Source organism: Phocoena phocoena, chromosome 3 (assembly GCF_963924675.1).
Source record: "Phocoena phocoena chromosome 3, mPhoPho1.1, whole genome shotgun sequence".
Classification (NCBI taxonomy): domain Eukaryota; kingdom Metazoa; phylum Chordata; class Mammalia; order Artiodactyla; family Phocoenidae; genus Phocoena; species Phocoena phocoena.
The window spans coordinates 94,872,883-94,933,830 of record NC_089221.1 but is presented as its reverse complement, the minus strand read 5'-3'; the positions used below and the strand labels follow the sequence as shown (position 1 = coordinate 94,933,830).

Sequence of the window (60,948 nt, the reverse complement as noted above, 5' to 3'; positions counted from 1 at the left end):
CAAAGATAGTCAGGTATGAGCGAAGCAGGGAGAAGACTAAGAGGCCGTTTCAGCTGCAGCCTCCTAGGGGAGCTGCTATTTTAAAAAGAAGTATAAAATGTGAGAAACATGCACTGAATGTTTAACTCAATCAATGAAATAAATAATTGGAAAGTGAGTTAGTCGTAACTAGGAGTGAGAATGTCCAGGAATCTTGCTGGCAGGAATCCTTTTTTTTTTTTTTTAAATTAAAGGAAAGTTGAGTATCAAGAGGATATAGAGATACAATCGACCTTACACACTTAGAGTGTTTAAAATACAATCCTGGTATTTGTTCTCATCTCAGAAGCGCTGGCTTGGTCTTTGTTACCTATTGGGTTTCAGGAAGGCTGACTTGAGATGCGGCGTTGCCGTTTCCTGGGCCCTCACTTATTTTTTTTTCCGGCGCTGTCAGCCAGATCCTTTGTTGTGCCTGCTTTGCATTCATTCTCTCTGCCCTCGCACCTCCAGACAGTGGGGTGAGGATTTTTCCTGGTCCTTGCGTTGAGAGCTCCAGACAGCCACCGTCTCAGCCATCGCATAAAGGACGGCTTTAACTATCCAGTGGGTGTCCGGGCTGGGGCGGCGCCACGCCGGGAGCAGACAAGCTTTTGTGTAGGTGTTTGTCTCCGCAGCCTTCCGACCCCTGGCAGGAGGCGCGGGCCGCGATCCCCGAGGAGGCGGTGCCTCCGCGCCCTGCTCCGCCCGGTGAGGATTTCACGGTCGCCACCGCCGCCGCCGCCCTCGTTTGTTGCGTTACGTCGCCCTGCCCGGAGCTAAGAACGCCAGACGTGGCTGCCCAGGAGCCCTCTATGGCCTTCATCCCACCCAACCCCGCTTTTTGCTTTTTCCCCCCGCTTTCTCATTTTTCCTCGTTAACAGCACACAGGCGGGGTGCTTGGCAAAACTCAGACTAAAAACAGAGCAAGAGAGAGAAAAAGAACATATTCGATGCACCTGCCTGGTTCCTCCCGAGTTTGCGAAGGGTCGTAACCATGTCTGAGTCGGGGGACATAAGTGAATTTGGCTACATCATGGAATTGCTAGCCAGAGGCAAGGTAAGTGCCGGGGCGCGCGGAACCGCGGACTGGGCCCCCACTCCAGGCACTACTCAGCCTGTGGCCCCCCACTCCAGGCACTGCTCGGCTTGTGGCTGTAGGCGTCCCGGGCCCTTGAAGCCGCCGGGGAGGGCGGGGCTGGAGTCCCAGGTCAGCGCTCTCAGCCAGGGCGCCCCAGCAGCTGCAGAATGCAAAGTAGACGCTTTCTTTCTTTTTTTTTTTTTTTAATTGCGCGGCATTTCTGAAATGAGCCAAAAGGCACTTGGCCAGCTGGGCGACCGCGGGGGCTCTCGGGACGGCGAGGGTCAAGATCTCAGCCTGCGAAGATGGGGAGGAGGGTCGGGCATTGGCCAGAGGGCTCTCCTTGACGCACCCAGGGCTCCTAAACGTGGTGACATCGAGTGGTTGACGTCGCCCGTCCAGGCGCGGAGCGCAGAGGGAGGGTCGGACCAGACGGTGGATAGGCGAGGAGGGTGGGATCGGGTTCAGCAAGCAGTCCGACCTTATGGCGGATAAATAGGAAAAGAACCCCCGTTCGCCAAGCCTTGGCGTTATCAGCACTCCTTCCAGGTCCTTGGCCGTTGTCCCAGGTCGGGAACATTTCAAACATCCTTCCTTTGGTGGGAAGGAGGAGATGCTAAGGCACCGGATTTCAGCCAGGCACCTGTCCCGGAGCCCTTTAGAAACCCAGGCTTGCGCTGTCGGTGACGCGTGGTGACCGCGCCCTCGGCCGGGCCGGGTGGCGCCGCGCCTAAACTGAAAGCCTTGCGGGAGGCGGGCCTCAGAGAAAGTGCCTGGAGAGGCACCTAATTGGTTTACAGGCGGGAAGTGTCGGGAAATGAGAAGGCTGCGCGGTGCGCGGCCTGCCGGGATTCGCCTGTGGCTAGAAGGCGAGAAACGGCGTCTGCGTTTGTCTTCTGCACCTGGAGTTTCGAGAAAAGGTTGTGGCCCTGCACACGGTCATCAGAAAGGATAAGGATGATCTGCAGCTCTGGTGCGAGCACCTGAAACATCAGTCTCATACCTCACTAACCCCAACTCCGTGGATGCTTCAGGCCAGACAGTCCCCCGGCTCCCGGGGCTGGGGAGCCGGTTAACGCCCTCCCAGACGAAAGCGTCCCGGGCGAACTGTGAGCCTCCCTGAATTCTCTCTCCTGTTCTTCAAACACGGAACACACTCTTCCGAAACAGAATACTTATTAACATTTCGAAGGTAGAGGCTGTGCTTCGGGCCATCTCTATCATTTACACCACGGACCAGAAGTACAAATGGAGGACCCTGGTTCTACTTTTCTTCGAATCCTGGGGCTCCATCCTACAACTCGAGAAGCCTCCTGCACATGCATAGGGACATCCTGACCAGCATCTCCAAGCTCCTTGTCGCCCCAAACAGCTTCCCCTTGGCCACCAGCACCCTGCCCCTCCCCGCCCCGTCTGGGATGCGTACTACAGCCCTCTCTACCCTCTGGAGGACCGACCCTGGGGAAAGAAGTCCAGAAGGAGGTGCTGGCCCTGAGCGAGAAGGCTTGCCGCAAGAGGGCCAGAAACTGGCCCTCTAAAGCACACAGCAGGACCCTGGTTGCCTAGGAACTCGGGGGGCGGGGAGAAGGAAAGAGGATGCCTTTTGTTGATTGTAAAATAAATGTACCACTCTTGATGGGATCGGAATAGGATGATGGAGAGGTGAGTTTAGGCCCGTGGTGCTCAGACATTCTTCAGAGTAAGCCAGAATTGTGTTAGTTGGTTAATAATACTTTCCTTCAATAGCAGGCAACACTTGATATATGGAGAGAATAGTTTTGAGGTGGGACCAGGGATCTGCAAGTTGACATCCGAGGTGATTATGAAGCAGGCAGGTGAACTTCTCATGAATACTAAATGGGCGAGTAGGGCAGAACCGTTAGTGAACCCTTAAAACTTCTTATAATAAAGTCAGGTGAACAAAAACAAACCTCTCAGAATTAGCATTGTGTTTCACAATATGCTCACTGTAATGAAAAAACAGAACCCAAATAACCTTCTGGCTTCATCCACTGAATTTCTCTGCCTCGCTCTCCAGTAGGCGGACCCTCTTCACTAGGTTTCAGTAATGGGCCTGCAGCAAAAGCAGGAGCCGGAGGTCAGCTGACTTCCAAAGTTAGACAGGCAGGTATCCCTGTGAAATCTCTGGAGTTGGGAAGTAGCTTCTCACAGTGAGATCTTAGGACAGTTCCTCCCTCTGCCTTTTATTTGGCGGGGTGGGGCGTGAGGGGTCAGGAGTAGCCTCCTAACCATTACAACTCAAGCTTATTCTCTGCCCACTTTCCTCACAGCTCCGCCCCCAACTCTATTTAAAACCCTGCTTATATATGTGATTATACAGGATTTGAACACCGAATACCTCGCTGAGTATTAGCCAAGGACTAGCAGACCTTTGACTTGCTTTATTTTCCTCTGAGAAGTTAGGTTCCACTTTGTAGCTCAAGTTGGTAAGGTGAAACTGATCTAATTACGCCAAGTTCATGGAGTTAAAATAAAAAAAAAAATAGCAGAGGCTCTTGTCTTCCTAACCCCCTGCCCTTTCCTTCCCTTCCTTCAAAGTTGAGACCAGTGGGTTGACCATCATCCCAATTTCTTTCACTTGTCTCTGATGGCTTTAAAACTTTACAACGTTTAATACATGCTCATTGCAAAATATTCAAACTTTACAGAAAATTTTACGAGTAAAAGGTGGAACTTCACTCCCACCTCCAATCCACTGCATCTCCCAGGGGCAGCAGTTTGCTGTGTGTCTATTTCAAATTAAATTAGCTTACTGTTGTGTTCTTGAATGTGGGAGGTGAGCCTTTCATCTTAGAGTAACATAAAACCCACATGACAAAGTTGATCATCTAGTTTTACTCTATTGTGATGAGTACTTTAATATTTAAAGTACACAGTGATCTCTACCATTGTAGTCTTTCTGTTCATCAAACAATACCCTATGGGTATGGTTAATACCTATGATAATTCTCAAGAGGTTTAAAAATCAATGTAAATGGACTTGCTTATATGTCACTATCACAGAAATACAGAAATTTGTACCATTTCTGGAAGCTGCTTTCTGAGGTTTTGTTTTTTTGTTTTGTTTTGGTTTTTCTTTTGTAACTCATCTCTTTGGGCTAAAAGAGAGCTTTCCAACTCTGTGGTCAATATCTAGGATTACACAAAGCAGTATTTTCAAACTGTTTTGGTCTCTAGAAAGATTTAACTTATTAATTTTTTATCATCTTCATACATTTCTTTTCTTCACACTATCACACACTTTTCTAGAATCATATAATGAAGATTTGATGACAAGGAACATAGAAGAATTTAAATTCAGTATGCTTCTTTATTTAGCATTTAAACATACTTATATTTATGTATTCACAGCCAGAAAGCACTTCTTGTTTCCCACAGTTCAATAATTACTGTTCAGGTACATCCAAGGAGTACAATAGTTTGAGCAAAATAAAAAGGCTTTGGAAAGCTTACATTTAATTTTAATCGAGAAACAGGTGATGATTCCATTACTGGGTGAATTATTACTTTTAACTTTGAATATCTTTGAGGCACAAAAGATTCAAGAACTTTTATAAACACAAAATTTGTTTTCAAGAAGATGCTTATACTCTGAAATAATTACGTTTAGAAAATCCTCACATCTCGACTAATGTAAAGTCTTAAACATCTCCTGAGACCAAAACAAACATACCACCAAATGATCTGTTTTAGAAGGCTCAATAGATAGTTGCTCACACAACTGAATCCAAACTGGGTGATAATACTAAGGTTGTACACACTGCAAAGTATCCTATAAAATATTTTTTTATATCTTGGGATTGGGTAAAGTGTGTGTGTTGTGGGGAGGAGGAAAGGTGAAGAGATTTAGATGATAGCAGGATAACTTGAACATAGCTAATTTTATAAATATCAGAATTTCCCTCTGATGTTTTTACTACATTACTCGAAAGATAATTTTGGGGGAAAAAACTGTCTCTGAAACTGCTTTGTCAAAGAATGTTTAAATCATATTTTCTATTAAATTGAAATTGCCTGTTAGACACTCCTGTGGGCCTGAGTAGGGATGCTAGAGTGACACCCAGGTTTGAATCTTGGCTCTTGGTATCTAGCCATGTGACCTTGAGGGTATTACTTAATCTCCGAATAGAGGTGGAGAGGACTTGTGACTGTTACATGTCCCCTCTGAAGGGAATTATACCTATTTCGCAGGGTTATTGCAAGGATTAAATGAATATTCTGTGCAAAGTTCCTAATACTGTTATTGGCACATAGTAGGCCTTCGGTAAGTAAAGCTATTACATCTAGCTACTTTGACAACAGGGTTGGGTCTTGAGACCCCTTATATGCAAACTATGATCATTAACAATGGGAGGTAGAGATGCCAGATAAAATACAGGATGTAGAGTTAAATTTGAATTTCAGTTAAACAACAGATTTTTTTAATGTAAGTATATCCCATTCAATATTTGGGACATATACTAAGAAAGTTCATTATGTATCTGAAATTCAAATTTAACAGGGTGTCCTGTGTTTTTATTTGCTAAACCTAGCAACCCTAAGTGTAGGAATAATAAGATGTGGTCAAAGGGGACCTGCTAACAACCTCTGAATATTATCGATATTGTTCACACCCCAAGTTGGCTAAGGGACCCCTTTGCCCACCAGTTATGCAGCCAGTACACTCCTGCCTTTAATGGGGAAGTGTCTGCCAGAGCAGCAGTGTACCTCTCATCAACTCTCAAATCGCTGGTCTGGTGCTACCGGTTAGCAGATAAATGCCTCCTGGATTTTCTCTTAAACAAACAAAAGCTTGAAATGGATGGGAAGATAAGGCTTACAAAACATCAAACACGAGTGTACGAAATGAGAGCATCCTAATCGTGTTAAACTGAGCGGTAAGACTCTAAGTGCTAGAGGAACTCAGAGTAAAGGGAGCTGACCAATGAGAACTAGACTAATGAGGATGGAGGCTCTAGATTTGCACCTTGAAAGATGAGCTCGAGTTGGCTCGGCAAGGGAAATCCGAACTTCCTGGCTTGCTGGACTCCTCTCCCCTGAGGTTGTTCCCACAGAAACACTTTATGACAGGTAAGCTTGGCTTGTCAGATGCTTGGGTCAATAATTGGTAAATGTCATTTGTTGTGCCTTCACCTGTAACCTCCTGATACCCAGTAGCTTAGACAGTGCATGTGGCAGTCCACTGTGAAACCCTGTGATTGACTTCATTAATTGACTTCATTGCCACCTTCTTTACTTCCCCTAAGTCCAGGGGCTCTCTTAATTGAAAACCCAGGTTGTTTCCACCAGGGGGCAAGGTTTAGAAGTATGCTGGCCATGGGACCTTGTTGCTTGTTCTTGTTCAGGATATACTAACAGAACAGTACCCTGGCTGTTTGACCTCTGACCAAACCTCACAGCACTGACTCAAATATGCACCAGGGTCATTAGGACCTGACTTGGCCAGGAATTTAAGCTCTTGTTGGGTATTAGGAGTGTGGAAAGAGAGCAAGTAAGTCAGTTTAGTGAATAGTGTAGAAACTAAAGGGTATCAGGTTTATATTTTAAGTGTGAGGTAATGAACATTTATTGAACGTCTGTTTTACCAGACCTGAATAGTGTTATGTGTGTGTGTGTTTCGGGAGTGGTGGTTGATGGCAGGTGAAGGAGGAGAAATTGACCTTTTGGACTTCATGAAGCAGATAGATTTGAGACAGCTCACACCCTTGTGATAGAAGAGCAATTACACACCACCACCAAGCACAAGATATCATAATATAGGCAGGAGTATTGAAGGTCTGTAGACTGGAGGGGGTGATAGATGTGGAATAGGCTTCCTTGTGTTGAATTTTGACCCATGTTTTAAAAGAAACTACTGGAAAAGAAAGTGCTAGGATACTCCAAACTGGGGAGGGACAGGCACCAAGGGATGGTGTATGCAGTACAAACTGGGAGAATAATGATTTAAAAAACAAAACAAAACACATCTTTCATGTCAGTCCTACATAAACGCCTTCAAATGTCTACAGAGAAGAAGCATGGTAATTCTAGGCCCTCCATACTATACTAGATTCATTTTGAGTTGTTGTAAGAGGATTTGAAGGCTGTCAGAGAGAGGTATGGGGAAAGGAAAGAGAAGAATTATAAAAAAAAAACCGAAAAACCCAAACCACACAGGATTTTAAGTTGAGGAACTGGGAAGCCTCTTGGTATCTTTGATAACTGGGAGGCTGAGATGGATGGATGTTGAGAGAAAGTGATGAGATGCCCCAAAGCATGGCAGCCAAGCGGGGGAGAAATGACTAGGCAAATGGGAGAGTGGTCATTTAGACTGCTGGTTTTCATATTTGCTATCTTCTTACCAATATTCCCCCTCCCCCGTTTTGCTTTTAAAAGTATATGGGTTAAATAGTTTAAATAAATATGGATTTAAAAGTTTATGGATTAAGTTACATTAAAAAGTTTCTAGAAGTAAAACATACACATATTATAAAGTGCAAATAATACAATACATTGTGGGTGGAAAGTGTCTTCCGCACCTGACTCCATCCCCTTACTTCTCCACAACACTGTTACCAATTTTTGTGCTCCATTTCGGACTTACTTTTATTTACTTATTTGCCAATGTAAGCAATATGCCTGCCTGTCTCACCTTTTTTTTTTTTTCCAAAGTGGCAACATACAGAATCCATATGTTTTTATATTTGTTTTACACTATTTTAGAAATCCTTTTCATGGCATGGATGTACATTATGGATAGTTGATATTTAATTTCTATGAAGTCCCCCTGAGATCTTTGTACATGTTTTTGTGCACAATGCAAGTCTTTCAGTGGGAAAGTTATTAGAAGTGGAATTGCTTAAAAGGAGAAACACTGAAATTTTTTGATAGGTTTTACAAAATTTCCCTTCAAATAAGCTGGACCAATCTACACTGTTACAAAAAAGTTTGAAAGTGTCTAGTTTCCCACATTCTTACCAAGTGTATTAACATATTTTTTGAACTTTGAGAATCAGGTGGAAAATAACTCATTGTCATTTGATTTGCATAATGGAAGGGCTTTCAAATTTATTTTCAGCCAAGTATTGTCTGTACAGTTTTTTCTTTAGTTCATGTTAATGAAACCTTCTAATCTCTTTTACTCTGTACTTTCGTTAGTTTTGGACCAAAGCACTATTCAAGTGTGCTGATGTGAGATTACAGCCAAAGGGGTATTGTTGAACCCAAAGACCAGAATTAAAGACAGAAACCGACTTATAATGCTTTTTAATGGTCGAGACTTTTAAAATCTATATGGGAACATGGTGTAGGACATCATATAGGTAACTAAATTACACACGCATTTTGTTATCTTCCTCAATTCCCTTCTGATTAGGACGCTTCAGAACCTGTGGGGAGGAAGCAGCCTCAACTCCAGCATATTCGGCCACGCAGCGGGCATTAATCTGGATCAGAATAGTCCAGTCATTACTTGGCAAGGTGTTCATCCTCTCTGCACCTCATCTGTAAATTGAGGGTATTCCATTAAAGACAATTGCTACGGTCCCTTGCTGTTCTTAATTCTGCATTGCCACAGCGTTATTTAATTGTCGGCTGGAGAAGAGGCTATTACTGCTGACAGTGCTGTGGGAAGACAGCGGAACTTGCCACAGACAGAGACTTGTCCCAAATGGGAAATAAAAGTGGGAAGCGTGTCAAAACCTAAACGGGATGCCGCGCTACAGCTCTGTGGTCCCTTCGTCCAGCTGCTTAGAGCTCCTGTTTTCTCAGTCTATACATGAGATGGAATTATTTAGCCAGCTGGGAGGGCGGTGGCGTGATCTAACAATACGGTTTTTCCAACAACCCCACGTTAATGTGTTTTCGGTTTGCCTTGAAAACTGGAAGAAACGCGCTTGAACCGCAGCAGGTGAACTTTATGCGGCTAGTCTCCGACCTGGAAAAACGGTGCCTGAACACAGGGCGGGCGCCCACCGGCGTGGGTGCCGGAGCCGTTAAAGACCAACCAGCTGTCCCGATTTCCCCACACCCTCCGTGCCCGGGGGTGGGAACCGCGCGGCGGCGGCGGCGGCGGCGGCGGCGGCGGCGGGACGCACACACTAGGCGGGGCAGGGAGCTGCCGCTTCTAATTCCCGGCCAGTACCCGGGAGAGGGACCCCTACGCTGCGGCTTGTCCCCGCGCCACTTGGCAAGAACGTGCCGTGCGTGGCAGCGCGGCGCCCTGGTGTGTAAAAGCAGAAGCAGAAAACGAGTGGTTGGTGACCCGTCAGGGAATGTGAAGTGCACGCTACGAATCGGGCCGGAAGAGAAGGAGGAGAGCGGGGCGGGGACAGGGACCCTCTAGGGGAAACCCCCGGCCCCGGTTGGGGCGGGGTGAGCTGGGTCTCGCCCTGGTCGCCTCCCCCGCGCGCGACTCTGTGTGCCGGGTGCGACGGCACGGGAAGGCGGCCGGGGCCAGCCCTCTCCCTGCCGCCCTGGCTAGAGTCAGAAAATGGAGCTTGTCTCTGAATGCTTAGTCCGCGCTTTAGCAAAGCGCACGGAAAGAAAAATGAAGAGCGGAGGGTCGGCGCGGAGCAGTGGCTAGGGAAGTAGTCCGGGGCAGCACCGCCGGACCGCTCCACCGCGGCCCCGCCCCGGGTCGGCCCTCGGCCTCCACCGCCCCTTCCCCGCCCTCACTTCCGACCCTCCGAGGCTTTCTACCCGGCAGGGGGCGAAGGTGGCGGCCCGGGCGGCAGTGAGGAGAGGCGGGGAAGGGGCAGCTGCGGTGGCTGAGCGAGCTGGAACCCCGCCAACTGCCACACCCCCGCCCACTGCTCCGCCGCTGGGCCTTCCACCCGCCCGCCCGCGGCCCCTCCTCCTTTGTGCGGTGGGCGCTGTTGCCCGGGCGACGGCGCCGCCCCGCCCTGGCCCCGCCCTCCACGGACCCCTGGCCCTGGTCTCCGCGTGGCTGCCCGCCCAGCCGCAGGCCGCAGGAGCCGCCGCTGCAGCCGGCTGCGGGGCGGGATTCACGGAGCCACCGTAGGGAGCAAAGCTTGCCTCTCCGCGTCTTTGCTTTCGCCCGCCCTGGCCTCTTCCTCGCCGCGTCGGTCCGCTGGTCGGGTCCGGCTGACCAGCTCGCCCTCCGGCTCCGAACCGAGGCTCCAAGGCCGCCACAGGGACCCGCTCACCAGACCCAGCCAGGGGCCGCCCGTCTGCCTGTTTGGATCCTGCCTTTGATGACACCTGGCAAAAGGCTACCATGGAGGGGGATGGTTCAGACTCGCTGGTGAGTGGGGGAGAGGGACGGCCGCCTAACGCCTCGGTGGCGGCGCGCCGGGTCCCCTGGGTCTCTTTTTCCCCTCTGCCCTGAGCCGTGAGGGACCCTGTCACCCCGGAGGAGTGAGGGCGGGCGTGTGGTGGCCCCGCTTCCTCTTCGCCTTTCCCGCCCCGGGCAGGGTTTCGCAACCCGGGGCGCCCCCTTTCTGCCCCTCAGTGGAACGGTCGGACTCGGGGTCACCGGGGCCCGGAAGAGTGTGCCACTCCTGTGCGGTGATGGCTCACCTGAGAACCTCGGGGAGTTTGGGCGGGGCTATTTAATGGTATTCAGATTGTAGAATTAATTCGCTTTAGGGAGTCGGGTGCCCGTCGCGGCCCGGGGCGCGTGTCCCGCGCGTGTCCCGCCTTCCTTTGTCTGGGAGCGCGGTGGCGCCGGCTCTCGAGTCCCCCTCGGACCCTCGCGGGCCTGGCCCGCAGTCGCCGCGAGCAGTGGCTCCTCCCCGCCTTTGCCTGATCGCGGGAGGCGGGCTTACTGCAGCAGCTGTCGGGGTACAAGTGTTTTTGTTTCAAGGGGTCGGATATGCAATTCTTTCCAACTTGCTAGTTTCCCGTCGAACCTCATTTATTTTGAAATAGCTTAATTGGGGGAGCCAGCACATCACCTTTCTCTTCATCAGGTTGTTTCCTCTCAGTGAGTGTAAAATGAGCACTAAATTTTTCTTTTGCGTAAGAATTGCTTTATATCCATCGTGATTAGCAAGCTTATGCACTGCTTTGTGTACAAGAAAAGTGGAAATGATTTTAGATCTTTCAGTGGGAAGTACACCTCTCATAAAATGGGGCGTGAGAGCCTGTTCTGAACATTCAGGACAATAATTTCCTTTTGAATCAGATGTCAAATTCTTTACGAAATGAGAGAGAATGTGAATATTCTGTATTGTTTGATGTGAATTGTGAGGTGTGGATATCCTCCAAATTTACTAAAACTATGATGTGATGTGGGCTTTTTTTAAACATTGTGTGATGCATCAAGAAACGCTGCATCACAAGACCCATTGACAGTGATAAAGCCAGTTGGCTGAAGTGCTATTGTCAGGGATTATTAAAGCACTTGGTGTCATTTTAAGGGGAATACTCACATGCATTTTTATTTAACTAAAACAAGTGAATTAATTCAGTTTTAATTTTCTCTGTGTTTCCAGTAGTTGAAATGACTGTACAGGGTTATGAGTACTTTAAAATTCTACCATCATTAAAATTGCAGGTATGCTAAATATAGATTCATAGCACCTGAAGTTTGGGATCCGTGGGGAAAAACTACACAGGCAAAGAACGGGAAAACTGGTATGAGGTCATTAGACGTTTTTAGTTGTGATGAGTCTAAATGTTTCTCACTGAAAATATTGCAAGCCTGTAGTATCGAGAGAGCATGTATAATGGTTCCTTCTAATCCCCTATACCCTTTTAGTATTCATAAAGTGCTTTTAAGATAACTGCTTTGATATGCAGCCTGAGAAACTCTTACCTACATTACAGTTGCAGCATGTGGAAAATGGTCACATTTAATGTAGAAAGTTGCAGATAATTCAGCTTGTAAATAGATTTCAAGTAGAGTTCCATGAACATAACGGCTAACCCAGTTTTTACCAGCTCTTGTTACTTGCCAGTTACAGAGCTAATGTGCTAAATAGGAATAATCCTATTCTTAGTGCTATATACTTAATTTTTATTGAAGTAATCTACTTTCAGGATTTCATTGAAGTCCTAAATCAGTTAATTAATAATGATTTAATAACAATAATTGTTGATGAAATAGTATGGCCCCCTAATACTTTATGCTAATTTTTCTCATACTTCAGGTTTTCTCTCTTTTTTTTCTTTAACCATTTCATGCCCCTTCACCTCTAGGCAATGGATGATGAGGGGGACATAATTAATGGTATAGACTTTCATAGCCAAAACGAAACTTCACACTTTAAAAAAATCTGTTTAATTCTTTTTTGAAAGGTTAACACATGTACTTATACAAGAGGTATAAGCATGTTAATGTATTTACACACTAAAAACCTTTGATTCTGATTTCTTTTTCTCAACTTAAGGTTACCATTAAGAATATTGAAAGAGAGCTCATTTGCCCGGCATGCAAGGAGCTGTTTACCCACCCGTTGATTCTCCCTTGTCAACATAGTATCTGTCATAAATGTGTAAAAGAACTCTTACTGATGCTTGATGATTCATTCAATGACGTGGGATCAGACAACTCCAATCAGAGCAGTCCTCGACTTCGGCTTCCCTCCCCTAGCATGGATAAAATTGACAGAATTAGCAGACCAGGTATGTGGTAGAACCTGGGGTGGTGGAGTTTGGTTATATGTTCAGTGATAATTGTGGAAGGGAAATTATTTTCGTTGTTTTGGGGGTTAATCATTCCAGGTGAATAAATTAAAACTATAGTTAGAAAAGAAGCCCTCTCTCTTTTAAAACGTCAAAATGAACTTTTATTGTCTTTTGGTATGATTTAAAATGGATATTGGATATTGAACACGAATTTTATATTGAACCCATTATTAACTCTATCTGTATTTTAGGGGGTGTTCTGACCCTGTGAAGTCCTTTATATGAGGAATGAAATAATGGACCACTGAAGTACTTACTAGGGAACCATCTATGTGTGGTAATAGGTAAATATGCAGAATTAAGGGATGAGACTACATAATGCCCAGTTCTAGAAGACTTTTTAGAGGAATGTTATTTGGCATCATTTTATTCCATTTTATTCTTCAGCCATTTTTTAATCCAAATTTTAAAATAAGGATTTTGAACATCAGCTAAACAGTAGTGGAATTCTGTAGTAGCGTGTAGAAGTAGATCTAATTAGATGTATAGCACATGTACTATACCATTATTTATTTATTTTTTAAAATAAATTTATTTATTTTTGGCTGCGTCGGGTCTTCATTGCTGCGTGTGGGCTTTCTCTAGTTGCAGTGAGCGGGGGCTACTCTTCATTGCAGTGCATGAGCTTCTCATTGCGGTGGCTTCTCATTGTGGAGCTTGGGCTCTAGGCGCACGGACTTCAGTAGTTATGGTGCGCAAGCTCAGTAGTTGTGGTGCATGGGCTTAGTTGCTTCTGTGGCATGTGAGATCTTCCCAGACCAGGGCTTGAACCTGTGTCCCCTGCATTGGCAGGCGGATTCTTAACTACTGCGGCGCCAGGGAAGTCCTATACCATTATTATATAGCCGGTGTTTAAATTTTTTCCTATTGGGATGGTGTTTCTTTCTTCTGAACATCTATTGCAGGATTAATGTAGATCAAAATTAATTTAAAATCATTGGGAACAGGGCCACTGGGAAGTTAAGGGCCAAGATTGGCAGTAAGGGTCAAGGGGAGGCAGAGGTTTGGGTAGAAATACCACAGCATCATGTTCAGCACTTCCTTCCTATGGAGGAGAGTCCTCGAGCGGCCATGAGCACCAGACTTCAGGGCTTCAGCTCTGCCCAGTTTGGGCTTTGAGGTTTTCAGTTTAATCCTTTTGTCCACTCTGTCCATTTCTCCCTCTTTAGTATAGGAGTAACTTTTTAATATTGCAAAAAAAAACCCTTTTTTTAAAATCAGAAAAGAATCTTTTTATCCTCATTTGCATTTTAGAGAATGCCATCTTTTTTGGTCCATGCTGTGATATGGAGTCTCCTTGGGCAATATTTGTGTCTATGTGCTCCATCAGAGAGTGTATAAGAGGAGATTTGTTCTAAGAGTGGTATTATGGTATTTTAAAAACATGAATTTTTTTAAAATGGTAATCACCAATTCCTTGGAGGATATTTTACACACATAAAAATTATATGTATATACAAAAAAGGGAGCATTAGGTAACAATGGGAGTGCAGGATGTATGAGGTTGGAGAGGGTTATGCTCTTTGTGAAGTCATCACTTTTATATTTTCGTCCCTGTTAGGAAACTGGCATACTGAGGAGGGGAGGAAAGACAGTGATAGCTTGAAATCATTCTACCAGATAAAAATTCATATTCTGTTGCTAGATCCTCATTGGATAATTAGGGACCCTGGCTTGATTGACCAAGAAGATTCACTTTTTGTATATTAATATTCAGCACAGACCATTAAATAAAATTGTAGTTAAATACTAGTATTTCTACTGATCATTAGATTGAGCTCACATGTGTATTTCATGAAATTCTGTGTTTTATATAGGCTTTGAGTCTTAAGATTTGGTTTTTATGTGATAGATATAAAGTATGAATGAAATATAGATGAAAAATAGTTAACTGTTTCTGTTTTCAGGAACTTACCTAGCACAGTAGTTGGTAGATGTTTAATAAATATGTGTTGAGTGGATGTTGAATGACAAATGTTTGCTATAAGATTTGTACAGAGCATGCCATGATGGCTTATATTTATCGATGATGGCATTTTTCCAGAACAAGAGATCAAAAATAGATTTACCGAGATGTTCCTCCCTCTTCTTTAGGAAGAACCCTGTTAAGCTGTATTATGTCCTCATGGGGGGCAAGTTGGAAAGCTTCTCTGTGGAGATCAATTATAGGAAATAAGAATATTTGGTGAAGGGATGACTGCATAATATGATGGCTGCCTTGTGGAAGAGTAGTAGTACTCTGGGTATATTCACAGCAAAAATTCCAGATCTGTCCAGTACACTAGCCACATATGGCTGTTGAGTGCTTGAAACACATTAGTCTGAATTGAGATATGCACTTGTACCTCTGAGAGTGAAAAAATGAATATAACATACCTCTAATAATTTTATATTACATTTTGAAATGAGAGTTTTTGGATATATTGGGTTAAATATGTATTACTAAAATTAATTTCACTTATTTTTACTTTTTTGTGGCTACTGGAAAATGCAAAATGACGTATGTGGCTTACACTTTCACACATATTCCTTTCAAATAGCATTGCATGGGTCATTTGACAGATTTTAAAATAAAAGGATGCCTTGAAAGGAGAGTAAGATTTATGTGTATAACACTAGCATGTTAAATTGTGTAAAAATAAAAGAGCTATATAAGTGTTCATTTTTGGTCATATATATGCAAGCTTTTCTCCCATTCTGTATTACCTGTTGTCATTAAGATACAATCACTGGTAGTAATGTTTATTTACTGTGTTGATTTAGATCACTTAAAAAAACCAGAAAAGAGATGCTTGATTTTTACTTTATATATTCAACAGTTTTCTGAAGTGTGATTGTTTAAAAATACAAATCTATAGGATAAAGTATAGGTCTCTTAAGTGATGCACCAACAGAGATTAATTCTGAACTGTGATAGGATAAGCTTGATGACTGTTTTACATTGGTGGCTCTATATAAATACCATGCGTACCAGGAAAAACATTTTTTTTTTTACTGTTAATTCAGTAATTGTATTATGTGTAGGACACAGTTACTGCTTTATCTTTTGTTAACATGTTGTGAATCTTCTCTTTGAAATTAAATTCTAAATCCAGCTTTCTGTTCATTGTTCACAGCATCACAACGGAGATCTTTGGGGTGGAGAGGTAGAAAATGCTTTATTGCTTGTGTGGCCGCAGGCAGTATAGTGTTAGATTTAAATTAAATAACTTTATATAGATAAAGTTTGTTTTTTAATAAATATCAGTGGTCAAGTCTTCAAAATCATGTAGAAAGTGAACAAATTTGGCTGACATGACTTAAAGGTCAACAGGACTAAAATTCCAAGCAATTTCTGATGTTTTTAAATGGAGCTCTGATTATTAGTGCTTGCATTTTGCCATGTATACACACACACACAGACAGACAGACACACACATATCCATTATGGGATATTTTTAAAGAAAATGACATCCCCTTGTTATTTTTTAATGTTACCTTAAAAATGCTTTACATTTACTTAGTGGAACAAAGCTTACGTTGACAGCCATATTACCCTTCGGGAGGTTAAATAAGCCAGTACTTTCTTCGGTATTTAAAAATTTGCTTAAAGGTATTGATAATTTTTGTAGTTAATACCATAATCTTTGCTTGTTTGTACATATGGTGTATTTTTTGTTTTTATTTTAAGGTATTTGGGTTCAGAGTTTTAACACTCAGGTCTCACTTGTGGGTAAATAACGTACATTGCTTTTGTGTGAAAGGTGGGCCAACCCATTTTATTAAAATAATTTTTTTTTTTTACTCCAGTTGACCTTTAAAGTAAAATTGGCTACTTTTTTTCAGGAATGCTGGTGATACCTTAAATTTTAGTGGAGAAAATAAACACCTGAAATGTATCCCTTTTCTGGTTTCCTCACCTGCTTCTACATGCCTCGATTTTAAAATCTTACAGCCACTTCTAGAAGCCACGTGTAATCCATTCTCTTACAGGCTTTAGTGAGTCCCTGAGAATTTTAAGTGTTGAAAGTTAATAATTAGGAGGAAAGATAGGAACAGTTTGCTTAAAAAATTACCTTGTTACCTACTTTTGCTTCAGAGGGTAGTCGAGAAAAAGTTTTTGCAGTTTGAAAATGCTAATACTCAAAGGGTAAATGTAACTCATAGGCATCAGATGGTCAGAATGTGGAAGCATTAAGGTGGAAGCATAAGGCATCAGCCCAATGCACAACACCAGGAAGCCCAACGTGAGTGTCCAGCATGAGGAGAAATAGTCTACTTAACGTGTCCAGGTGTTAACAGTGGGGGAGTTGTTTGCAGCCAGGATATGGGAGAAGATGCAGCTGGCACAGGTTTGGAACCTGTTATGAATTGACTCTCTTTGTTTTGAAATACTTTATTATTCTCTTTGATCATTTAAACGGTAAAACATATGATGGAAAGCTGACTTTTTGGGGGGGATTTGCTATAAACGAGTTTGAAATTTTTACTGCGTCTTCATTTTATAATTGTGTCGTGGTTTATGCTTAACTAGTTTAATCTGTCGTTGAAGTTAAAGGTATGGGGGAAAGAATTGATTCTGTGAGGTGGCAGTGTTCAGATAATTAGCAAATATTATTGACCCCGCAAATGGAGTTTGACATAGAAAATTGCATTGCTTGGCCTATATTGCTTCTTTACCTTTCTAAGACATCATTACTTTTTTTCCCCATTATATCATGCTACTGGGTAGTACTGTCCCATAGACCTTTCTATAATTAGAGAAATGTTTGACCCTGCACCATACAAGATGGTAGCCACTAGCCATATGTGGCTCTTGAGAATTTTAAATGTGGGTACTACAACTAAGGACATGAATTTTAAATTAAATTAAATTTAAATGGCCACATTTGGCTAATGTTTACTATATTAGCAGAGTTATAGAGAAATATTGATTCCGTTATGTTTTATTCTTAGTTCTACCATCTTGATTGTTTTCCATCAGGCTCACTTCCCAGAATATCCTTAGATCTGTCCTGTTTTCTTTATTACCCTGAATATATATTCTATTGATTGTTTTTATGAAAACAATGGTAGAAGTTAAGACAGATGAAATAAAAATTCTTTAGCAGATATATTGATTTAATATTTTGTCTGATATAAGAAGTTCAGTGTGATGCTTTACACCTTGTTTTTTTTTTATTATTATAAAAACAAAAGAGGTTTACAGAAAAGGGATAAAACTTTTTTTCTAAAATTTCTGAACATGAGGCCAAAGTCTGGGTGTCACCAGTGTATGTGTTAAAGCGTGATTTTACTGGCATAATTTACTTTTGTTTTTCCCCATTACTTAATTGATCACAATCTTCTATTCATAAAACCAATAATTCATTTTTTTAAAAACATTGACTGTTGAGATTAGTTATCCATTTTAATTTATATCACCTAGTTCATGTGTGGAAGCATGCAATTAAATATGAATTTCCATTTGTTTAAACTTGACCACTGTACTATATATATCACTTCCAGAATTATTTGGCTTGTTTTTTCACTAAACAAAATTTTCATTGGCATGTGTTTTAAAAGTAGCTCTGCTGCTTATTTTATTATGTGCCTGCTGTGGTGTGAAATATCTTGTACTGTATTGCATGTTTTTAGAATTATTACAAGAGTATATTTTATGTAGGATTTTCAAATTTTTATGGGGCAGATTTTTTTGTATGCTTTTTTGGATATGTTTTAAAATGTGAAGGTTAAAAATATCTTTAAATATTTTGAAAATTTAAAATAGTGCAGCTGCATGTTTGTTGCATAAGTAGCTTTGGGGGCCTAATGCCATTTTGCATGGTGTAAAGTCACTTCAAATGAATAATATCGTGGGCTGATCACTAAATTTTACCTGTAGTGATATGCCAGATATCTTTTAAGACAGTCTTCAGTGATGATAGTAGTGTTGCCAAGGCAATATTAATATAGCTGTTTAAAGACCTTTTCTAAATGTCGTATACTAAGTTTAACCATTCACTTTTGGTACTGGATACATAGTAGTATGAAAGAAGGCTGTAGGTTAAAAACTTTGTGTTTATATTTAGGAAGTTAGTTTGCGGGCAACCAAGGCTACATACTCAAATTTATACAGAAGAGGAGGGAACATGATAGGCATACACCTGTGTTAAACAGACTACCCCAGATTCTTGTGAACCTGTGGGTAAGGGCTGTCGTGCCTTGGTTTCTTGATTTGTTAAAATCAGGATAATACTGAAGAAGAGTGTGATGTTTAAGGTTATTCATTGTATTATTTATATATTGTAAAGTTTTCTGTAATTTTTTTGGTGTATCTTCTGGCTTACTGAATTAAATAATCTTAATGATTCTATTTTTCAGATCATAAGAAGATATTAAATGGTTGGTTCCTCTTAAAGTCACTAGATTCTAGATCTATGAATGAGCTTTTTACTCTTTTATAGATAGCACTCAATTAACTAATGATTTTGCCTACTGAATTTTCTAGATAAAACAATACTACAGTGGGATACCCTCTCTTGCGGTGGTTCTTAACAGTTTTGTGGTCAGATATTCTTTTGAGAATCTGATAAAAGCTATGGGTTGTTTAACCAGAAAATATGTATGGATACATACATGCGAAATTTTGCATATAATTTCAAATAGTTTACCAAACTATTTGAATCTTCCTGGAGTCAATCCATGAACCCTGGCTGGGTTAAGGACTCTTGCTCTTTTATGTATAAACTCAGTTCCTATCAATGAGCCAAGGCTGTGTTCATTTAAATGCAAGCCAAATTCCTTTGGGAATGATATATGAAATTAACTATAAATGTTAATTGTATAATTTCAAAAGATCTTGACCCTGTGTAGTATTGTATTATATGTTTTGTCCACATATCTGTTTGATTTAATATGGTTTTTATATGGGATTTATTACAGAATAATTTCATTCCTTTTTGATTTGATCACTGTTTAATAACTTGGGCTTATCTTTTGTATGCCAAGGAAAAACCATTTTAAAAAAAGCATTTTCAGTACATAAATTGATTTATATGGAGCCACTTTGAGTATTATGTTTTTGCAATATATTTGTAGTTATGTATCTTTCCAAAACATGACTCCTTAGTTTTCATTCTATCCATTTTCCTACCGATGTAACTAAACAAGGACTTAACTAATTACACAGGCTGGAAGCGCAATTCATTGACCCCTAGGACAACTACTTTTCCGTGTCCTGGCTGTGAGCATGATGTGGATCTTGGAGAACGGGGAATCAACGGTCTGTTTAGAAATTTCACTTTGGAAACTATTGTTGAAAGATATCGTCAGGCAGCCAGGGCAGCCACAGCCATTATGTGTGACCTTTGTAAACCACCACCTCAAGAATCCACAAAAAGTTGCATGGACTGCAGTGCAAGCTACTGCAATGAATGCTTCAAAATTTATCATCCTTGGGGTACTGTAAAAGCGCAGCATGAGTATGTGGGCCCAACTACGAATTTTAGACCCAAGGTAAGTGAAGTTTCTATTAAGTTAGAGTATTAAACTTAATATGATAAGATAAATTGTAACAAGTCTAGAACCTGACGGTAAGAAGGGAAATAACTTTAAAAGCTGGAACAAGAAATTAAGGCCTAGTAGTTGGAGTTATTTAGTATGTTGCTAAACATCCCCAGAGCTTAGAAGGCAATATTATGGTTCACTCTATTACAATACAGTGTGATACAATGCAATATATGAATGTTTGTAATGTTAACTGAGTAAGAGAGGAAAGGTGATGTCAGATATACTGTCTAAGATTGAAATGGTTAAAGTTAAAAAGCTTTTGTGCTTTAATATGATAAATCCATAATTGTCTAAAAGATGTGATTGGGAAACATTCTGACATTTTTAGTTACCTAAAATTGTATTATGAATAAATAAGAGTAACTACAGCCTAATAGTTTGAAGCTTATGATATAATGGTTATATAGTATTTAAAGTGGAATTTGCATTTCTTAAATATTCTGGGTAATTTCTATAGTAACGTACAGAAAAACTTTATGAATGAATGAAGTTATAGATGAAACAAAATAGTGAATAGTGTAATTCACTATAGTCAAATTCTAAAAAGGTGTCTCATCCTATAGAATATTTGCCTTATAACTTTGAGTTCTTGCATTCCTTGCGGAAAGCCTGACTTTATATTCTATTTTAAATGTAATGGCTTTGAGAATGTAGGAACCTGGGCATGCTTAGAAATTTGAAATCTTTTCCAGTTTTTCTCCTGGAGCTACACATTGGTATTAGGACTTTTAATAATGGAATTAAAAAAAATTTTCTCTAAGTTATCAGACCAGTTGTAGTTGCTTAAAATCTAATCTTTTGGAATAATGGGCAGCTTTTTGATTTCCATTAACACACTAGTTTAAAAGAATCCTCCTTCTTTTCCAAATGAAAACAGCTACATTATGTAAAAATTCAGCGTAACTATGATGATAGTTTACAGAGTAAACAAAAAGGTAAAAACTTAAATCAGGAGAACACAGTTCTAAATTTGGTCAGTGTGTGTGCAATCGATATGTAAAAGCAAACATCTGGAAGCTTATAAAGTGTTCCAAGACTCTCTTAGTAACAGATTTCTTGTGAGGATAATGAGTCTACAGGTCCTCATAAGTTATTTGTTATGATACCTTAAAAAATATTGATCATGATCATTAAGAATTTACCTAGTCATTATGATCAGGGGACCTTTCTAGCTTGTTTAAGCATTTCACTTAAGTCTTACAGGAAGTAAACTTTTACCTTCTTATCACCAGGTTTAGAGGAAATAACACTTACATAATTAATTGACCGTTTGAACCCTCAAATTGAAAAAGAGTAATTCTAATGTAGAGAATTCTCATCTAATGTACCAAATGCTTTTATTTCTTTTTACACTTCCATTACTTTAAATGGCTTTATTTAGTGATTTCATAAAGCAAATCTTTGTGTTTTGGGACTTTATCCAATTACTTGAAATCTTTTGAGTGCCATGTAAGCTATGAAGACCCTTAATCCCACTTTTATTCTTTATTCAATAGATTTTAATGTGCCCAGAACATGAAACGGAGAGAATAAACATGTACTGTGAATTATGTAGGAGGCCAGTTTGTCATCTCTGTAAGTTGGGTGGTAATCATTCCAACCACCGTGTAACCACTATGAGCAGTGCCTACAAAACCTTAAAGGTAGAACTTATTTTTAGAACTAAATTTTGATCCTTTATAACTTTAGACCTTTAACTTTTTCTGTATAAAATCATACTGTGCATATTGTGTGGTCTGTTTTACTGAAATGAGTTAATAATCTAAAGTGTTACTTAATGATCTATTAATATTAGGTTGTTAGTATTTCTGACCAGGCAGCTCTTTGTCCTACTGATATCTAGTTCTGAGGAAAGAGAGGGATGAAGGACACTTCATTATGATCCATCCCTACATGAGCCCAATGCCACGACATTGAGTGTGGTTACGGGAGTGACACACTTTGAAGGGTAGTAGCTGTTTTAAGACACTTGATTCTTATTGCTGTCAATAGATTTAGTATAAGCATTTTTGTTTATTCTGGTGGGTTCCAGCTAAAACTGAGTTATTTACTGTCTGTTAACCTTATACACGGCCTTTTTTTTTTTTTTCGGTACGCGGGCCTCTCACTGTTGTGGCCTCTCCCGTTGCGGAGCACAGGCTCCAGACGCGCAGGCTCAGCAGCCATGGCTCACGGGCCCAGCCGCTCCGCGGCATGTGGGATCTTCCCGGACCGGGGCACGAACCCATGTCCCCTGAATCAGCAGGCGGACTCTCAACCACTGCGCCACCAGGGAAGCCCACATGGCCCTTTTAAAACTTTTAAATTTGATAATCTACAGCCAAGTAGGCAGTGGTATAGTGCTATTTTTTTGTTTCATTCTTTTTTCCTTTTTAAAAGGGAATCAATTCATTTATAAATCTACTACCCATTTAAATTTTTGATTCCTTTAACAATATGTGTATGCATTTTTTGACCTGTATCTATTTTGCATCTATACGTACAGTTTCATATTTTGTATTTTGTATGTCTGACATGCTCAGTCCTCCCTCTACATTGAACACATGGGTTACAGTATTGTTGTTTTATTGTCCGTCCTCATTTACTAATTCTGTTATCTGTGTCATTACTAGGTCAATTTTGACTGATTTTTCTTATCATTATGAGTTGTATTCCCCTCCTCCTTTGCAAGCCTGGCAACTTTTGATTGGCTGCCAGGTATCGTAAAGCTCACCTTGTTGGGCACTGGATATTTTTATATTCCTGAAGATATTCTTGAGTTTTCTTCTGTTGTGTGATGAAGTTACTTGGGAACAATTTGTTCCTTTTTGGTCTTGCTGTTAAGCTTTGTTAGGACAGAGCAGCGTTTTGTTCTAGGACTAATTTTATGTGATTATTGAAGTAAAGCCATTTGTTTACTCTTCCCAATGCCCTATGAATTTTGAGGGTTTTTTTTTTTTTTTAGTCTGGCTGGTGGGGAACAGACACTACTTCCGGCATGTGTGAGCTCTGAAATTGTTCCTTCTAATTCTTTGGGGTGATACTTGCCCTGGCCTGTGGCAATTTCCTCACACATAAAAATTGGTCAAAGCTCATATGAATAAGCAAGGGGGCTGCTTGGTAAATCTCTGGAGTTCTTTCTCTTTATGGCCACCTGTTCTTAGGTGTTATGTTTTATAAACTCTGGCCTCCCCAGACTCCCAGCTTCATCACCTCATCTCACGGGAGATGCTGGGCCCCATTTGAGTTCTCTGCCCCAGGCCTGGGAAGCCTTCTCCTGACAATAAGCTGAGAGCAATCATAGGCTCATCTTGTTTCCCATCCCTCAGGGACACTGTTTTTTGTTTCTTGATGTCCAGTGTCTTGAGAGCTGTTTCATTTATTCTGTTAGGATTTTTTAGTTGTTTCAAGTGGGTGAGTAAATCCAGTCTTTGTTTCTCTCTTGTGCCTCACAGTGGCAATAACACTGTTTGCTAATTTTAACACCTTTTTCGTTTGTTTCTTATTGGTTGGATATTATATAAGCTATCCAAAATTTTTTTTTCTGTCACTTGGAATCAATATTTGACAATAGCATAAACTTAAGTTATCCTTTGCCTTGTTGTTAATTTCTCCCATTTATGTTTCACACTTTTAAAACTGAGACTCCATGATGGATTTTTCAATTTACTCACTTTTTAGTAAGAGTAAAATTATTCAGTTTTGCTGAAAGTAGTAAACAGATCTCCCTAGATCTTCCTTTTTACTTGTTTTAGATTTTAAGCTGAAGGCCTTCATGATGTAGGTGACATAGGTAGGTTTATAATATCATTTTCATTTTTACTCACTTGAGTGTTGCAGGAAGAGAGCTCAAACTCTGCTGGGTGTTAGAATCACCTGGAACACTTGGTAAAACTATGGAAGCCAGGCCTGTACTACTTTAATGACCTTGGGCCTCTGTGTTCTTTATGGACTCTCAGGAGACTGGTGCACACCAGCATTTGAGAACCACTGCTCTAGAGGAAGCTTTGAGCAACTTTGGGGTCCTGGAGAATTTAGCCTCTGATCAGTTCCTAGAGAACTAGGGTCCTAATAACACTAAAGGATTTAAACCTGCTTCTCATGTTAGATGAACTTCTTGGATAAAACGCCTAGTATCAGTGTCTGGTGCATATACTTTTTTGAGGATTATAAATAAATGGACCACTGATTCTTGGTTAAGACAGATCTAGTCTTAACACAGACTGCCTAAGTTTAGGGGGACTGAGAAGACTGGAGCCATCTCAGATAAAGGCTGTGGTTGGCCAGAGACTTGGTCTAAGCATCACAGCTCACTGGAACCACTTAGACCTTGGATGGTGTTTCTGAATTCTGTCCTCTATTCTTCTCTAGCCTATTTAGCACTGTTAACTTAAGCTGTTTCAGAACTAAGCCCTACTTCAGTTTAAATGGCCAAATTCCTTTCTTTGCTACTATAGCTAAAAAGAGTGGCAGCACTCATATGCCGTAGGTCTGGTCCTAACATGGGCCTGACAGTGGTGGTATTGGAGGAACTATCATCTTCCTTGCAGCTTGGTGCTGAGGAAGCACCTCTCAGCCTGTGACATCATGGTTAATGTGTGGTGAGGAGTTTTCTAGTTCAGCTATTGACTATGTGATATTTGTACTCAGGGAGCTTTGGTTTCCTTATCTGTAAAATGCTGGATTAAAATGCAGGATTTTAATGTCTCTTCCTATCCTTAACATCCTATGATTTCCTTCTTGGTCCCATCCTGCCTTGAGTTCTCAGAAATCTTGTTCCTCTGCCTAACAGGTCTTTCCTCTGTCCCTCCAGTGAGCCATCAAGGAAACTCACTGGGTCTGATCGCTGGGTGTCCCAAAGAGTTAAAGATGGGCCATGCTGGAGACCTGTCACTTTGATTTCTGCATACGTTCTCTTACCCTGTAACATGGTCTAAGTAAAAAAATAGGACGATGATATAAGAAGGAGACTCACTTCTTCAATTCCTAGGAGCTTTGCCCCTCTTCTTCCTAACTCTTTTCAACCCTTAGTCCAGTTGTGAGCAAGAAATGTTCAGATCCTCCTGTCAGGGCTACAGCATGGGAGGTGTTTTCTGGATGTTCTTATTCTCACTTAGTCTCAGGATACATTGTCTCTTACTGCTTTGTACCCCGTGGTGCGTCAGGGTATTATTGTTTGTTTTTAAATGTATTTCAGGTATATTAATGTTTTCTGGGCTACACTAGTGATCTCACCAAAATCTATGACATTATTTCTATGGTAAACTATACCAGTTTCAAAATGACTACTTTATGAACAAACTATTCAATAAGCTCTTGAAGTTACCTATTTTTATAAATCTGTGTTTTCATTATTGTGTATTGTGTAATTGTTTAGTGAACATCTAGGCTGGGATGGACTCTGAAGATTATTTTGGAAGGGTCTTTGTTGTTTTTCCTGCTGTGTGTGGGGGGTGTGTGTGTGAGAGTGAATTATAAAATCTGGCGGAAGACAACACCATTTGGATTGCTGCCCTTCCATCTACTTAGAAGCCTTGGGAGGAAGCTTTCTGGGAGTGATGATGAGACAACAAAAATATGCTATTTGTGTATTCAGGAGTTTTTACTAATCTGACTATCACTACCTTGTTCTTTTTTCTAACTGCTTCTAATCCCTCATGTATCTTTAGGCCTGTGTGCTCAATGCCAGTGACTGTTTACCCTGGGTTAATAATGATAATCACCATTGTTGATTTTACTGTCTGTTCATCACAGGCTAGAGAAGAGGATACTGTGTTAAAAGAAATTCTGGAAGGCCTTTGTTACACTTCTATTTCTGTTTCTAATATATTCCAATAGGAAAAGCTTTCAAAAGATATTGATTACCTTATTGGCAAGGAGAGCCAGGTGAAGAGCCAGATTTCTGAACTGAACTTGTTAATGAAAGAAACGGAGGTAAGTGATAAGCTGATTTGCATATTTTTCACTTATTCATTTAGACATTCATTTATTCATTCATAAAATCCAGAGGTTATTATTTGAGCTGGGAGTACAAAGTTGTGTTAGATCTCACTCCTGCTTTTCTGGGACTAAGAAAACAAATGTAAAATATAATGCTATGTGATCAGTGTTGATAGAGGTTGTGATTAAATGATATTGGAACACAGAGGAAAGAATGACTAATTCTTTATGTGGCAGTTAATGAGTTCTCCAAAGTAGCAATATAAGGAAAATGATAGCTTTTATGATTATCTGTATCTTATAAAACTAAGAGATTGCATTTGAAAAATATACTATACGTCAATAAGACCAGGTTTATTTAAGTTTCCAGATACTCCGAAATATATTCCTGTCACATATGTTCACCAAAAAACACGTATTAAGATGTTCTTAGCTGCATTATTTGTGATAGCCACAAAACGGAAAGTACTCAAATGTTCATTAACAGTGGAATATAAATAGCAGTGAAGGATGAATATCTACAACTATGTGCAACAGTGTAGATAAGTCTGGCACTAATATTGAAAGGAAGATGCCAAATACAAAGGAGTACATGCTGAGTGATTCCAAGACAGGTGAAACAAGACTGTGTTATTCAGGATAGGAGTTACTGAAGAGAGAGAGGATTAGTGCCTGGAAAAGTTCTAAGGGTGGCTTCTGGGATACTGGTAATATTGTTCAGTCTGGATGCTGGTTACATGGGTGTGGTTGCAAAGCCTCACTGATCCTTACACTTATATGTACATTTTCCTCTTTGCATATTATACTTCAATAAAAAATTTTAAAAGCTGATAGCACTTTAAAAATACAGTAAGAGAGGATAGGACTGGGTTATTTTAAAATTCCTAATAGTCTTCACTGATTTTGATCCCTATTTCTTTTCTCTATTTGAAATAAACTGAAGAGCCGTTACCCTTGACCACTTTATGTTTTGTAATTAAATATAAAAATATTCTGGCTAGTATGAGACTGTCATTTCTTACAAGTCTTTTTCAAAACTGGGTAAAAATCATTGAAAAATTATGTGAATTAGCACCATATTACCAGTAAATTTTTTTTTGAATTTTATTTTATTTATTTTTTTATAGAGCAGGTTCTTATTAGTCATCCATTTTATACACATCAGTGTATACATGTCAATCCCAATCTCCCAATTCATCACAACACCACCCCCACCCACAGCTGCTTTCCCCTCTTGGTGTCCATACGTTTGTTCTCTACATCTGTGTCTCAATTTCTGCCCTGCAAACTGGTTCATCTGTACCATTTTTCTAGGTTCAACGTATATGCGTTAATATGCGATATTTGTTTTTCTGACTTACTTCACTCTGTATGACAGTCTCTAGATTCATCCACGTCTCTACAAATGACCCAATTTCGTTCCTTTTCATGGCTGAGTAATATTCCACTGTATATGTATACCACATCTTCTTTATCCATTCATCTGTCGATGGGCATTTAGGTTGCTTCCGTGACCTGGCTATTGTAAATAGTGCTGCACTGAATAATGGGGTGCACGTGTCTTTTTTTTCTTTTTTCTTTTTTTTTTTTTCTGTTTTCTTTTTTCTTTTCTTTTTTCTTTTGCTGGCAGTCTGTATATCTTCTTTGGAGAAATGTCTATTTAGGTCTTCTGCCCATTTTTGGATTTGGTTGTTTGTTTTTTTGTTATTGAGCTGCATGAGCTGCTTGTAAATTTTGGAGATTAATCCTTTGTTAGTTGCTTCATTTGCCAATATTTTCTCCCATTCTGAGGGTTGTCTTTTGGTCTTGTTTATGGTTTCCTTTGCTGTGCAAAAGCTTTGAAGTTTCATTAGGTCCCATTTGTTTATTTTTGTTTTTATTTCCATTTCTCTAGGAGGTGGGTCAAAAAGGATCTTGCTGTGATTTATGTCATAGAGTGTTCTGCCTACGTTTCCCTCTAAGAGTTTGATAGCTTCTGGCCTTACATTTAGGACTTTCCATTTTGAGCTTATTTTTGTGTATGGTGTTAGGGAGTGATCTAATCTCATACTTTTACATGTACCTGTCCAGTTTTCCCAGCACCACTTAGTGAAGAGGCTGTCCTTTCTCCACTGTACATTCCTGCCTCCTTTATCAAAGATAAGGTGACCATATGTGTATGGGTTTATCTCTGGGCTTTCTATCCTGTTCCATTGATCTAGCTTTCTGTTTTTGTGCCAGTACTATACTGTCTTGATTACTGTAGCTTTGTAGTATAGTCTGAAGTCTGGGAGCCTGATTCCTCCAGCTCCGTTTTTCTTTCTCAAGATTGCTTTGGCTATTCAGGGTCTTTTGTGTTTCCATACAAATTGTGAAATTTTTTGTTCTAGTTCTGTGAAAAATGCCAGTGGTAGTTTGATAGGGATTGCATTGAATCTGTAGATTGCTTTGGGTAGTAGAGTCATTTTCACAATGTTGATTCTTCCAATCCAAGAACATGGTATATCTCTCCATCTATTTGTATCAAATTTAATTTCTTTCATCAGTGTCTTATAATTTTCTGAATACAGGTCTTTTGTCTCCTTAGGTAGGTTTATTCCTAGATATTTTATTATTTTTATTGCAATGGTAAATGGGAGTGTTTTCTTGATTTCACTTTCAGATTTTTCATCATTATTGTATAGGAATGCCAGAGATTTCTGTGCATTAATTTTGTATCCTGCTACTTTACCAAATTCATTGATTAGCTCTAGTAGTTTTCTGGTAGCATCTTTAGGATTCTCTATGTATACTATCATGTCATCTGCAAACAGTGACAGCTTTACTTCTTCTTTTCCGATTTGGATTCCTTTTGTTTCCTTTTCTTCTCTGATTGCTGTGGCTAAAACTTCCAAAACTATGTTACATAAGACTGGTGAGAGTGGGCAACCTTGTCTTTTTCCTGATCTTAATGGAAATGGTTTCAGTTTTTCACCATTGAGGATGATGTTGGCTGTGGGTTTGTCATATATGGCCTTTATTATGTTGAGGAAAGTTCCCTCTATACCTACTTTCTGCAGGATTTTTATCATAAAAGGGTGTTGAATTTTCTTGAAAGCTTTCTCTGCATCTATTGAGATGATCACATTTTTTCTCCTTCAATTTGTTAATATGGTGTATCATGTTGTTTGATTTGCGTATATTGAAGAATCATTGCATTACTGGAATAAACCCCACTTGATCATGGTGTATGATCCGTTTAATGTGCTGTTGGATTCTGTTTGCTAGTATTTTGTTGAGGATTTTTGCATCTATGTTCATCAGTGATATTGGCCTGTAGTTTTCTTTCTTTGTGACATGTATGTCTGGTTTTTGTATCAGGGTGATGGTGGCCTCGTAGAATGAGTTTGGGAGTGTTCCTCCTTCTGCTATATTTTGGAAGAGTTTGAGAAGGATAGGTGTTAGCTCTTCTCTAAATGTTTGATAGAATTCGCCTGTGAAGCCATCTGGTCCTGGGCTTTTGTTTGTTGGAAGATTTTTAATCACAATTTCAATATCAGTGCTTGTGATTGGTCTGTTCGTATTTTCTATTTCTTCCTGATTCAGTCTTGGCAGGTTGTGCATTTCAGATAATTTGTACATTTCTTCCAGGTTGTCCATTTTATTGGCATAGAGTTGCTTGTAGTAATCTCTCATGATCTTTTGTGTTTCTGCAGTGTCAGTTGTTATTTCTCCTTTTTCATTTCTAATTCTATTGATTTGAGTCTTCTCCCTTTTTTTCTTGATGAGTCTGGCTAATGGTTTATGAATTTTGTTTATCTTCTCAAAGAACGAGCTTTTAGTTTTATTGATCTTTGCTATCGTTTCCTTCATTTCTTTTTCATTTATTTCTGATCTGATTTTTATTATTTCTTTCTGCTAACTTTGGGGGGGGTTTGTTCTTCTTTCTCTAATTGCTTTAGGTGCAAGGTTAGGTTGTTTATTCGAGATATTTCCTGTTTCTTAAGGTAGGATTGTATTGCTGTAAACTTCCCTCTTAGAACTGCTTTTGCTGCATCCCATAGATTTTGGGTTGTCGTGTCTCCATTGTCATTTGTTTCTAGGTATTTTTTGATTTCTTCAGTGATCACTTCGTTATTAAGTAGTGTGTTGTTTAGCCTCCATGTGTTTGTAATTTTTACAGACCTTTTCCTGTAATTGTTATCTAGTCTCATAGCCTTGTGGTCGGAAAAGATACTTGATACAATTTCAATTTTCTTAAATTTACCAAGGCTTGAGTTGTGACCCAGGATATGATCTATCCTGGAGAATGTTCCATGAGCACTTGAGAAAATTGTGTATTCTGTTGTTTTTGGATGGAATGTCCTATAAATATCGAATAAGTCCATCTTGTTTAATGTATCATTTAAAGCTTGTGTTTCCTTATTTATTTTCATTTTGGATAATCTGTCCATTGGTGAAAGTGGGGTGTTAAAGTCCCCTACTATGATTGTGTTACTGTCGATTTCCCCTTTTATGGCTGTTAGTATTTGCCTTATGTATTGAGTTGCTCCTATGTTGGGTGCATAAATATTTAAAATTGTTATATCTTCTTCTCGGATTGATCCCTCGATCATTTTGTAGTGTCCTTGCTTGTCTCTTATAACATTCTTTATTTTAAAGTCTATTTTGTCTGATATGAGAATTGCTACTCCAGCTTTCTTTTGGTTTCCATTTGCATGAAATATCTTTTTCCATCCCCTTACTTTCAGTCTGTATGTGTCTCTAGGTCTGAAGTGGGTCTCTTGTAGACAGCAAATATATGGGTCTTGTTTTTGTATCGATTCAGCCAATCTGTGTCTTTTGGTGGGAGCATTTAGTCCATTTACATTTAAGGTAATTATCAATATGTATGTTCCTATTCCCATTTTCTTAATTGTTTTGGGTTCGTTATTGTAGGTCTTTTCCTTCTCTTGTGTTTCTTGCCTAGAGAAGTTCCTTTAGCAGTTGTCGTAAAGCTGGTTTGGTGGTGCTGAACTCTCTCAGTTTTTGCTTGTCTGTAAAGGTTTTAATTTCTCCATCAAATCTGAATGAGATCCTTGCTGGGTAGAGTAATCTTGGTTGCAGGTTTTTCTCCTTCATCACTTTAAATATGTCCTGCCAGTCCCTTCTGGCTTGCAGAGTTTCTACTGAAAGATCAGCTGTTAACCTTATGGGGATTCCCTCGTGTGTTATTTGTTGTTTTTCCCTTGCTGCTTTTAATATGTTTTCTTTGTATTTAATTTTTGACAGTTTGATTAATATGTGTCTTGGCGTATTTCTCCTTACATTTATCCTGTATGGGAGTCTCTGTGCTTCCTGGACTTGATTAACTATTTCCTTTCCCCTATTAGGGAAGTTTTCAACTATAATCTCTTCAAATATTTTCTCAGTCCCTTTCTTTTTCTCTTCTTCTTCTGGAACCCCTATCATTCATATGTTGGTGCGTTTAATGTTGTCCCAGAGGTCTCTGAGACTGTCCTCAGTTCTTTTCATTCTTTTTTCTTTATTCTGCTCTTCAGTAGTTATTTCCACTATTTTATCTTCCAGGTCATTTATCCGTTCTTCTGCCTCAGTTATTCTGCTATTGATCCCATCTAGAGTTTTTTTTTTTTTTTTTTTTCTGTACGCGGGCCTCTCACTGTTGTGGCCTCTCCCATTGCGGAGCACTGGCTCCGGACGCGCAGGCTCAGCAGCCATGGCTCATGGGCCCAGCCGCTCCGCGGCATGTGGGATCTTCCCGGACCGGGGCGCGAACCCGTGTCCCCTGCATCGGCAGGCGGACTCTCAACCACTGCGCCACCAGGGAAGCCCCCATCTAGAGTATTTTTAATTTCATTTATTGTGTTGTTCATCATTGTTTGTTTCATCTTTAGTTCTTCAAGTTCCTTGTTAAATGTTTCTTGCATTTTGTCTATTCTATTTCCAAGATTTTGGATCATCTTTACTATCATTATTCTGAATTCTTTTTTCAGGTAGACTGCCTCTTTCCTCCTCATTTGTTAGGTCTGGTGGGTTTTTATCTTGCTCCTTCATCTACTGTGTGTTTTTCTGTCTTCTCATTTTGTTTATCTTACTGTGTTTTGGGTCCCCTGTTTGTAGGCTGCAGGTTCGTAGTTTCCATTGTTTTTGGTGTCTGTCCCCAGTGGCTACGGTTGGTTCAGTGGGTTGTGTAGGCTTCCTGGTGAAGGGGACTAGTGCCTGTGTTCTGGTGGATGAGGCTGGATCTTGTCTTTCTGGCGGATAGGTCCACGTCTGGTGGTGTGTTTTGGGGTGGCTGTGGACTTGTTATGATTTTAGGCAGCCTCTCTGCTAATGGGTGGGGTTGTGTTCCTGTCTTGCCAGCTGTTTGGCATAGGATGTCCAGCACTGTAGCTTGCTGGTCGTTGAGTGAAGCTGGGTGCTGGTGTTGAGATGGAGATCTCTGGGAGATTTTCGCCATGTGATATTATGTGGAGGTGGGAGGTCTCTTGTGGACCAGTGTCCTGAAGTTGGCTCTCCCACCTCAGAGGCACAGCACTGAATCCTGGCTGCAGCACAAAGAGCCTTTCATCCACACGGCTCAGAATAAAAGGGAGAAAAAGTAAAAAGAAAGAATTAGTGGAAGGAGGGAGGAGGGAAGGAAGAAAAAAAGAGAAAGAAGATAAAGTAAAATAAAAGAAAGTAAGATAAAATATAATAAAGTTATTAAAATAAAAAAATAATTTTTAAGAGAAAATAAAAGAAAAAATAATAATAATAAAAAAAGGACGGATAGAACCCTAGGACAAATGGTGGAAGCAAAGCTTTACAGACAAAAATCTCACACAGAAACATACACATACACACTCACAAAAAGAGGAAAAGGGGAAAAAATCATAAATCTTGCTCTCAAAGTCCACCTCCTCAATTTGGGATGATTCGTTGTCTAAAGGAGGGAAGGAAGGAAAGAAAGAAAGAAAGAAGATAAAGTAAAATAAAGTTATTAAAATAAAAAATAATTATTAAGAAAAAAAATTTTTTTTAAATGGACGGATAGAACCCTAGGATAAATGAAAGCTATACAGACAAAATCTCACACAGAAGCATACACATACATACTCACGCAAAGAGGAAAAGGGGAAAAAAATTATAAATCTTGCTCTCAACGTCTGTCTCCTTAAGTTGGGATGATTTGTTGTCTATTCATGTATACCACAGATGCAGGGTACATCAAGTTGATTGTGGAGCTTTAATCCTCTGCTTCTAAGGCTGCTGGGAGAGATTTCCCTTTCTCTTCTTTGTTCTCACAGCTCCCGGGGCTCAGCTTTGGATTTGGCCCTGCCTCTGCGTGTAGGTCGCCGGAGGACGCCTGTTCTTCGCTCAGACAGGACAGGGTTAAAGGTGCTGCTGATTCGGGGGCTCTGGCTCACTCAGGTCGGGGGGAGGGAGGGGCACAGAGTGCGGGGCGAGCCTGCGGCGGCAGAGGCCGGCGTGACGTTGCACCAGCCTGTGGCGCGCCGAGCGTTCTCCCGGGCAAGTTGTCCCTGGATCCCGGGACCCTGGCAGTGGCAGGCTGCACAGGCTCCCCGGAAGTGGGGGGTGTAGAGTGACCTGTGCTCGCACACAGGCTTCTTGGTGGTGGCAGCAGCAGCCTTAGTGTCTCATGCCCGTCTCTGGAGGTCCTTTAAGCAGCGCTCTTAATCCCCTCTCCTCGCGCACCAGGAAACAAAGAGGGAAGAAAAGGTCTCTTGCTTCTTCGGCAGCTCCAGACCTTTTCCTGGACTCCTTTCCGGCTAGCCGTGGCGCACTAACCCCCTGCAGGCTGTGTGCACACTGCCAACCCCAGTCTTCTCCTGGCGCTCCTACCGAAGCCCAAGCCTCAGCTCTCAGCCCTGCCCGCCTTGGGGGGGTGAGCAGATAAGCCCCTTGGGCTGGTGAGTGCCGGTCAGCAGCAACGGGAATCTCTCCGCTTTGCACTCCGCACCCTTGTTGCTGTGCTGCCCTTCGTGGCTCAGAAGCTCGCCCCCTCCACCACCCGCAGTTTCTGCCCACGAAGGGGCTTCCTAGTGTGTGGAAACCTTTCCTCCTTCACGGCTCCCTCCCACTGTTGCACGTCCCCTCCCTATCCCTTTGTCTCTGTTTATTCTTTTTTCTTTTGCCCTACCCAGGTACGTGGGGGGTTTCTTGCCTTTTGGGAGGTCTGAGGTCTTCTGCCAGCGCTCAGTAGGTGTTCTGTAGGAGTTGTTCCATGTGTAGATGTATTTCTGGTGTATCTGTGGGGAGGAAGGTGATCTCTGCATCTTACTCTTCCGCCATCTTCCCGGAAGCCTACTCCTCTAAGAGTTTTATAGTGTCCAGTCTTACATTTAGGTCTCTAATCCATTTGGAGTTTATTTTTGTGTATGGTGTTAGGTAGTGTTCTAATTTCATTCTTTTATATGTAGCTGTCCAGTTTTCCCAGCACCATGTACTGAAGAGACTGTCTTTTCTCCATTGTATATCCTTGCCTCCTTTGTCATAGATTAGTTGACCATAGGTGCATGGGTTTATCTCTGGACTTTCTATCCTGTTCCATTGATCTATATTTCTGTTTTTGTGCCAGTACCATATTGTCTTGATTACTGTACCTTTGTAGTATAGTCTGAAGTCAGGGAGTCTGATTCCTTCAGCTCCGTTTTTTTCCCTCAAGACAGCTTTGGCTATTTGGGGTCTTCTGTGTCTCCATACAAATTTTAAGATTTTTTGTTCTAGTTGTGTAAAAAATGCCATTGGTAATTTGATAGGGAGTGCATTGAATCTGTAGATTGCTTTGGGTAGTATACTCATTTTCACAATATTGATTCTTCCAATCCAAGAAAATAGTATATCTCTCCATCTGTTGGTATCATTTTTAATTTATTTCAACAGTGTCTTATAGTTTTCTGCATACAGGTCTTTTGTCTCCCTAGGTAGGTTTATTCCTAGGTATTTTATTCTTTTTGTTGCAGTGGTAAATGGGAGTGTTTCCTTAATTTCTCTTTCAGATTTTTCACCATTAGTGAATAGGAATGTAAGAGATTTCTGTGCATTAATTTTGTATCCTGCAACTTTACCAAATTCATTGATTAACTCTAGTAGTTTTCTGGTGGCATCTTTAGGATTCTCTATGTATAGTATCATATCGTCTGTAAACAGTGACAGTTTTACTTCTTCTTTTCCAATTTGGTTCCTTTTATTTCTTTTTCTTCTCTGATTGCCATGACTAGGACTTCCAAAACTATGTTGAATAATAGTGGCAAAAAAAAAAAAAAAAATAGTGGCGAGAGTGGACATCCTTGTCTTGTTCCTGATCTTAGAGGAAGTGCTTTCAGTTTTTTACCATTGAGAATGATGTTTGCTGTGGGTTGGTCATATATGGCCTGTATTATGTTGAGGTAGCTTCCCTCTATGCCCACTTTCTGGAGAGTTTTTATCATAAGTGGGTGTTGAATTTTGTCAAAAGCTTTTTCTGCATCTATTGACATGATCATATAGTTTTTCTTCTTCAATTTGTTAATATGGTGTATCACATTGATTGATTTGCATATATTGAAGAATCTTTGCATCCCTGGGATAAATCTTACTTGATCATGGTGTATGATCCTTTTAATGTGTTGTTGGATTCTGTTTGCTAGTATTTTGTTGAGGATTTTTGCATCTATATTCATCAGTGATATTGGTCTGTAATTTTCTTCTTTTGTAGTATCTTTGTCTGGTTTTGGTATCAGGGTGATGGTGGCCTCATAAAATGAGTTTGGGAGTGTTCCTTCCTCTGCAGTTTTTTGGAAGAGTTTGAGAAGGATGGGTGTTAGCTCTTCTCTAAATGGTTGATAGAATTCACCTGTGAAGCCATCTGGTACTGGACTTTTGTTTGTCGGAAGATTTTTTTTTTAATTAATTAATTTTATTTTATTTTTGGCTGCGTTGGGTGTTCGTTACTGCACGTGGTGTTTCTCTAGTTGCAGCGAGCGGGGGCTACTCTTTGTTGCAGTGTGCGGGTTTCTCATTGTGGTGGCTTCTCTTTTTGCAGATCATGGGCTCTAGGTGCACGGGCTTCAGTAGCTGTGGTACGTGGACTCAGTAGTTGTGGCTCTCAGGCTCTGGAGCGTAGGCTCAATAGTTTTGGCGCATGGGCTTAGTTGCTCTGCAGCATGTGGGATCTTCCCAGACCAGGGGTCGAACCTGTGTCCCCTGCATTGGCAGGCGGATTCTTAACCACTGCACTACCAAGGAAGCCCTGTTGGAAGATTTTTAATCACAGTTTCAATTTCATTACTTGTGATTGGTCTGTTCATATTTTCTATTTCTTCCTGTTTCAGTCTTAGAAGGTTATACCTCTCTAAGAATTTCTCCGTTTCTTCCAGGTTGTCCATTTTATTGGCGTAGAGTAGCTTGTAGTGGTCTCTTAGTATGGTTTGTATTTCTGCGGTGTCTGTTGTAACTTCTCCTTTTTCATTTCTAATTTTATTGATTTGAGTCCTCTCCCTTTTTTCTTGACGAGTCTGGCTAATGGTTTATCAATTTTGTTTATCTTCTCAAAGAACCAGCTTTTAGTTTTATTGATCTTTGCTGTTGTTTTCTATTTCATTTATTTCTGCTCTGATCTTTATGATTTCTTTCCTTCTGCTAACCCTGGGTTTTGTTTGTTCTTCTTTCTCTAGTTCCTTTAGGTGTAAGTTTAGGTTGTTTGTTTGGGATTTTTCTTGTTTCTTGAGGTAGGCTTGTATAGCTATAAACTTCCCTCTTAGAACTGCTTTTGCTGCATCCCATTGGTTTTGGATCATAGTCTTTTCATTATCATTTTTCTCTAGGTATTTTTTGACTTCCTCTTTGATTTCTTCAGTGATCTCTTGGTTATTTAATAACGTATTGTTTAGCCTCTATGTGTTTGTGTTTTTTACGTTTTTTTCCCCTGTAATTGATTTCTAATCTCATAGCGTTGTGGTTAGAAGAGATGCTTGATATGATTTCAGTTTTCTTAAATTTACTGAGGCTTGATTTGTGACCCACGATGTGACCTATCCTGGAGAATGTTCCATGTGCACTTGAGAAGAAAGTGTAATCTGCTGTTTTTGGATGGAATGTCCTATAAATATCAACTAAATCTATTTGGTCTGTTGTGTGATTTTAAGCTTGTGTGTCCTTATTAATTTTCTGTCTGGATGATCTGTCCATTGGTATAAGTGAGGTGTTAAAGTTCCCCGCTATTATTGTGTTACTGTCAATTTCCTCTTTTACAGCTGTTAGCAGTTGCCTTATATATTGAGGTGCTCCTGTGATGGGTGCATGTATATTTATAATTGTTATATCTTCTTGGATTGATCCCTTGATCATTATGTAGTGTCCTTCTTTGTCTCTTGTAATAGTCTTTATTTTAAAGTCTATTTTATCTGATATGAGTATTGCGTCTCCACCTTTCTTTTGATTTCTGTTTGCATGGAATATCTTTTTCCACCCCCTCACTTTCAGTCTGAATGTGTCACTAGGTCTGAAGTGGTGTCTTGTAGACAGCATATGTATGGGTCTTGTTTTTGTATCCATTCAGCAAGCCTGTGTCTTTTGGTTGGAGCTTTTAATCCATTCTTGTTTAAGGTAATTATCACTATGTATGTTCCTATTACCATTTTCTTAATTGTTTTGGGTTTGTTTTTTAGGTCCTTTTCTTCTCTTGTGTTTCCCACTTAGAGAAGTTCCATTAGCATTTGTTGTAGAGCTGGTTTGGTGGTACTGAATTCTCTTAGCTTTTGGTTGTCTGTAAAGCTTTTGATTTCTCCATCAAATCTTAATGAGATCCGTGGCGGGTAGAATGATCTTGGTTGTAGGTTTTCCCTTTCATCACTTTAAGTATGTCATGCCACTCCCTTCTGGCTTGTAGAGTTTCTGCTGAGAAATTAGCTGTTCACCTTATGGAAGTTCCCTTGTATGTTATTTGTCGTTTTTCCCTTGCTGCTTTCAATAATTTTTCTTTGTCTTTAATTTTTGCCAATTTGATTACTGTGTGTCTTGGCATGTTTCTCCTTGGGTTTATCTTGTATGGGACTCTCTGCACTTCCTGGAGTTGGGTGGCTATTTCCTTTCCCATGTTAGGGAAGTTTTAGTCTATAATCTCTTCAGATATTTTCTCAGGTCCTTTCTCTCTCTCTTCTCCTTCTGGGACCCCTATAATGGGAACACTGTTGTGTTTACTATTGTCCCAGAGGTCTCTTAGGCTGTCTTCATTTCTTTTCATTCTTTTTTCTATTCCACAGCAGTGAATTCCACTATTCTGTCTTCCAGGTCACTTATCCGTTCTTCTGCCTCAGTTATCCTGCTATTGATTCCTTCTAGTGTATTTTTCATTTCAGTTATTGTATTGTTCATCTCTGTTTGTTTGTTCTTTAATTCTTCTAGGTGGTTGTTAAACATTTCTTGCATCTTTTCGATCTTTGCCTCCATTCTTTTTCCGAGGTCCTGGATCATCTTCACTGTCATTATTCTGAATTCTTTTTCTGGAAAGTTGCCTATCTCCACTTCATTTAGTTGTTTTTCAGGGGTTTTATCTTGTTCCTTCATCTGGTACATAGGCCTCTGCCTTTTCATTTTGTCTATATTTCTGTGAATGTGGTTTTTGTTCCACAGGCTGCAGGATTGTAGTTCTTCTTGCTTTTGCTGTCTGTCCTCTGGTGGATGAGGCTATCTAAGGGACTTGTGCAAGTTTCCTAATGGGAGGAACTGGTGGTGGGTAGAGCTTGTTGTTGCTTTAGTGGGTAGAGCTCAGTAAATCTTTAATCCGATTGTCTGCTGATGGGTGGGGCTGGGTTCCCTCCCTGTTGGTTGTTTGGCCTGAGGTGACCCAACACTGGAGCCTACCCAGGCTCCTTGGTGGGGCTAATGGCGGACTCTGGGGGGGCTTATGCCAAGGAGTACTTCCCAGAACTTCTGCTGCCAGTGTCCTTGTCCTCATGGTGAGACATAGCCACCGCCCGCCTCTGCAGGAGACCTTCCAACACTAGCAGGTAGGTCTGGTTCAGTCTCCTATATGGTCACTGCTCTTTCCCACTGGTTCCTGATGTGCACACTACTTTGTGTGTGCCCTCCAAGAGTGGAGTCTCTTCTTCCTCCAGGTCTGTCGAAGTCCTGCAATCAAATCCTGCTAGCCTTCAAAGTCTGATTCTCTAGGAATTCCTCCTCCCCTTGCCAGACCCCCAGGTTGGGAAGCCTGACGTGGGGCTCAGAACCTTCACTGCAGTGTGTGGACTTCTGTGGTATAAGTGTTCTCCCGTTTGTGAGTCACCCACCCAGCAGTTATGGGATTTGATTTTATTGTGATCGCGCCCCTCCTACCGTCTCATTGTGGCTTCTCCTTTGTCTTTGGATGTGGGGTATCTTTTTTTGTGAGTTCCAGTGTCTTCCTGTCGATGATTGTTCAGCAGTTAGTTGTGATTCTGTTGTTCTTGCAAGAGGAAGTGAGAGCACATCCTTCTACCCTGCCATCTTGAACCAATCTCCATATTACCAGTATTGCTTTAATATTTTAAATATTATTTTTCTGTTAGTCACTGATTGCATTTTCATGTAATTTAAAAGTAGGATTCTGTTTCTCGCATTTGTATCTGATTGACAAACTCTCTCAGTTTACTATAATCCCCAAACACATAGCACATTATCATCTAGATAGTAGGTTCCTTCAGGGATTGTGTCTGTGGTAATTTTAGATTTGTCTTTATTGGTTTTCTCAGTCAGGCTGCCTTTACTTCTGAGAGAAGGAAACCCAGTGCTTGTTTTTGAGTTTTTCATTCAGTAGGTTGGAAACTGAGGAACTCAGGCTCAAGTATTCATGTAGGCATTGATGCCTTGGGATCCTGGAGAAATTATTTAATCTCTTCTCGTGCCTTTGACCTAAGCTGCATTTGTAGGCTTATCAGTAAGAGTCTTCTGCACTAGAGAATTTGTTTCCATTCTTGAATTTTACTCAGTGAAGACTGTGACACTGTCTTTTTGTCTATAATTTTACTTAGCTAGAAAAAGTTTCCTCTTGATCTATGTGTAATGATATTTCTGAACTTAATGTGATATGTCACTGAAATACTACCAGAATGCCACTACCCTCCGTTCTTTCCTCCTATCCTCCTTTAAAAAAATTGGCTGTTGAGGTTAGGAATCAGAGAAGGAAATCTGGAAAAAATTTCCTTTCATTTTAAATATTGGCCAGAAGCCATTGGAAAATGAGCAATGCACTTCTACCATATATTGTCAGCTTTTAAGAATGTTCTTGAAGACTCTTTTCTGTTGGCTGCTATTATGATAAATGCTTGTAAGTGCTTTGCTGGTCTTATTTTCAAAATCAGGTCAAGCTCTGATTTTGTGGACATTCAAAATGTTTAATAAGCACTATAGAGAGGATCATTTTATGGCAAAGTGGAGGAATAGCTATGTGTGCAGTGAAAATAATGTTTATTAAGAGTATGTGACATTGTGGTGGGCATTTTATGTAAATAATCTTTTTCAATCTTCAGAAAAACCTAAATGGTCTCTCTTACCCCTAGTTTTCAGAAGAGGAAAAACTCAAGCATAAAGAAGTTAATTTGCATAACTTATAATTAAATCAATATTAATTAAATTACAGCTTAATTACAATTATATATAAATATTAATTTGAAGAGAAGAGAGTTACGTTTTTATTACTTAGTATAGGATGTCATTTTTTTGAGTTTCATAGCTGTGGCTTAACTTTTTAAAAAATTGGTATATGGCAGAAAGGATAAAATTTCCTGAATTAGAAATGAATGAAAATAAATAAGTGCAAGATTGTATTTTCCTGTGTCTTTGGTTAAATCAGTTCATTTCTGCCTCAAGTTCCTTTGTATACAAATTGAACGTTGCTTTCTTATTTCATTGAATAAATTGTTTATTGCTGGACTTTGGAGATTGAAAGCTTAAGGAAATATAGTATTATAAAATTACAAAGTATGTCTCAAAGTTGCTGATCATTCCTTAGTAAGCATATCTGATGCCAAATTATTGTTCTGAAAACAAGGAGTCAGACAAAATCTTTTTCTTTCCAGTATTTGGGTTCGTTTTGTTGAATCGTGACTCTTTCTTGAAAAGACATTTGGATTTAGCAGATGAGGTAAAGCTTTGCTTGTTTTATAATAGTGTAATGGAGAGCGGGCTAAAGAAGAAGCAATTACACATTTTGAAAAGCTCTTTGAAATCCTAGAAGAAAGGAAATCATCTGTTTTGAAGGCAATTGATGCTTCTAAGAAACTAAGATTAGACAAATTTCAGACTCAAATGGAAGAGTATCAGGGGCTGCTAGAGAACAACGGACTCGTGGGATACGCTCAAGAAGTGCTGAAGGAGACAGATCAGTCTTGCTTTGTTCAGACCGCAAAACAGCTCCACCTCAGGTATTTAACTTTGAACTGACAGTCTCTCTCTAGCAGTGTCATTAAATGCTGCTTTATGTTTCAGCTGTAGCTCTGAGTGGTTCAGAATGCTGTGTTATGTGCAGTATCTCTTGCTTCACTCTTAACTTGAATGTTGAGTGAAGTTTTCTTTTGTTATTCTCATTGAAAATACTTAGTCTGATTTGCCTTTTTAAAGAATCATTTTTGTGTAAAATATTTTATGTCTGTCTGTAGAATACAGAAAGCTACAGAATCTTTGAAGAGCTTTAGACCTGCGGCTCAGACTTCTTTTGAAGACTATGTTGTTAATACATCTAAACAAACAGAACTTCTTGGAGAATTGTCCTTTTTCTCTAGTGGTAAGTTTTAGTAACAGCATACCTTCACTTTTTTAGTTTGAATTCACATTGTGTAGGAGAAACACAGATTCTATTTAGTTTGACATTATAATGCAACATCTCAGTTGCCCAGACCATCATATGCTAAAATCATAGGCCATTTATGTTTTTATAACCAAGTTTTTATGCAGAGAAGCTAGATTCTTTTGGTTTGTATGTTTTTAAACATTGTGTGAATGGCACCACATTGTATGTATCTTTTTTTGTAATTTGTTTTTTTGAGAAATTAAGTTTAAGATAAATATTTGTTAATACATGAAATTCTGGTTTACAGCTATATGTTAACTTTACAGTATTCCATTATGTAAGTAAGTTTCCCACTGAGAGAGAGTCTGTTCCTGTTTTTTTTTCTGTTGTAAGCAACGCTCTATTGAACTTCTTTGTCAGTGTTTCTCTGTGTGTGTGTATGAGTTTCCCTAGGGCAGAAACCTAGAAATGATATCTCCAGGCTAAAAATGACTCTAAGATGTTTAAGTGTTTACATTGTTGTATGAGTTTGCTAGGGCTGCCAAAACTAAATACCACAGACTGGGTGACATAACAGAAATTTAATTTCACAGGATTCTGGCAGTAAAAGGTTTTATTTATTTATTTATTTATCTATTTATCTATCTATCACACCTTGGGGCTTGTGGGATCTTAGTTCCCCATCTATCTATCTATCTAATATATCTATCTATCAGTCACACCTTGGGGCTTTCGGGGATATTAGTTTCCCGACCAGGGATCAAACCCAGATCCTTGGCAGTAAAAGCCCACATCTTAACCACTGGACCGCCAGGGAATTTCCTTAGGATTCTGGAGGCTAGAAGTCTGAGATGAAGCTGTCGCCAGGGTTGGTTTCTTCTGAGGTCTCTCTCCTAGGTGTGCACATGGCCGTCTTCTCGTGTCTTCACGTGGTCTTCCCTCTATATATATCTGAGTCCAAATTTCGTCTTATAAGGACTCCAGTCCTATTAGTCATAGTGGACTAGGGTCTACCTTAACGACCTGATTTTAACTGTGTTACTTCTTTAAAGACCCTCTCTCCAAATAAAGGCACATTCTGAGGTACTAGGGCCTACAACTTCAACATATGAGTTTTAGGGCGGGCAACTCAGCCCCTCACATTTGGTTGTGTTTGTGTTCTGCTGCTCCCCAGCAGGGAGGTCTACCTTTCCTTTTTTCTTCTCACCTTGTTCATCTCCCTCAGATTTCTCTTCTAATAATGGTGAACAATTACAGTCCTTGGAAAAGTACACTTATAGTTTAATTACTGTACAGGTATGGATACATAGATTTGTATTCAGTCAGAGGAAATTTGTCTTGTTTAAAAGTTAAACACGCTGAAGGATTATTACTATGACCACCTTTCTCTTCCAATCAATACCTGTATCTCTGTCAGGTATATACTTTTCTTGTCTATTATGGTGATCTTGTTTTTCCAAATATGTGGTGATATTTGAAATGCTGATTCTATTTCATATACTGTACTTTCTTCTTTTTCCAAAATGTATACTTGAATTGTTTTTTATATACATGCTAGTTTACTTAGGAGTACAAGGTCCTCCCTTCCCTGGGGGTCCCAAAAAAGTCTTTGGAAAAAGGAAGTTGAGTGTGGGTAATCTCGGGTTATACCAGTGCATAACGAAGGACCAGTAAAACGGGTGGGTCAGAATGGAAAGCTGCCGGTCACCCAGCTTCCTGCTGATGGATGCTCTTCTCGTTTTTTCCTGCACGCACGTAGAGCATTCCAGTCATGTTATTCTTTAACTAGCTTTTCTTTTTTAACTTTAAAATGTAGTTTGGATGACTTTTCAGATCCCATGGCTGCATAACACTGAGTTGCACAAATGCACACATAGACATCCTTATGCTGTACATTGCTTGTACATAGCTGGAGGATAAGGAGAAGAGGGAGACTTCTGCTTTTCATTTCATGTATTTCTCTGTGATTTGATATAAATATGTGTTTATTTATGTGTGTGTGTGCATGTGTAACTCCTATAGCTTATTTTTACCATATGACCAAAGCAGTTAAGCTGTTTGGAATTTATTCTATGGAAAAGATTATGAATATGCACAAAGATTTAGCTGTGATATTTTAAACATTGTATTTTTAGTGAAAAATTGGAAACATGTTTCTGAAAATAGTTAAATGTTGCTACAGTGGAATGCCACTGGAAGAAAAACACTGGCAGGAGCTACACAAAATTATTGTAGTGATAATCTTTGAGTTACTTAATTTGTGTGTGTTTTATGTAGTTTCTGATTTTCTTAAAAAAATACCTATCTTGTTTATACCAAGAAAAAGTCATTTAAATTCCTTTGCCAGACTTCCCTGGTGGTCCAGTGGTTAAGACTCCATGCTCCCAATGCAGGGGGCCCGGGTTTGATCCCTGGTCAGGGAACTGAATCCCACATGACGCAACTAGGAGTCCGCATGCTGCAACTAAAGATCCTGCACGCTTCAACGAAGATCCCACATGGGGCAACGAAGATCCCGCATGCCCATCTAAGACCCGGTGCAGCCAAATAAATAAATTTTAAAATAAATAAATAAACTGCTTTGTAACTCTGTGGAAGATAATATGAAAGAAAACTATATATTTACTTATTTTGTCTGTCTTATTTTTCATTCTTCTTTCCCCTTTCAGTTATAAACATAAATATACCTTTTAAAATCTCAATTTACTTTCCTTTTTAAATTTTATTATGATAAAACTTACCCTGAGATCTAGCCTCTTAAATTTCTGGTATACAATACAGTATTGTTGTCTATAGACACAAGTTGTACAGCACATCTCTAGAGCTTATTCATCTTGCTTAACTGAAACTTTATGCCTATTGATTAATAAGCGCCCATTTCTCCCTGCTCCTCAGCCCCTGGTAACCACCATTCCAGTCTTTGATTTTATGAATTTGGCTACTTTAGATACCTCACGAAAGTGGAATCACGCAGTCAGCATTTGTTTTTCTATGTCTCACTTATTTCACTTAACATGTCCTCAGAGTCCAACATCCTGTTGTATTTGCAGGATTTATTCTTTTTCTTATACACAGTATTATAAATGTAGTAAGTTCTTGAACAGCAGAGAAATCCTTTAAGTATTGTCAATAAATCATTTTTACTGAGGAAAAATAAAGGTTCTGAAATAATATTTTAACATTGTTTTCTATTTCATAATTCTTTCAGGCATAGATGTGCCAGAGATCAATGAGGAACAGAGCAAAGTTTATAACAATGCTTTGATAAATTGGCACCATCCAGAAAAGGATAAAGCTGATAGCTATGTCCTCGAATATCGGAAGATTAATAGAGATGAAGAAATGTTGTCTTGGAATGAGATAGAAGTGTGTGGCACAAGTAAAGTCATTTCCGATCTTGAAAGTAATTGTAACTATGCGTTCAGAGTAAGAGCCTACAAGGGTTCAATCTGCAGTCCTTGCAGCAGGGAATTGATTCTTCATACTCCTCCAGCTCCAGGTATTGTGAATAGTGGGAATAAGAAAAGCATAGAGTTGGAAGAGACCGTGATAAAAAATAAACCAGTTAATGTGTCCATGCAGACCTACATTAAAACCACCTCTCATCTGTAAAATACTCTAGAAAAGTAGATTCCATACCCAGCTAGGATTTAGAAATAGACTGAATACTTGAATTTCACCATCTAGGCTGAGAACAGGATTAGATTTCTGACTGACATCAGATACAGAAAAAACATGAAATTTGAGTGAGCAGGGCTATCAATTTGGGATTAAAATAGCATAAATGCTACCTTACAAGTATTAAATAGTATAATTCTGTATTTTTGATCAGTTTATAGAAATCTCTATTAACATAGGATCTAGGCAGATATTTTAAAAATTTATTGGTACAATAATGTGAAGAATAATTTTAATTTACCTAATTCTGACTTGTCTGGCTTTTCTAACTCAGTGATTATGAGCACATGGGGATGGAAGGCAGGTATTAGAACCACATGGATAGCTTTTTCCTACACTAAAAGCTCCTCCTGCCCAGCAATCTTCCCTCCCCTTTCCAAGTTAATAACCACTGATACTACTTAAACAGCATCTGTAAATTTTTATAGAATGAGAATGACTTACAGGTTAAGTTGATGTTCACTACAGTGTCTCCGTGGATAAGGGACATTTAATTATGTTTTTTTTTTTTTTTTTTTTTTTTAACTAAGTGTTTTATTTATTTATTTATTTATTTATTTTTTTGCGGTACGCGGGCCTCTCACCGTTGTGGCCTCTCCCGCTGTGGAGCAACAGGCTCTGGAAGCGCAGGCTCAGCGGCCATGGCCCACGGGCACAGCCGCTCCGCGGCATGTGGGACCTTCCTGGACTGGGGCACGAACCCGTGTCCCCTGCATCGGCAGGCGGACCCTCAACCACTGCGCCACCAGGGAAGCCCGATAAGGGACATTTAGAACCAAAGTTGTGCTCATCCTGGTGAGCAGGAAATCATTCTGCCCAGTTGGTCACAGCCTCAGAGGTTCCTTCATTTGGCTTTTAGACCTCATTGCTCCTGCCCACTGTTAGTGGCTTATGTACCTATATTTTGTGCACTCTGCCCATCCTTCCCTTTTTGTCCAGAGTGTACTATTCACTCTGTTTTTCATGTACATTGTGGCTAATTAAAAAGAAATACAAATAAATAGGGTTGGCTCAAATTATTTTTCTTGAATTTTAATAAGATCCAAAAGAGAGTTTTAGGATCCATTTACAAGTATTAAGTAGATATTTTACTGTTTATGCAGTTTCCGCTTTCTTTTCTAGTCTCTGACTGAAATTGGAAGAAAAAGGAAACCTGAAAGTAGCTACTGTTTTCAGTGACAAAGTGAAGGGGGATGGAGGAAAGGAAACATTAAAAACTGTGTTTCTTTTCTCCAAGAGAAACCACATGAATAGGGTGACCATTTAAATTTATTTTGCAAACTGGGAGACTTTTGAGATTGAGAGACAGTGTGAATTGCCATGCCAGGGCAATAGGCATTACCAAGGAGACCGGTCAAATCACATATGGAGAATAGTTTTAGCTTGTTAGCAGACAGTTTTTTACAATTGTGGTATTGTATAGTTAAAATTTGCCATTTTAACCATTTTTACAGATCAGTGGCATTAAGTACATTCAACAGTGTTGTGCAGCCATCACCACTCACAATCTCTGGAACTTTTTCATTTTTCCAAACTGACACTCTGTGCCCATTAAACAGTAACTCCCCATCCACCCTTCCCCCAGAGCTTGGTAACCTTTATTCTACCTCTGCCTCTATGAATTTGCCTATTCTAAGTACCTCATGTGAATGGATTCACATAATCCTTTTGTGACTGGCTTATTTCAAGGTTCATGCATGTTGTAGCATGTATCAGAATTTCCTTACTTTTTTAGGCTGTATAGTATTCCATTGTATGTATATACCACATTTTCTTTATCTATTCATCTATTGATGGGCGTTTGGAATGTTTCCGCTTTTGGGGCTAGCAGCCACCAAATGTTAGACTTAATGGGTTTAAGTTGATAGAAGAGTAGTGTTATTGAAACAGGAGGGAAGGGGCAGGGCACAACCTTTAAAAGAAAGATGTAGCCATAGTACATGAAGAAAACTAGTGAGAACCAACTAGGTCCAAGATGGTGGAAGATTCGACTTCTAGTAGACCTTGAGCCTCATACGCTCATTGTAATACATTAGCATGTTAATGACACATCTGCTAGCACCATGACAGTTTTGAGGCCAACCATAAAAGGTCAAGAAATGGGTGGTAACACACCACTGTAAAACAATTATACTCCAATAAAGATATTAAAAAAAGAAAAGTGAGTGGTAGCCCAATTCCTGGCTATCCCCGCCCCTTCCCCCAAATAATTGGAATAATCCTGCTACTCATTAGCCTATGAAATTATCCAGCCCATAAAAACTAACCACGCTGTATTTCGAGGCCTCTTGCTTCTTGTCTTCCAAGATGGCCCACACTCTGTCTGTGGAGTGTGTTTCTCCCAAGGCTTCTTGCCCTCCAAGATGGACCACCTCTGTCTGTGGAGTGTGTTTCTCTCTAAATAAATCCACTTCTTGAATTTGGAATTCTCCAAATTCTTTCACGATGAAGAAAGAACGTTAAATTCACTGGCAACATTATCTCCATTCTGTAGTTGAGGAAATCAAAGTTTAGGTTAAACTCTAGTTAAGTGCTTGAGCCAGGCATCAAACCCAGGTCTCTCTGAACCCAAAGCCTGTGCTTTTTTTTTTTTTTTTTTAACACTGTATACTGTTTCTCATGTCTGCCATCTTGATTGATAAGGAAAAGACCTTATTAAAATTGCTAATAGTTTCCATATTTATAAAATTTGGAATAAAATAACAGATATTTTTGAAAATGTACAGCCCCTTATTTTAGGGATAAAAGGACAGATTCAAGAGTGTAAAATACTTAGGATAGATTTCCTATATCTAGTCCAAGGAATTGCATTCATAAATTTCTCATGCATTTAAAGTGTTTCTTCTGCTTTGAAATTTCTGAAGATTTTCAGGTACAGAGAATTTACTGGAAATTATTTCTAAGTTGGGGTTTTGTTTTGTCATAGTTTGTGTAGGGTAGAATGAGATATTCCTCTTCCTATATCTTTTTAGTAATTTCTATTTGAAAAACCTGTTAAATTTAACCATAGATTGTAGAAATGCTAACAATTTGCAGACTAATTTTCTGCTCTATTTACAGTTTTCAGTTTCCTTTTTGATGAAAAATGTGGCTACAATAATGAACACCTCTTGCTGAACTTGAAGAGAAACCATGTAGAGAGCAGAGCTGGATTTAATCTTCTGCTTGCTGCGGAGCGGATCCAAGTGGGTTACTACACAAGCTTAGACTACATCATTGGAGATGTTGGAATTACAAAAGGGAAGCACTTTTGGGCCTTCCGTGTAGAACCATATTCATACCTGGTAAAAGTGGGAGTTGCTTCCAGTGATAAACTACAAGAATGGCTCCGGACTCCCCGGGATACAGTTAGTCCAAGGTAGATTCTTCTACTGATAATTCTTTAGTTCTTTAGGAAGTACACATCCTGGTTTAGCAAGGTGAGACTGAAAATAGACTTGGATTTACTTGTTGCATTTAGAGTATTTAGTATTTAGAGTATACATTTCTTAGACTCAGGTGTTTTGGCTGTGCTTATGTAGCTAGCTGGCTAAGAAAAGGAGTCAGGTTGTGTTGTATTCACACAGTGAATAATGAGATTCAGCAGTTAATTTCTCATGCTGTGAGGAAGTAAGTCTGTTTTGGGTACACCTCTTGATTATGGTATAGCTTCGCAATTTAGAATTTTCAAAGTCTTTCAATCAGGTACCTTAATGATGTGATAAAATTGCATAAATAGTGAAATGCCTCTAAATGCCATATTTCACAATTGATATTAAGTTGTTCTTTTGTTAAAGGATACAATTCTTTAAACTGTCCCGTAAGTACTTACAAAATTGGGTCATGGTAAATGTGTTTCCATGGCAGAGAATTCCAGTTTCTTGAGTTTGACTACTTAATGGAGACTGTACAGTTTATTTTTGTTAGATGGTATAGTGTGCACTAGTCCAGTCAAGTAATTTTTGACCATTTATGTCTACAGAAATCCCAGATTAACAATCTGAGTAATAGGAAAAACTTTTTGCACCAAGATGAGAAATTGAAATAACAGCGAAAATTGAAATAGGGAAATAGTCCCTTAAGCAGAGTGGCATGTCTACTTGGTAGATTATTATTAATAATGCTAAAAAAGTTTACAACATGAGAAATATTAGAAGTGAAAAGACCTGATTAAAGTTGTTGATGTAGTATTATCACAAATATATAAGAAGCAATCTATGCATAGGGAAAAAATGGAAGGAACTTTGTATCAAAATTTTCTTCAAGGTGTTACTGTTTTATAATCAAGGGGAGAAAAAGAACCTTCATAATACTTGCTTGCATCATAGATCCATGTAGAGCTCCCAACCAGTAAATATAGTTCTTAGCAGGAGAATAAAACATGGTTTTTTCTCCTGCATTATTTTGCAGTGCCCATTTATTTTACTTAGTCTGATAATTCCTTGGATTAGGGGGCCTGTCTTGGTTTTTAATTGTTTTATATATGATTTTTGTGCTAGGAATATTTAATCTTTGTCAGATCCCTTCAGTTCCCTTCCCCCTGTTTTATTTTTGATAGGCCAAAATTATTATTTTTAGGTTCTCAGATATATAGGTAAAAATGGATGCTACTTAATGACAGAATTTGGGGCTGAGTTTGTGGTGTAATTCTAAGTGGCAATGTGTAGTCCTTATGTTTTTAATTGATTATGGTTTATCAGAAAGGTTTTGATGTACAATTGATTTTAATTTTAACTCAATATATATTATCTTGTGAAAATGTTTTGAAGCTACTTGAAAGCCTATGCTGATACAGATAAGATTCTGCTTTGTCTGTCTGTGTTGCATTTTAGATACGAGCAAGACAGTGGGCATGACAGCGGAAGTGAGGATACCTGTTTTGATTCTTCACAACCCTTTACGTTAGTTACTATAGGCATGAAGAAATTTTTTATTCCCAAGTCACCTACTTCTTCTAATGAACCTGAAAATCGAGTTCTCCCCATGCCAACAAGTATAGGGGTTTTCCTCGACTATGATAAAGGCAAAGTGGGTTTCTATGATATGGATCACATGAAATGCCTTTATGAGCGCCAAGTGGACTGTTCGCATACTATGTATCCAGCATTTGCATTAATGGGCAGTGGAGGAATTCAGCTTGAAGAACCCATCACAGCAAAATATCTAGAATACCAAGAGACCATGTAGTTTAAGCATCTGATGTGAGTTAGGATAAAAAATGTGAGCAAAATAATGCCTTGGTGTTAACCTTTGTAACTCATTACATATCATCTAAGTATCCTGTCGCCACACTTGTTCTTTGTGTATGTTTCTTCTTAAAACCGAAAGCCTAAACAGCCTTCCTGCCTTTCACAAACACTGGGAAAAAGGTACTTTTTCATAGTTAACACTGAAATGGTTAACTGGATTATCTTTTTATGCACGGAAAATCTAATTTATTTATGTCAGCTTGTGTTGCTGATACTTACATTCCTTGTTTCGGGGTTGGGGGAAGGGATACAAAAGTATTTATTGTGCTTCTTTTGTGTTTGGTTTTTCATTTTTATATCATGTTTATGTCCTAAGAGAAGATATTTTTTAAATGCCTTCTGGATAGAAATTAGTACTAAGCATTGTGTTGTGCATTCATTTTTAATGGGAAAACAAAGGTATAGATAGGTAAAAAAAGGCCATAGAAACGGTAGTATATTTAAATGGAAAATTATGTATTTAATATTCAGAATATATTGCCTGGAAAATGAATACTACTGTTTTTTTTTTTGAAGACCATAAACTGTATTCTTAAGGACATTTTTAAGAGTTCTCTTAGCTGTAATGCCCATACTTGCATGTGTAGGAAACATGGTTTCTTGCAGGAAACACAAAATTCTTGGCTAACACACGAAGCTTTTCACTTCATATGATTTTTTGGGAAATTTTTTTTCTTCAATTTTTTTTTTTTAGTTCCTCTATGAAAATATTTGAGCTGATATCAAATAATTATTTTTCATAAATATTAGTGAAGATACACTGATAATTGTCATATACTTTTGCTTTCTTTTTGTGTCTTGTAATTTTCATTCTTTGGCACAAATATTATATATCAGATTGTTCTGGTTTATGTTCTCATGTTTGAAAAGTTCTTGATACATTTTTAGTGTCATTAAACATTATAAAATGTGAAGTAACTATCTGGTCAGTTGTATGGCATTTTCTATGACTCAATGGTAGTAAGCATTTGTCATATAAGCAAGTAAAAATACAAATTTAATTGTTTAGGAATAATAATTAAAATCATAACGACTGTGTGTACCCTTTTTTAAAGTTAAAATTTCTTTGAATTTGAAGAATCTCATTTTATCTAAATTTTATCTTCATTTTTGGAAGATTCTTTCTTGGGTGGTTTTATTTAAACTGGTTAGTTTTTTTAAAGTTAGAGTATTCAGAAACTAGACTGTTAGGCATTTAGCATTAATCATCTTGGAATTCTTTTGACATATTTTAATTGACTAAACAAAACTCTTAGATCTGTTTTTTTTTTTTTCCTTTCTGGTTATATATATATATAAATGGAAATCTGCTATTCAGGTTGGTAGCACTAAATTAGCTTTCTTTTCCCTGACTGAGGTAGGAAATATCGTGGAGAATTTCAGTGTTTAGTAAGCTTTGTTCCTTTCCCACCTATGAATAGCACTTTATGACGTAGGGTGAACTAAACAAATATGCAGTGTTAACGTAGATCATTGTGCGATAAAGCTGCTAAAGTCACATGTGTGGTAAACTTTGATAGTGTCAAGCCTGTGAAGCACATATTATGTAGACATTTTAAATATAAAGCTTTAATAGGAATAGGAAAGCCACTTAAAACATTGTATAGTTGCATATAAATTGTTCTCTTGGACTTCTTTCATTTTTAATAAAAGCTTAAAGTATGTTAAGTATAATTATAGAAATCTACATTCCAGGAATTCTCTGTGTTTATATGGAAAATAAGAACAGTTTATGAAAAGATGTTTGACTGAATATATTAACTTAGAGCTAAAGTTCTATATAAAATTATTTTGGGCATTTACTAGCTTTAATTCTTGTGGAGATGATCATTAGAAAAGCATAACATGAAACTAATTTACAGTTGACCCTTGCATAATGCAGGGGTTAGGGGTGTCCACCCTGCATGCGGTTGAAAGTCCGAGTATAACTTTATGGTTGGCCCTCTGCATCCTCGGTTCTACATCTGAGGATCCAACCAACCGGGGGTTGTGTAGTACTGTAGAACATGTTTACTGAAAATAAATCCATGTATAAGTGGACCTATGCAGTTTAAACCTGTGTTGTAGAAGGATCAACTGTCTAAACTGATCTGTTTTTCTGATCCATAATAGGTCAGATTTTGGTTTAGATGAGTGGCCCTTTAGTTCACATTCATACTCTTGGGTTATGGGGCTCTGGTAGTTAAGTTTGAATTGCAGTGAATTGTTACAAATGCTTGATGGGTCTTAATTTTAAAATAAATAAGAGTTGACTCATGCATATCCCTATGATACTGTATAATAACTTAATTCTCATATTCACAATTGCTCTCTTGAAAGTAGTAGGAATTAGAGCTACCTTTGGGGGATTGAACACCATCTGAGCCTGTTAAATCTTTGGACTAGTCCCCGTTATCTGATAGACCCTGACAGTGTATCCCATGTGGGAATATAATCAATTATTGGATTGCTACAGAAAACAATCGAGAACCAGTGTTATAGGCAGGAATACTCTTAAGAAATTATGTTCTACCAAACATTTGCATTCATTTTAAATGAGTTTTACCTGCTTATGGGAATAACATCCCATAAAAGTTGGAGATTGTCTTGGGACTCTTTCGCTTTAAAAATTAAACTTGAAGGAACTTGTTTTTTCAGTTTGATTTGAAACCACGTCATTTCACACGAAGTCTTTAACTCCTGCTGTTATTAGACTCCATGCTGTGCACTGGGTAAAAGGTGAACAAGACAGCCTAGTTAGGTTCCTACTTTTAGGAGCTTAATTTCTAGGAAAGAGAGATGATAAAAATGGAAGGGACTAAGAGAGTGCTTGAGGTGGGAGCTAATACTAGATTTGGTGGTCAGGGAAGCCCCTCTGAGGAGGGTGATAGGAGTTTGACACCTGATCTCTAAGGAGCCAGTATACAAAAGGGCTAAGTGAAGAACATGTTAGGTATAGTGAACATGAAGTGCAAAAAGGCTTTGAGATAATGAATTGGTCAGAGTTCTGGCTGGTAATAGAATTACCCTAGCTGGTTCAATTGAAAAGAAGTTAAGAGTTGCTTAGAGATATGGGCAGCCTGAAAGGAAGAAACAAGCAGTGGTGAGAGGCTGGGATAGACTAGCCACAGCCTGAAGCCATTACCGCCTCTAGAGCAAGGGGGTCAAGGGGAAATAGTGTTACTAGATCTCAGGGAGAGTGAGAACAGGAAGGAAGCGTTGCCGTGGGATGCAGCGGTTGCCAAAGATGTGGTGCCCAAGACAGGGAGGGAGTCAGAAAGAAAGATCCTCCACCTGATCTGCTGGGGCTGCCTGTTGACCAAACCCAACTGGCAGCAGCCAGCCAGCAAGCGCTCTCTAGAGATGCACACAGCAGGGATCATCTTCCTGGGGGCAGAGATGGGAAGGCAGGGATCTGGTGGTGGTTGTGCGGGTGGCGTAAGGGAGAATAACTGGCAGAACTGGGGAGGAGTTTGGTGTATTTGAGGGAAAAGAAGGGAGGCTATGGGCCATTGTGCTGGCTGGCTGCTTAAAGGAGGGTATTTATAATGTTCTGAAATGCTAAAACACATAAAAATGAAAGGAATCATTTTGATTCCTAAAGGGTTAGAAAGCTAATGCACTTTTTCCTTTTAGCTTTTTTTTTAAGTATTTCTCTTCCCCGTTGGCCATTCTATGCTGAGATCATTCATCTTTGAGACTAATGGAGTTGCTTCTTTTCTGAGTTTGCCATCTCTTGTCTGAAATATCTTTGGATAGAGAAGAATAAGTGTTATGGTTAAGAAAAAAGTGCCCTTAAAGTTCTGGCTAGACTGATGCCTGTATGTAGAAGTAAGTTTGTAACATACTGTCAAAATAAAATTGAAATGTGCCATAAGTGAATTATATAGTCTGACTGCCTGTGGATAATAAAAAATACTTTTTTTCCCTAGATTCCTTTGTTTATCTTATCTGAACGCAGTGGTTTGTTAGTTTTTCAATTGCCATACTGCATGCTTTTAGAAGACCTAAAAAAATTCCTTGGTTTTGTTTATGTTGGAATGTGGTTCAGATGAGTTTGAATCTATGCTCACTGGCCAGATTATATGATTGCTTCTGAAGATCTGGTTTCTTTTTTTCTAAGTCTTGGTCTCCTTAAAAGACCTTAAGTCTTTTAAGCACAGAGCTAATGTCCTTTGGAATAGTACACCTGTCATGTGTTATTAAGACTATTGGAGCAACATTGATTTTCTAACTTACTTTCCTTGGTAGAGTGGTGAGTACTGTTAGCTGCTGTAAAAGTATTTTATCTCTTCTAAGTAATATCTATATATCTCCAAAATAATAAATGCAGGGTTTATAAAGTCAAATAACGGTAAAAGATGCATACCAAAAAACAGAGGCCTCCCAATCCCCCACCTCTACCCCTTCCAGTTCCTTAGAGTCAGTGACATTAACTCTTACTTGTTTTTTCTGCATTTATAGTAATGTTCATTTTCTCCTAATAATTTTAGACATTACTCACCAACATCTTATAATATTAAATGAGGATTTTAACTCTCTAAGTAAATATTGTTCAGTATTCAGCTAAGTAGATCTGTTATGTCTACCTTTCTTGTACAACTTTTTTTTTCCCTTGGAGTTAATAAGTGCCTATTTTGTTTACATAATTTTCTTTGGCTCTCTAGCTAAGTTGTCCTACATCTTCCAACAGCTCTATAAAATGCCTCTAATATGGCATTTTCACAGATCAAACATATTTCTATGTTTTTATTTTTCCTGGGGAACCTCTCCTAGAGCTCTTTGTCATCCTGTTCCAATATGGACTAGTTGGTTCCTCAGCTTGTTACTAGTTGGTTCCTCAGCTTCCCTTTGCCCTTATGCCAGGAATAACCCATCCTTCTCTTCTGAGTTGAACCTCATTTCCTGGATCCTATGTTTTACTTTGACTTGGTTTATGCCCTAGTTTTAGCGAGCATATTCTCCAGTAAGTATCTTGAGAAAAGGTTTGGAGAAGGTAGAATTTTTGGAAATCTTGCATTCTAAAATTTCTTTATTCTAACCTCCCACTTAACCGTTTGAAATCATTTTCCTATATTTCAAGACATTGTTCTGTTGTGTCCTAGCACCCAGTCTTGCTATTAAAGTCTGATGCCATTTTGATTATTGATTTTTTTGTTTGTGACCTGTTTTTCCTCTTTGGAAGCTTTTAGCTTCTGTTTTTCTCTCTGTTGTTTTGAAAATTTATAATGTTTCTTAGTGTGTGTTATTTTCCCCTGTTCCATGTTTTGGAAATTTGGTTATTTCCTTCAGTTCTGGGAAGCATTCTTGTATTATTTCTTTGGTGATTTCTTTCCCTTAATTTCATATCACTACCTGTTTGCAACTGTCTTACTAGTGACTGTTAGACTACTTCATATTCTTATTCTTTTTGATAGCATCCTGTTCTTGTTTCACTGATGCAGTATTTTTTTTTTTTTTACTACTCTTAGACTTTATTTTTTTGAAAATTTTTTTCCTCCCTTTGTTACTTTATTCATTTGAGTTTTCCACTCTTTTTTCCTGACTTCCCTGTTAGAGCATTTTCTCAATTGTTTGCATGTTTTTGGCTATTTCTATTAAAGATTGAAGCACTAAAGGCTGATTATTGACTATTGGACTTCACTATCACTTAATCAAGCGATGAGGTGGCTTTTGTTAGATTCCAGCCCCCAGATCCCCCAAATCACTCTGCAGGTCTTTCTTCTGGGGATATTCATTTTTCTCCAAAGAAGAGTTCTTCAATCTTCTGTCGGAATAGTGGTCCTTAGGAACTGAGGACTTACTGTCCCTGAATAAGGAACTCTTGCAGTTTTCTTCAGAGACTTTCTCTTCTATCTTCTTTTGAAGTGATTGGTGGTGGTAGTGGTAGAGGCTCAGGTGGAGAGGAGAGAGGTGGAAGGGAGGGTCGTCATCTGATTATAGAGGGTGGAGCTGGGAAACCGGAAGGGTGGAGTTTAACTGTTCCTAATATATACTAATTTTCCAACAGTCCCTGTTGGCTCGACTTTCAGAATACTCAGAATCCAGCTTCTCCCACCTCCACCATTACCAACATTCTAACCTGATCATTATAATATTTTCCTAGCAGGTCTTCTTTCTTTAGTCATGAATTAGTTGGATAGCTAAGTTCTACTACTAATAAACCCTGAAACCTCTGGATTTAACCAAAATTTATTTCTTGCTCTCACAAAATCTATGGTAGATCAGTAAAGCTCTCCTCCACTGATGATACAGGGATCAGGATCCCTATATTCTGTGACACCACCTTCCGAGCTCACGGTTTCTAAAGTTACTACAGCAGGAAAAGAGCATGGAGGAGTCCCAGCAGATAATAATGCTTCAGCACATGCTTTCCATTCATGTTTTATTGGCTAGAACCAATTGCATGGTGCTAACTAATAGGCATGGGTGTGTTATCTTCTGAGTGCTCAGGAAGAAGACAACCAGATATGAGTGAGGGCTAACAATGTTATACCTCAAGCCCTCACACAGTTACTTTTTCTCCATTAAAAAATCAGAATAAGCCTTTTGAAAAAAAAGTGAAACATTTCATACTACTCCTGCTGTTCCAGGTATCTACACGTTCTTCCCTACCTTTGTCTTTTTTTTAGATGTCACTTTCTCAATGAGAACCAGGTACCATCCTATTTAAATTGTGCCCACCCCCCCAATACTTTTCATTCCCTGCTTTGTTTTCCAAAGCACTTTTAAGTTTAACTTTTGCCTGCATCCTCTAATGCAGCTTCACGAGGGCAGGATTTTTACCCAGTTTTTATCACTGCTGGATCCCAGCACCTTGAGTCTCCCTTGGTTTTCAGCCCAGTGACTCATCTCTGCCTTTGTGGTACATGGTCCCTGCAATTCCTGAGCCCATCCGGGGTCTGTGTGAGTTAATCAGCCTGCTTCTCATGGGCTTCTCCCTCTGCAAACATTTAGATTTGACCTTCCTTTGCTAAGGAATTTGCCATTCCTCCATCTGTTCTCTTTTCATTATAGTTTGCAGTTATAATGTCTCCTAGGTGCACTGTAGTTGAGTTTGCTTTTCAGTTTCTTGTTCATTTTGGGGGTGATTTTCAAGAGGAGGAGGTGGATAGGACTTTGCCATCTTGAAACTAGATAAAGTATTATTTTGGGAATGGTGAATCCATATAATTAGAATCTTTTTCAGATCTTCATTTTATAATGCTCTAGAAAATAACTCCTTGACTCTTTTTTTTAAGTTTTTTAAAAGAATTTTATTTATTTTTGGCTGCGTTTGTTCTTCATTGCTGCATGTGGGCTTTCTCTAGTTGCAGCGAGCGGGGGCTACTCTTTGTTGCAGTGCGCGGGCTTCTTGCGGTGGCTTCTCTTGTTGCAGAGCATGGGCTCTAGGGCACGTGGGCTTCAGTAGTTGTGGCTTGCGGGCTCTAGAGCGCAGGCTCAGTAGTTGTAGCACAGGGTCTTAGTTGCTCTGCAACATGTGGGATCTTCCCGGACCAGGGCTTGAACCCGTGTCCCCTGCATTGGCAGGTGGATTCTTAACCACTGTGCCACGAGAGAAGTCCCTCCTTGACTCTTAAGGTTTTATTTGTTTATTTTAAATGATGGTGCTATAGTATAGTGTATAGATGTACTTTGTTTGGTAGAAGATATTTTTTGGAAAATCAATGGTAAATTGAACTTGTATTTGGTGAGTAGATTCAGTATTTTACAAAATCTGAGTGTTTTAAGGTGCTGTATGACACCTTAATTTGTTTTCCCATTTGGATTCTTTGTACCCTAGATGGTCCCTCCATTTTTTAAACAAAGCACATCTGACTAAGTGGAAATATTTGTATTCCAGAAGTTATTTTCCTGGTAAAATTTCTTGGGTTACCAGTTCTGCCCATATCTTTGACATGTAAGCATTTGAATTCCTTCTTGGAGTGTCCCTAATATGCCTTAAAAATGTTGAGTGACAGGGAGTTCTAAAAACATTTTCAAAATGTTGTAAAGGTTAGTACATTGTGGTACATGTCTAAAGGGTGATCTAACAGTAGTTTATAGGCTTGGGGGAAAGGAGGGGACTCCATGAGCAAATAAGTTTTGGGGATACTCCATTAAGCAAAATTAGATATTTGATGTGTTTTTGACTGCAGGAATTCTCACAGCATTTACTGCCTATATGGCTCAGTCTCAGAATTTTGTGGATCACATGGACCGAGCAGTAGTGTTTAGTATGAAGTTTTGGTTTGGATTTATATCTGCGGTTTGTCATTTAACAATTGTGTGATCTTAGACAAGTTCATAACCTGTGAGCTTCATCTTATCTGTAAAATAGTTCTAGCACTGTGTACTTAGGTAAATAAGATAATGTATACAAAATAGTTAGCACAGTGTCTTGTATATAGTAAGTACTCACTATATGGTGACTTCACATATACATTCTGCTTTTAAATAGCATTTCTGAATATAGTATTTAACCTCATAAGATATCTTTTACAAATGATGGGAATATATTTGAATACAAAATTGTACTAGGGGACTCAGAGTTTTCAACTGATGTTATTTGCTTTTAATGTCCAAAACCAAACTGCAGAGGTACAGTAGTCCCCTTTTGTCCCCCTTTATCCACATGGGATATGTTCCAAGACCCTCTGGGGATACCTGAAGCTGCAAACAGTACTGAGCCCTATATATACTATGTTTTTTTCCTATACATACATATCTATGATAAAGTTTAATTTATAAATTAGGCACGGTAAGAGATTAACAACAACAATAATAAAATAAAACATTTGTAACACTATCCTGTAATAAAAGTTACCTGAATGTGGTCTCCCAAGATATCTTATATTTACCTGTACTCATCCTTCTTGTGATGTTGTGAGATGTTAAAGTGACTACATGATGAGATGAAGTGATGTGAGTGACGCAGGTGTTGTGAATATCATTAGGCTACTGTTGATCTTCTGACCATATGACAGAAGGAGGATCATCTGCTTTGCGTGATCCTGGATCCTCAAGCCATGATCATATCCTGGGTGATTTTGGGTGTCAGCAGTGGACAATGTCAATGGTTGAGGGTCCTGGGCAGGATGCAGCAGGACAGCGTGAGATATCATGTTACTCAGAACGGTGCGCAGTTTAAAACTCATGAATTGTTTATCTCTGGAATTTTCCATTTAATATTTTTGGACTCTGGTTGACTGTGGGTAACTGAAACCAGAAACTGTAACTGTGGATAAGGGGGAAACTATTGTATATGAATAATTAACTTGAGGTATAATTCAGCCAGTCAGATAATTCAGTTTTCTCTGAGGTCACGATAATATGGTCCAGGTGTGTTTCTTTGCTGTTACATAAAAATGAGCAAGAGAACATAAAACACAAAGGAAAAGGACATGTAGTGTGTGTCACTTATTCAGCGTCTCATAAACTCAGTTCACTGTGTATCTCTCAGTGGCTCCTGGAACCTGCTGATGATCTTGTTAATTAAAAAGCAGCAGGTACTGTGGGGCAGTGCTTCGCCAGTGTTAACATGCATATGGATCACCTGGGGATCTAGTTAAAATGCAGATTTTTATTCAGGAGGGCTGAGAAGGAGCTTAAGACTCTGCATTGCTAATTAGCTCCAGGTGAAGCTAACAGTGCTCATCCATAGGTCACAGTGTGAGTAGCCGGCTGTAGAGAGCAGGACGGTTCCTCTGTGTGTGTATGGCTGGGGAGCCGGGAGAGGAGGTATGACAGCATAAAGTTTGCAGTGAAAACTTCGCAGTCTCAGCTCAACTGGAATGGGAACTGTCATCTGAGGTTGGCCTCATGAGATTTACAGGTAAGGCCAAAATTATCTTTTAAAAAAGCTTTGGGGGCTTCCCTGGTGGCGCAGTGGTTGAGAGTCCGCCTGCCGATGCAGGGGACACGGGTTCGTGCCCCGGTCTGGGAAGATCCCACATGCCGCGGAGCGGCTGGGCCCGTGGGCCATGGCCGCTGAGCCTGCGCGTCCGGAGCCTGTCCTCCGCAACGGGAGAGGCCACAACAGTGAGAGGCCCGCGTAACGCATAAAAAAAAAAAAAAAAAAAAAAGCTTTGAATCAGCTCGGGCAGTTGGGTAAACATTCAATTGAAATTTCCAAGATACTGGGTCATACAGTATAATAGAGTGAGTTTGGACGTCC

At 39.4% G+C, this 60,948-nt stretch overlaps 1 protein-coding gene across 2 annotated transcripts; it reads left to right on the top strand.

Annotated features, from left to right (window-relative positions):
• The first annotated feature begins 1,013 nt into the window (after positions 1–1,013).
• Positions 1,014–52,475, top strand: TRIM36 (tripartite motif containing 36). 2 transcript variants are annotated; one of them, XM_065874082.1, is made up of 10 exons: positions 1,014–1,076; positions 12,452–12,686; positions 19,900–20,225; positions 21,776–21,922; positions 26,097–26,192; positions 41,289–41,542; positions 41,777–41,901; positions 45,116–45,406; positions 48,646–48,943; positions 50,397–52,475. In XM_065874082.1, exons 1-10 carry the CDS (start codon positions 1,014–1,016, stop codon positions 50,749–50,751), a joined length of 2,190 nt encoding a protein of 729 aa, XP_065730154.1. In that variant the 3' UTR covers positions 50,752–52,475. The 2 variants fall into 2 exon arrangements, with proteins under 2 accessions (XP_065730154.1, XP_065730155.1); XM_065874083.1 differs by lacking the exon at positions 1,014–1,076 and adding an exon at positions 10,336–10,362 and having other exon boundaries at positions 50,397–50,751.
• Positions 52,476–60,948: the final 8,473 nt, after the last annotated feature.

Bases quoted from the DNA above. Each gene is read 5' to 3' on its own strand.
- TRIM36 (XM_065874082.1), top strand. From the start codon at position 1,014: ATGTCTGAGTCGGGGGACATAAGTGAATTTGGCTACATCATGGAATTG. The intron at 1,077-12,451 runs GTAAGTGCCGGG...TCTCAACTTAAG, and splicing joins AATTGCTAGCCAGAGGCAAG to GTTACCATTAAGAATATTGA. The intron at 41,543-41,776 runs GTATTTAACTTT...GTCTGTCTGTAG, and splicing joins GCAAAACAGCTCCACCTCAG to AATACAGAAAGCTACAGAAT.